The 72,089-nt window shown below is 38.2% G+C and overlaps 1 protein-coding gene across 1 annotated transcript; it reads right to left on the reverse strand.

Moving 5' to 3' along the window:
* Positions 1-19,928: 19,928 nt before the first annotated feature.
* Positions 19,929-48,688, reverse strand: EIF3E (eukaryotic translation initiation factor 3 subunit E). Its single transcript, XM_026075792.1, has 13 exons — positions 48,570-48,688; positions 46,700-46,814; positions 44,012-44,129; positions 39,332-39,374; positions 38,730-38,834; positions 36,625-36,750; positions 34,650-34,774; positions 32,495-32,621; positions 30,258-30,359; positions 29,116-29,225; positions 21,730-21,832; positions 21,343-21,477; positions 19,929-20,099 (listed from the first exon to the last, which is right to left on the reverse strand). Exons 1-13 carry the CDS (start codon positions 48,657-48,659, stop codon positions 20,061-20,063), a joined length of 1,338 nt encoding a protein of 445 aa, XP_025931577.1. The 5' UTR covers positions 48,660-48,688; the 3' UTR covers positions 19,929-20,060.
* Positions 48,689-72,089: the final 23,401 nt, after the last annotated feature.

Below are 72,089 nucleotides of genomic sequence, written 5' to 3' on the forward strand. Positions count from 1 at the left end.
TAATTGAGTTTGAAAGGGACCTTGGAAAATCATCTAGTTCAACATCTTGCTCAAAGCAGGGCTAACTTCAGCATTTGATCAGGTTGCTGAGGGCCTTGTCCAGCTTCGAAAATTTTCAAGGATGAAAATTTCACAGTCTCTCTGGGCGACCTCCTGGTGCTTGGCCACCCTCATGGTGAAGAATTTTTTCCCTCCATCCCATCAGAACTTCCCCTGTTGCAAGGTGTGACCATTGCTCCTTGTGCTTTCACTGTGCACCCCATCTTCTTATAAGCCTCCTCACATATGTATTTTTCTGTGTTACATGTATGCTTTGCTTTTATTTCTACTTTGTACTTGCTCTGTTTCTTTGTCACCTATACATTAACCAGAGAAAGTATTTATGAAACTTTTYTAAAATGACATGCTCAAGATCAGCTCCATCTCTACAAGAAAACCACCTTGTTTTCCCCCTTTTTGTATTGATTACAGAAGAAAAGAGGAGCACAGATGATTGTAAACACGAAACTGTTCCCTGCATTAGCAGTGATGATCAGTGATTTCCAGAAGTGGCTCTGGAAATGATCCTTTTTAAAGGGGAAGGTAACAGTTTGGAAACTTTTTAACTGAAATGTCAGAGTATGCAGATTGCTTTCTTGTTCAGTGTAGGCACATTTTGTATTCAAGAACATCTCAGCTGAACGATATACTTTAGTAACTGTTTTTGGAAATGTATTCCGTGCAACTTAGAGGCCTCTACTACTTAATGCTAATGCCATTTTTTGAAAATATAAAGGCCAAGTGCTAAATATTGATGTGAAGTCAAGCACATGCTTTCTCTGGAATATCTGTTTAGCAACAAAGTGATTGCAATATTTGTTGGAATATACAAGAAGTGTTTCTGCCAAATGATAATAAAGAAGGGAGTTTAAAAAGAATTTTGGACAGTTAAGAATCCCAAGATAAAATCCTAACAACTTGTGTAGTTAATCTAGAGTGAGTTTCAGAAGTAAAGTGGCCTCCATTAATATAAAAGCATATGTTTAAAACACTTCTATAATCTGTAGAACATTATACTTCTCCACTGTCGCATCATCGATTACTCCTTGTCTTATTTGTCTAACAAACAAAGATCAGGAAAACAAATTAAAAGAGAATTCATGAACAGTCTCTCTGAAAACACTGTCACCTCCTTTAGGCCAGCTCTCCAGAAAGCCTGGATCAGTGGATAATCCTTCACCAACGGAGCAATAGATAGTGACACTAATAGGGAACAGCCATATAATCTCACTGCGCTTAGGATGCCAGCCCTTGACATGTTGTGAGAAATGTCTAAACACAGGAACGAAGGCTTTCAGTGAAAGGGTGAGAAAATAGCTTACATTCAGATTTGTCAGAGGGATTACACAGCTGTACCAGAGGACATATTTTCAGGACTTAAGAGCCACAAAATATACCTTCTAAGTGTATAAACCACACTAGAAGCCTGTTTTGTTTGGGGCCTGTACCCTACCAGTCACTATGGGAACCGAATGCCAGCTTTTGCTCCCKTAAAAGTTTTGGGAAGGCATATTATACCTTTCTTCTGGAACAAGAGTTTGACTCTTATTTCTGTCCTTATAGCAAGATATTACTGAACCATAAGGGGAAAATGTGCAATTTTAAGGCCACCATTCTTCAGAGTAAAATTAAATTATAAAACAAGTCAGATAAACTGCGATGTCTGACAATTCAACAATACATCAGGGGCYGAGATGGGGACTGCTAGAGCCAAAAGCACAAACCAGGCTACATAAGTAGCTTTAGACTTTAACCATGCCTATCTTCTGTTGATCAGCAGGAAGCCTGTAAAGCACACTCCTTGGGGATTGAAAGGCTTTAAAAAGTATTAAAGGGCTCAGTCCTGTGCTGGCAGAATAATACATGCAGTAATCTAGCAGCTGATTTCCACCTTCAATTTCTACTTTCCTTTGGATTCTCTTTTGTTCTCCACTGAGCCCTTTGGAAGCAGGATAGTGAGGGAGGCCATGCTGCACACAGATATCTCACTTTGCTTTCCTTGACTCAGCACTGAAGTTTTTATTATCACTTTAACTGACATTTTAGGATTGGTTGGGACTCAGATATGATTTCATTGTTTAATGTCAGCTTCTCTCCCATGTGGAAAACAAAAGGTTTGGGGTTTTTAGCCAGGGTGACAATGAGCAAAGGGAATATAACAAATCCCATGGCTCAGTCTGATCATCTGGAATGCAATTTTGGTGACACCCTCATGATGCTCCAAAACCTTCTTTCACCCCCAGTCCTGCTTTGGCCCACAGCTGGCAGCCAAATATTTCCTGACTGATAGCCATCTTGGTGAATACAACTAGCAATAACACTGGGCCCAAGTCCACTCCCCACTGTTCAGTTATTCTGTGGAATAACTGCTTGCATCGTAAACAGTTGTTGTGGTATCAAAATCCACATTTTATCTACCTAGCACGAGAGAGACAGAGGAATGTGGCTAGGACAATTTCAGGAAAGGGATTTTTAAAAGTGAATTCAGCTTGTGCTGTTGCAGTCCCCTTAGCATAGTCTCACCTTCAAACCTTAGGATGGTTTTTAAATATTAGAAGATAAGATACCTGGGATAGAAACTAGAGGCTAAATCCCTGAAGAACTTTAGGGATAGGTCGAATAGAAGATGTTTGAGTGTCTGCAGCTAAATTTAGCCTGGATTGCTGTACCTAAATACAAAAAACGCTTGTTCCTCACCCTGGTGGTTTTGAACTCAGTAGCACCATTTAGTTTGGTTTCAAAGATCCTTCAGAAACAGAGATTTGCTTCTTCCACAAGACAGCAAATGTGAAAGGGGGAGATCTTCTCTGACAGTAGCATTCCCAAACCCTAAATGCAAAACAAGCATAAAATGTGTATCATTATTTTCATTCTGTTATCCTAGCCCTGTTAGTGTGCTTTATCAATCACGTTTTGAGAAAACCTCTTGAAATGGTCCCCTCACAAAATGCAGCTATGGCAACTTCTTTGTTAAAGACATGGCCAATGATAGCATGCTCATATTATACAACAACTGACTGTTTTCCTTCATTTGCATGACGATACCAAAATCTACATCTCTGAAGGTTTCCTAAGCACCAGAATAAAGAGTAATTAGGAGGGGGAGGCCAGGGCAGGAAGGAGATGGTCTATACAGCTCCTATTGCAGCTATGCCACTGTGCACAAAGTAAATCAAGATTTGTTAGACTAGAGAGAAGGAGCAAAAAGGAATCCACAGCCTAGGAAAAAGGCATTCTTGGGTTTTCAATTTCTGCTCCCAGAAAGATATATGTGTACATTCATCATTTACTGTATAAAATGTAAGATGTGTCAAGATACAAAAATATTTCAGAGTGGAAGGCTCAAAACCCACAATTATCCATTCCCTTTGGAGCACTCTGACCACAAACACACTCTATCTGTGATCAAGTGTTAAAGTAACTGTGCATGAAGGAGGAATGCATCTTTTGCTAGCTTTCAGTTAGGAAAGTACTTGGCCACCTGCACTGAAGAGTTAGGAGATGTGCATATGAAAACTGAGGGTAAGGAGAAATTTGAGTGCCTGACTCTCACTCCCTGTCCGAGTGATCTAACCTGTAGATTGCCTCGTAGAAGAAAGACATGAGCTTGTCTTAAAAGAAAATGATGAACTTTGCTTTGTTCTTTGAAAGAAAGGTTGCAGGTTAGGACACATGGCAACTATATTTTTCAAAGTCCTTAGCTGGTTGGAGCAGTATGTCCCTGATGCTCATGCAGACACTGTGCTGCCTTTGACATTTGGTATCTTGCCTAACTCCTGATACCTTTAATCATGAAGACATTCACAGACACTTCTGAGCAGCTAGCTAGTGGTCCATGGACCAAATCACGGCATGCTTTTTGCTCTGTGAGGGAAGCAGAGATCTCTGGTTGGCTGGCTTTCGTCTACCTACCATTTCGTAACTTTTTTAAAAAGCCCTTCACAAGTCAGGAGTGAGAAAATGGCCAAAAAGAGAGCTAGGACTAACAGTGCCTGTTGAATCTCACTCACTCATTTGCACTGACACATCTCAGGCAGCCCTCATGTTGCACAATGTAACACCCCAGGGCTTGAAAATCACCTCTTCATCCAAGCAAAAGGAAGTTCAGACCAATATGTTTTGTATTGGTATCTGCTTGTCTGAGATCGTTCGATACAGTGGTCTGGCGAACAACTGCTTGCTGGATCAGCCAAGAAGTCTGCTATCCTGTGAAATGTTAGGGGAATGTTGTTTTGCTACTTCAGGTTAAAACTCACATATATCACCACAGATGTCTTGTCAGAGGTTTGATGCTTAAATTATGATCATCTGCAGGGAAGAGAGGGAAGAGAAAACGCAAGGAACAGAGCATAAAACCAGTCTAGCTACATATGCTCCTCCATGTTCTTCCTTTTGTAACAAGAAAAGTTTGCTGTGCCTGTGCAGGCATTCGCCTTCTCAGGATTGCCACCATACACCCGGGTGTGAACAGCCTGGAAACAAAAGCAGTGGGCATAGAAGAGGCCTAAGACCATGTCTATAGGGTCACTATGTATAGTTTTGTTAAGAAAATCTGTCTTGCTCGCTATTTTATCCAAACTGCCCACTCTGTGACTCTAAGCTGAGAATGACTCTGAAATTGTGCAAATGGCACAGTCTGAAGAGGAGACACAGAACAGTATCTATTACCCAGCTGCTGGCAGTGAACCTACTAAGATGGCCCAAGGAAAGGAAAAACATAACTCACAGCTGTAAAATCAGCCATAACAGAAGAGGGATAGGGAAAGAGGGAAATCCTTTGAAGTGCTAATCCCTTATAAGGTGGGAAGGCAACAAATCATCTTTCTTACCAGTGGTAAATGGAAGAGATAGAGTTGTGATATGAAAGTTTGCTGACAAGACTTAGAGCAGCCTTCCCCATACTACTGACCTTTTTGCTCACTCACTGTGGTCATATGTCATTCTTGTCTTGTTCTTCCCTAGTGAGAGATGCAAACTGTCTTTGAATGAAAATGATTCCTCCAGAATCCCCTTCATTCATCTTAATGTCCAGGGTATGACCCAGATCTTCAGAATAGGAGCAGAATGCTCCTTCTTCTCCAGAGGACCCAGTGTCCTTAACCTTTCTTCCAGACCTTCATCAGAACCTTGGCCTTGCTGTAGCCTTGAGCCTGACACTTGATTGTGTGGCCATATTCATATTGCAGTCACCGGGCAGGGATCAGTCTAGTTTGAACATTCCCAATTATTGTCCTTGTGTGGGTGGTTTGTACTAGTGGAGATCTTGGACTTCTGTTCAAGTCAGGACAGGAGCGTATCATACCAGCCTTGGAGAATACTGTCCTGGTGGCCCTGGGTTCGGGCCTGATGTGAACTCTTGCCTAGCTGCATAGCTGTGTCATACTTTGTGTTAAGTATGGGTGAGTTGCACTGTTCAGTGCTGGCACGTTTCCATTCAGCTGGCCGATGCACAGAGGTGATTGTGAGGGGTAGTTCTTCTGAGCTGGCACAGAAAGGTCCAGCGAGATGGGAAAGGCATAGGCCTGAATCTGATTGGAAAGGCTGAGGACTGAAGGTCTGAGCCCAGTCATGGACAACCTAATCAGACAAGCTGATAAACCATCATGAACATACAATCCTAGGCCTAGCAAAACAGATACCACATCCAAGTTACATGACAAATAATATTTTAACATCTAACTTGTTAGARTCTGTTTACACTGGGTTGGAAATTTGGCTGAGGTAGCTGCAGCATTTTTAACTAAATCCCAAATGGCCTGCAACTGTTTTTGCTCTTGCATTTGACTATACTGTAATACTTATAATACTGGATGAGAAACTTGCTTATTTATTTGATTTGCTCTTGCAGTCTTCCAGCAAGATACTCTGGAAGTGGAGAGTTTTCATAAAAGCAGGTACTTCCGTAATGGAGAAAATATGCCCTGGCAACTAATGAAAATAATGTAATATTTTTAAGTAAAATATGTACATATATATAATCATACATGATACAGTGGACATATAAAAAACCCCCACAAGAATGTGTAAATTGTTCACAGAAATCCTAGAAGACAGCTACCCTTTGAGCCGACTACCTGAAGGTAGCAATTAGCGTAACTATGCTAGCAAAGATTCTCTTTGCAGATATCTCAGATATGTCTAGCCGATATCTCAGTCAAAATATATCCACTTTCTCTCTGTGTTTACAGTGCTATAGAGTTTTGGTTAAAACCATTCAATAAACTGTACAGTTTTGTACAGATTGTATATAAAGTACTTGTGTCGGGGTTATCAGCATCTATATTAATAATGCCTCATTTTCTTAGAAATGTCACTTTGGATAAAACACTTAAACATTAATTGTGAAGGAACGACTCTAAAACTTGCTGGAGCAGAAATCCTTGTTCTAAACCAGGAGAAAGGCGCACTTAAGTCTGCAAACTGAGCCTCTCAGACATGCGTCCACACTAGCGGGTGGCCATTATACAGGAGGTGTATCTTTCTTTGTGGTCTTTTTCGTCTGTTGGCTTGTTTGCTTTCCTGCTAGGCCGGATCCCATGGGCCACCCTGGTAGGTTGGACCCTACAGGCACGACAGGTGAAGGAACATGCTGTGAATGAATTCGTATAAAGCTTGGCCTGCATGCACCAACCTGGGAATTTAGCCATGTAGGTACAGTAATTCCAAGGTCTCAAATGTTAGACTGCAGTTGTGAAAGGGATCACAGATTTTAGTTTTGCATTTGGGCACCTGAAACGAGGATTTTCTATYGCTAATTCTTCTTGTGGGGTCACATGGGGACTTTACTGGTGACAAATACCATAATAGCTATCAAAAAAATTCCCAGGTTACTGTGATCTCATTGGCTGGCTGAAGAAAGATGGTTTAATATGGACTGTTCTTACACACTTCTGCCTGTTAAACTAAAACACACGACTTAGTGTGTTAAGTAACACATTTCTTTCTTCTGGGTTCTTTATCAACGGAGTTATAGGTGGAAAAAAAAATCAAAAATGAAGAAAACACCATAATTCAAGTCTTAAAGAACCTGAGTTAATGTCGCAGTAAACCTCCCATATACTTGATACTAGACATAAAAGTACAGTCAGCTACACTGTTAACTTGAAAGCAGGACAGAAAATTTTAGGAATGTACAATGTGGCTAGGACAATATTGCTGCAACAGCCTTGGCACGTCCTGACTTTTTGATACTTACTGGGCAATACTAACATTGCTATCGTTTCGGGGACTGAGTTGGGTATTTTTGACACTCATGAAATCTGCGCTGCAAGTAAGGTTGCAGCTGAAACGCAGCAGGCACACCCTCTCTATTTTTGCTCTAGTTAGGATGGATAAATGTGGCAGGGAAGACCCAGCTGTACGGGCTTCACTGTGGACAGTACCAGCCTGCTGAGGACACTGAGACTTTTTTAGTTTCTTGATCTGTGCTGATTCCTGCAGTGTAGCATCCTCATTGGTACGGACAGCTAAATCAGGTGGATTTATACCCCTTCCTGTGCCATGGTCACACCTCCACACATTTTGTGGAGTACATCCTTAGCTCTGTGAATGCTTTAGATTTTCCAAGCGCTGTTCACACAGAGCTCTGTACTAAAATTATTCACTGGCAGATCAGGTGGATCTAAAGAATAGGCGTAAGGTTTCCGCCTGTCCCAGTTTGATAGATGTGTCTGAAGGGGGCTTGTGGAATGATCCTAAGAGGCAGAGCTGCGGGTGGAACCTCCTGACTAACCTAACAGCTACAGTTTTTAGCTTGATAGACCAGGTCTTTTGACAGCATCAAGATACACAAGCCACCTATAGTGCTTTGGACAGCTATACTCTGTAATTTTTTTTTATCACCATTTTAGACCAATCTAGCAATAATAAACTGATTCTTAAGGTTCCTGGCAGGCTGCCCCAGTATGAGAAGTATTCTCTCCCTTGTTTAAACTAATGATTTTTCAGCCAGACTACTCATCTAGCTTTGGGAGGTTTGGACTGTGGTGACTTCTTGCTCTCAGCCATCCCCACAACATATTATTTATTTGTGGCATTCTGTATAAGAGCTCCTATGTAAATTCTAGTTTGGAGCCTTTGTCAGATTGATAGCGAGAGCTGTATTGTGCCCATTCCCCCAGTGGCAAGGCTGCTTCAGTGTCACTTAATAAATCATAGTTTCAAGCACAAGAGAAAAAATATAAGTATGTTGGAAATTTAAAATTGGATCCTTTCTGTCATTCTTCTCTCATCACAAATAAACCAAAAAGAAAAGAAAGAAGCTTGTGGTACTAGAAGCCTTTGGATTGTTATAGCTACTAACCAAAACCTCCAATAAGCTGCCAAAGTGACTACTTTCCTCAAGCTTATTATTGCATTTCTGTTTCTCCTATTTAACTCCTCCACTGTAATATTTCCATGCAAACAACACAATGTGCCTAAAATGTCTTATCTTACATTAAAGTGAGAACAAAATTTTTTAGGGAGGACACTGTGTATCTCTCTTCCCCCATATGTCAGCAGCTATGCAAAACCAAAACGGTTTCCCCCCTGGCAGGCAGGCGGGGCTCTTAATGAACCAACGTGCAGAAAGCACAGACGAAGTTAAGGGACAAGCACCAGAGCCTATGTCACCCTCTTCTCTTTTCCCATTGTGCTTTGTCCAGCTCTACCTCCTTGCCATTACCACTAACTAAAGCCAACAGATACTTAGAAATTACATTTCAAAAAATGTGATCGGCTAACTAGCTCCTCACATTGACACAAATTCAACACTTCTCCTGCATATTCATGGCGATCGACAATTTTTACTTTGTTCATATCCCTGCTCTAGTTTCCTCCCAACTTTGCCTCACGCTTTTTGATTCTTCTTATCTAACTGCTTCTTTTATCTCTTTTCCCATAATGGTCTTCATGCTGTTTCATACTGTCTTAGTCTTTTCCCCAGGCTTCTCTTTCATCTCCCGTGTCCTGTTTCTTCAGCCGTCTCTTTCACACCCTCTTCTATAGCGGAGGGCTTCCCCTGTGATGTCCCTCAGTATCCTTTACCTTTAGTCCCTCACATTTCTCCATGAGAAACTCCTCAGTCCAAGAATCACAGAGCTGAAAAACACTGTGTGGGGCAAATAGTGCATCGCCCACTGCCTGATGTTGTGGAATCAGTGGTTTGGGGTTGATGTAACTTGCACAAATAGATGGATACTGGTAATTAAATACATGGAAATTGCTAGTTGATGGATATCTCTTTATATCCTACTTTTCCTATTTACTTTTCTCACAAGCATAGAGTTAACACATAGAGAGGGTAGGAGAGAGGAGGGCTGTGTCGACTCTCCACCAAGACAAATTCAGAATCTGGTAGATCAAGCGAATATAAAGTGAACACAGTGGAATACTGAAATATGTGGGTTTAAACTAACACAATGTGTATGTCCTTCTGGCTCCTTCTGCGTATATGTTAAACAAAGTCCCACTGAGTTTAGCTCTATAAATTAGTAAAGCACATATATGATAGCCCATTAGAAATGTTGAATTAGTTGTTAACTTTTTTTCCAGTAAGTTCTGTTTTTAGTATTTTATCAGCCTTAGCTTTCAGTTCTGCAGACTTCTAACAGGCCTTTTTTGGGATATTCTTTTTCCTGAGCTGGTTTTGGTGGTGAGTGGGAGTGAAGAAAGAAATTCAATAAGCCTGAAGGCAATTGCTGTACTGGCAGTGTGCATTGCTTTTCATTTTTTAATTGGCATGAAGGCCCTCCAAGTAACACAAGCTTTCCTTTTGACAGAATTGACAGATAAATTATATAACAAGATACAGTATGATAGTTTTTTGGGGGGTGGGAGGGGGGAGGAGGATTAAGTGAAGTCAAAACTGAAAACTTATTTAGTATCAGGGGTATTCCTTGACTGTATTATTAAATAAAACACCTTTTTAGGTGCTCCTAAGGCACTTTACAAAAAGCACTTTGCAAAATATAGCCAAGATTTAAAATGACATGGCTGTCTAAATTAGATTCCTTAATCTATAGTTGGACATACCAATAATAACTCAATAATCAAAAGTGTTTAATCTCCCACAAATCCTACTAACTTTGTCAGGGGGAGCTGCAAATGATTAGTACCTTTGAGTTGTGCAAGTAATTTTAGCTTTCAAAACTGAAACTATCGATTCTAAGGTTTGAACACACTAGTTGAATTTATACTAGAAACCAACATGTAACCATGTTAAAAGGCAGAATAGATGAGTGTCCTTGTTTCTTCTAATTTATTTTCAACCTCCCGTAGCCCCACAGAAGTTCTCTGACATTTCCCATTCTTGGTAACACTTCCTTTATAGTCAAATCAGGAAAACCACATTCTTTATACTAATTTCCAATAAATGTTTTCAAAACTTGGGACGCTGTCTTCCTTGCGTGATTTTGAACTCCTTCAGGGAGGACTTATAAGGCAGTATGAAGTGATGAATGAAGAGGAAAAGAAATTACTTGGGAGAACAAGTAAATGTTCCCAACATAGGTATAAAGAAGTATCTCTCTTTCTAGATTGTTGTCTTGAATATCTGCTTTCACATACTAACAAGAAACTCAGCCTACTGAAGCATGCTTAGACTTTCACGTTCTTTGCACTAGAACTTCCCTTCATAGCCAGCTTAGTATATCCAGGTTCTGCAATTAGTTAGTTCTGGGAAGACAAGCTCATCACATCCTAATTCATACAAGTTTTCCAGTTCCTTAAGCTATGGAACAGGTTTGTGATACATTTTGATTTTACCCTGTGCTCTAGTTCAAATTTGTCCCATGGCCATAATTCATGGATGCAAGTCTTCACATAAAGGTATTTTGGGACATGGTGGATGGAGAAGTCTGGTCCACACCATTAGCACAGTGCATTCAGGCGAGGCATACTGCACCTGGCCTAGTCTGCCACCACATATCCCACTCTTTAAAGGGGAGGTAAGGATTGTACATAGCCTGAATTCAAACTGCCTTGTATCACCGAGAATGCCGTGACCAGAAACAGATAAGCTATTTATGAAGATGTGTGCAGAGCTGACTCAAGAAAGATGCTGAGGTGTAGCTTATTCCCTAGCCAAGGCTGCTAAGATATCACAGCCATTTCTACTTCAACAACTTGATGGGAGTATCTTTTGACAGCTATAATTTACTGATTTTTGTTCTTTGTAAAGCATTACTCATTCTTATATGCAATGAAAATATTCATCAGGTAGCTTGTTGTTTTGCATTTTCATATATTTAAATTATAGTTTATTCAACCAGAACTGCATTACACAAGTAAAGAAGAAAGTTATTTTATAGCCTGTCAGCTTGCTCCTCAGATACAGTAATGAATTACTTTCATAGCTCTGCTCCTGCTACCTACTGTCATCCTTTCTAAGGATACTAAATTCATGAATCCATCTACAGGGAACTCATGTGCATCTCCCGGGCAGTTTGTTGGCAGTCTATTCTCTGTACTAAACACCATACCACGCTGTGACCCCCTGACCTCAGAAGTCTTTGCTGGATTATTTTGTCCTGAGGAGATAGGTATTTATTTGTTGTGATTTTGTTTATCTACAAAGATGACGCACCATGTCGTGTACCAACAACTACAAAAGCACTAAAGCAAGCCAAGTCTCCTTTCCAGCAATTATGGGCCCTCAGAGAGTGCTTTTCATTGCCTTTCCCTGTTTGCTGGTTCCTGGTTCTGACTTACAACACACACTTCTAGCAGTCAGTGCTTTATCCCTTGCATTTCTAGTTACCATTGAAGGTACACTGTGATGGCCCAGCTTTGCTTAAAGAACACCAAAAAACAAAGACAAAAAACAGCACTGGAAGGGAAGAGTCCTTCCTCCCCCCTATTCCTTCCTGCTCTCTGGGTGTTTCGCTTCAGCACATTCACCCAATTCCACGGTGAACTGAATTAACAAACTAAGTTACTAAAAAAAGCTACCCAAAAAAGGCAGTCAGATGAAAATCAGTGCCAACACAAAGAAGGGACAGAGACACCTATTGCTGTGATAGCTACTTAGCTGATAAGCTTAGCTGTAGCATCAAAATACTCCTGGTTTTCTTGCATTAGTTCTTGCTCCAGACAGCTCAAAGCCTTGAGCAGTTCCTTCGATTATTTCTATTTTTTTAACATTTGGAGGCTTTTAATAGCACTGTAATTTAACCTGTGTTGAGAGGTGGCCAGCCATCCTATCATTTCCATTAAAGACTGTGATTGTTCATATACCATAAACACTTGCTGAAGGCCACTAGTTCTTTCCAGTCACATTAGATTCTGACTGAGGCAGTCAGTGCTTAAACAATACATCAAAAGATGCAGCATTTCTAGGAGATAATTCTTATTTTCCCTACTAAAAGAAAAACTGGTTCTGAGAAACTTCCCTAAAGTGCTGGCAGCAAATGTTACTCAACAACTGTAGCATGAACTTGGCAAAGACAGTTCCACCATCCTTCCACCTTGCTTTAAAGAAAGCAATCAGTCTCCATATGGATTTAAAGCATTTAGCTTTGTTAACTTGCTGCTTTTCCTGTTAAGGAACATTCAAGATAAAAGTTTCATGTTGTATTTGTAACTTTGCAAGGTTATTTTTTGCTATTCGTACTGTACTGGTAAGAGCTCTCTCAATTGGCCCCATCTCCCTCTAGGCACAGTGTTTGAAACTGTTTTCTCCAATGGCCTCAGAATAAGCTCCACACAATAAGCTAAAAAACTGTCCTTATTCTTCTTCAAATTGTTCCCCAAAGCTTTTGTTTACAATTTTATGTAGGAATCTCAGCAATTGGGAATTTGCTAATGCATTGCTATTGCTGCTGATACAAGCTTGTCACACCAATCCACATTATCCTTTCCTTGTCTGCTTTTTGTATTAGGCTGTGAAATCCTTGGGGCAGAGTTCTGTGGTTTGGGTTTTTTGTGCATTCAGGTTTGTACCCGGTCCATGATCAGAGCTGCCAGTACTGTGATAATACAAGGAGATACAACAGTTTCAGAGCACTGGAAATGTATGTTGTATTTAAAAAGCTTTGCTTACTTAAAAAAAATAGAAAACAAAGTTCTTGCATTCACTTCTCAAGAGATACTCGTGACAAGGTATAGCAAACAATTAAGCTAAGCTAAGCTATGCCTCACGTGCAGGGCAGTTCACTCTGCTATGGGGTCTGCAGTCCCCAAACTGGCTGCGCAGACTGAAGACCTCCCTGAAGCATTGCAGCTCCATTCTGGCCTGCATGCTTCTGGAGCTCCTTTCTCTTTCCACGAAAAAATGAATGATAGTTTGCACTCAGCCTAGTGCCCTGCCACACTGCCACGTTACAGGTGACTAGAAGTGCTGAATGGCTTTTAGGTGGAACGTGGTGCCAAATGCAAGCCAGCAATCCACAAAAACCCCAGAGTGTATCCTTCTGTACATATAAAAATCAGTTCTTGCTAGCAAAGTCTACCACCTTCAGTGCATATATTTACATGGCCTTTGCTGCCATATCTGCAGTACCCAAGTGCTTTTTCAGTTTAAAATGTCAATAAATTAAAATTACAACAGAAAATGTATATAACTCACCTAAACCATATATACTACAATAATATGACAGTATATTACAATACAAAGAAAACTCTTATGTCAAAACCTTTGTTTACTGACTTTTGATCTGTTATTTTCATTACATGTTACAGAAAAGTATCATTTTCTTTACAAGAGGTTGGCACAGCCCAGTCAAGAGCATAAAATACAGCGACGACCTGCCTTCCCAAGTTGCTAGTGTGATTTAGTTTATACCTTTACTTAATGTACAGTTCACAGCCATCTGATTTTGCTTTTCTCTTGGATATTAGAAGTTCCATAATTAACTTACAGCTCATTGCAGGGAAGGAGTATAACTTGCAGGTCTCTGACGTTCCCCACACCGTTCCTCCGCTTCTACATGCTATAAAAGGAATCCAACCTCAGAGGTAGTAGTTTCCCTTACCACTACCCTCCCCTTCTGCTGGCTAAAAATTCTTGAATGACTTTTGCATGATTACTGTACAAATGCCATCAGAAATCAAGAACTGAAAAGACATTTAGTGAAACTGTTAAAAATTTTATTAAGAAAACTAACAAACAGATGAGGAATTATCTTTGCATGTAACATAGCACACCTCTCCTAAATGAGAGATTAGAGGTGAAACATTTTAACCCCCAGAGAAACACAGTTTTATAGATCACACATGTATTTAAAGACAGAGAGCTACAATCCTTATTTTCTTTAAATGAGGGAGAACTGTCTGGACAACACAGCATTTTAACTGCTCAACAGATTTTCTAGAAAAAATAAATCAAATTTGTCAAAAAAAATCCTAATATGAGGGGAAAAGAAAAACTTCCCTATCTTCCACCTTTACACTCTTCCTTCCTCCCCCAAAAAGTAGAAAGGGCCTTAAAATGCTCTTCCTCTCTCCCCTTACCAAGTGCTTCTTTGAGTGGTAACTACGAATGTTTGTGTGAAAGCAAAGCCAGAGCAATAGGCACAAAGTTGATCTTATCTCCACGTAATTTGAAGATGAGATCAACTATTCTTGGGTGTTTATAAAATATCACTGCTACTGAGATTTCTAAAGCTTAGTTAAAGGAAGTTATGATGGAATTTGCAATTGCCATGCTTGAAATAAGTTTCATCTACTGTCAACTCGTCTCAGCACTCAGGCTCCAGACAGCTTCATCCTCTGGCTGAGAGCATCTGTTTTGCCTTCCCTCTTTTGCCCTCTCTTTCCTATGTATTTCAATCATAACTCAGTTGTTTTGTGAATACCTCCTAGATTCACCATGTGACTAAGACGATACTTCATCATTCCTCCCCGCGGCAGGTTACGTGGAGCACATGCTTGCTTGTGTTGAAAAGCGGTTCAGTGCGATGCAGCCGGGGCAGGGGAAGGGCCCTCCCACAGGGACCACATCACCGTGTGGACGGAGTACTGCAAGACACAGTGGATCCCACCAAGTGGCTCATAGTTTTAGATTAGACGCAATAATTTCTCCTCCCTGGATAGCAGCACTGGCACATACGGAAAAAAAACAGGGGACTAAACTGTTACTATGTCAATGAAAGAGACCACACAAGAGATTCACCTCACCGAAGAGAGTCACCTGAAACTAAGCCCTCTATAGCCTTCAGGATATGATGTTCAGCGTGAGGAAGATGTTCCCCTTCCACCCCCCAACGCCAGGCCTTCTGTTTGAAGCTAGCAAGATGAAGCAATTTAAGAGGAAGAACGATTTGAGCAACGTTACCCTAATTGCATGATGGCAGATGGACTCCAGCAGCTCTGCACCCTTTGCCAACAGTGTAACAAACCTTTATGGCTTTTTTTTTTTTTTTTTTAAAGAGCGACATAAACAGTCTTTCACAACTTCTTAAAGGCAAAGACAATGTCAGATGGCCGACAAACAGTATAAGGAAATACTTTGTAAAAAAAATACTTTCTTCTGAAATTAAAATTTTAGAAGATTAAAAACATTACTTACAAAATGTTTACAGGCACCTATGATGATATCACCAATGAACATAGTTTGCTCTAAGTTTCACATCATTTTTAATGATTTCTATTTTAGTGAACTGACTAGCAAAGGTCTCTTCTGGGAAGTGGAATGAATTCCCTATATTCTGAAACCTGTTGCATTTCAAGTTAATGGCTTCAGTGATCACTGCATTGGGGGTCTTAATGCTAGTGGAAGAACAACACTCTAAAAAAACTGTGGAAGTTGTACACCTACAGGAAGTTGAATAAACTTCACACTTCGAGCATCCCAGAAAAGACCAAAAAATGACAATCATCAGCTGCACGTGAATGTTCTGAAAGTTTCATTTTGTTATTGTAAGCCCGACTGAACCCTTTAATGGGGGACCTTCTAGGGCATATAGCAGCTAGCTGGCATAGTAATTCAAAAGTAGGGGCTATTAAAAATGTTTTGGTGCGTAACAAATTTACAGAAGGTATTCCTTATATAAAGGTATTTCTCCTGTAAATTCCTATGCAGATTTCTTTTAAGGTTTACATATTAAAAAAAAAAAAAAAAACAAAAAAACTCAAGCCTCAAAACTGATGTTCCTCACAGTATCTGAGATAAACTGCCAAGAACTTAAGCAGCACTAAGATCCTCAGGCAGTTTTATTATTTATGTGCACCTGACAGATGAAAGGTCAGAAAAATGGAATAAAAGCTTACATGAGATGAAATGAGATGACTTTAAAATTCAGTGAATATTTTTAAAGTGAATTCTTCTGTCAAAAGAAAAGCCGCGTGTGGGCCATTTCCCTGCTGTTTACAAAAAACATTCCAATTTTATCTCATTTAAAAATTCTTTAATTATTACACAACAGTATTTTTGTGACTGCACTATCAAATAGGGGATATGGTTATTACGCAATCTGGATTGTTCTACAGCTAGTATTTTGGGGCTGTGATGGGATACAACACATCTATGGTTTGCAATTTAATCAACCTCTCAAGAGAAAAGTTGAGAAACATTATGAAACTCAGCATAAGCAGAGAACATTCAGCCTTTGAAACCTCTGCTCTCCAAAGCCCACTTGCTAACTTCAGCTCTGATTCCAGCTCCTCACCCCCATCAAAGGAACCAATCCTATATGTAAGAAAAATGAATCCTTGTGCCGCTGACCAGTTGCACAGATTTTCTGTGTTGGCTTATACAGTCCAGCAACAATCCACCTTTAACTGCTTACTTCCATCACCTTTTAAATCCCATCTGTCAGGGAAGAGTAATTGTTCTGACAGTGATGGGGTGAAAGGGGCCAGTAAGCGCAGTGCAGAAACATAACAGTGTTTATTACAGCTAGATCAACTCTTTGAAGGCACAAACAATTGCACAGCACAAGGGCTCTGGGCAAGGGTGTTGCATGACAGCAGGGACAGAGGGCAGGAGGAACAGTTGGCCATTAAGTGTAGACAGGAGGAAGAGATGAGTCTAAAAGAAGCTGCTTGTAAAATCAAAGGGCTTWCTGAATGTGCCAGTAACTGCGAAAAACAGTGCTTTCCTAGGAAGAAAAAAGCTTTAAAAGAAGCTATGACTATCCTCACTCCCAATGTTTACTTTTGTTTCAACCATATTATTCTACAGTCTTCTGTGTAAAAGTAAACACTTCCGGCAAGTGTCCTATATACTGATTACCTTCTGCTTATAAGCTATAAACATCAGAATGATTTTTGCCCCTTTCTTGTCTTCAGAACTATGAGAAATATAGGACTAGACTGTTAACACACCAAAAAGTTAGATTAAATCCTCTGCTGTAAATCACTGAAATTATTGAATTAGAGTGTGCTTTAAAATAAACGAATAGTATGCATATTAATAAACCTGCCACATTAAATCATAAATAATTTAGGTAAGAAAGAAACTCTGGAGGTCAAGTACAGCTCCCTGCTCAGAGCAAGTCCAATTATATCAGGATGCTCATTAACTTATCTGCAAAGGCAGAGATTTCACAACCTCTCTGGGCGACTTGTCCCAATACTTGACAACCTTCATGATAAATAAATAAATAAGCTCCTGTCCCCTGATTGTTGCAGTAGCCCTCCACAGGAATTGCTCCAGTACATCAGTGCTTGTCATGTACTAGGAAGCCCAAAATTGGGCACAGAACCCCACATGTGGTCTCATATGGTCTGAATAGAAGGCAATAATCACTTCCACAAACCTGCTGGTTGCACCCTTTGCTAATACAACCCAGTGTGGTTGGCCTTCTGTACCACAAGGGCACCTTGCCAACTCACCTTACCATCCACCAGGACCCTGGATTCTTTTCTGCAAAGCTACTTGCTATACAGCTAGGCCCCTGCCTGTACTACTATACGGGGTTGGTTATTCCATGCCAGATGCAGTACTTTCTCTTCGCTGAACTTCAAAAGGTTCCTGGCAGCCAATTTCTCCAGCTTGCTGTGGTCTCCCTCAATTTCAGCCCTGCCCTCAAGCATATGGGCTGCTCCCCCCAGTTTGATATAGTACATAGCATGGGAGTGGAGATGGGAGGGTTAAGATAATAAAACCTGCCCTAAATTCTAATTGCCTCTAAAAAAAGACATATGCCATGTTTATGGACAAATCAGTTCACGTGAATTGTTTCCCAGCTGCTATGTAACTGCAGACACCGAGTCTCTTATAGTGTGAAGATTAAATTTGTAACAGTTTGAGGAAGATGAGGTATTTCTCACTATTACAAATGGTTCATCTTTCTCTTCTCACTACACAGCATAATGCAGGAATAGATTACTGAAGCAGTCTCCCTGCTAATTTCTGAGGAATCAATCTTAAAAAGGCCATATGTGCACGCTACTGAGCATTCAACAGTTACGTAGGTATGTCCTCAGTGTACTATAAACACAAAAATACTGCAATTCATCTTCAAGAAGGTTTGTTGTTTTTAGCATGGCTCCTCTGTATGGTATGCAAATTAATCATTTCTTACAAAGAAGCAATAAAAAAATACAACTTCAAAGTAGGCAAAATGAACACAGAATTTAAGTAAAATATATACAGCTGATTTAAAATTTCTTTGCAGTATAAGCCTACCTACCAAGGCAGCTCACTTCACCTCATTTGACTAATATTTAGACCAAATGAATTATCTAATCTTCTTCACTACATTGTCACAAAGTAGTTCTGGCATAGGCAAGAGGATAACCATGCCACAATGCAGGACTAGCAGCAGAGTAGAAAATACTTCAAGGAAGAATTGCCACCAAATGCCTGCCAAGAAATCATTTTTGCGTCATAAGGTGGAAGGGTCTTCCCTCCTTCTCTCTGAATGAGAAGTTTTGCTGCTCACCCTTTGCCAGCTCTGGCATCTTGCTGGTGCCCAGTAAGTTTTAGTTAGAAAAGGCAAAAAATTCTAGCCTGGGAAAAATCATAGCAGGAGGGTTGGCGAGTTAAAGCAACTTGCCACACATAGGTGGGTTCCAGAATTTTAGGAGCAGAGGGGGAAGAAAGTACACAGTTGCAGTGAGGGAAAGGGGAGGCACTAATTTTTCCTCAACTTTAAGCGCAAAACTGCTTGATGAGACAGCAGCTTTTCCGTTCTATTATTTACATTCACCTCACTGATCAGTCACTACACTTCACATCTCCCTAAGAAGAATCTTGGAGTTCCTGGCTTAGAGATGCTATGCTATATTCTGTAGAGCAAAGATGCTAAGGAAACCCAATGAAGTGTGAAACAAGACGCCTGGCTAAAAAACCCAGAAGCTTAAGTCTTCCATTTGTGATAGCCAAACAATACAGGGTTTTTCTTCATGGACTACTTCATGAATCCTAAGAACTTCTGATTTCAGAACTAAAAGCTTTGAACTATACCCAGCCCATGAGCCACACCTTTTGAAAGAGCTCTTCCCTCTGAAACAAAAGCCTCATCCTGAAACAAAGTTTCCAAGACTGTGCAAGAATAAAAATGAGTTTTAGAACAACAAAAATTCAGAAGCACACAGATCTACCCAAATCATTCTGCATTTAGATTATGCTAAGTTTCATAATAAGTGCAGGTAACATAAGCCTTGACTCTACTAAGCTTTCTGTGGGATGGAAGAAAACATGGAAGAGCAGAAGATGGCTGCAGTTTGGCCAAATGTTCAGTGGGGATCCACTTGTTGGTGCCATCTATTTTTAATATCTGAAAGTGCAATATTTGCAGTAGGTAGCAAATCACTATGCTTAATTCCCTGCTTCCAAACTCAAATGGCTCTGACAGTAACAGATCTTTTGGTACAAAGACATGCAATGGAACTGACACTTTAAATTATAGCTATATTTTGTAAACGATGATCCAGAGTTCTCCAGAACATCATCATAGTAAGGAGCCTCTCTATACAGCATAGTTAAGTACTTAATTATTCAAATTATAAAGATGCACAAACTGTTAAAAGTAGCCAATTTTATTCAAATAATTCTTGATAGAACAGTTACCTTTTCTTAAAAAAAAAAGTTACATATTTATCATGTGATTTTTAGTCAAATGAAAACTGATTTTTTTCCCCTCTGCAGATGTATCTCAGTAGAAGCCAGAGTCTTGAGTAGCCCAGTTAGGTGCCTGAAAATAAATTTAAAAAATAAGGATCAGTAGAAAAGAAATTACTATACTATCTCCTGGTTGCTGAAATTTGTGAGAAAACAAATTTTACAATACTCAGGTATGGTTATGAAGTAGATATATTATTAACTACTAAATGATCCCTAGAAGTCTGCAGTAAGTGTTAATATAGCAGAAATTATACAATATAAGAAAGTTGTACAGTCACCGTCCCCCTGAGTTAGTAGCTGCAGAAAAGGAAAAGTTCAAGAGAATCTCAAAATAAAAGTATAAAGATAACTTGGCAGCTATATTTTCTTAATAAAATAGCATCACAACCTTTACACAACTGCCCTCTAACAGAATAAACTAATTCACAACTGTCTGTCAGCTTCCCTCAATACTTCAGCCAAATACTGAGGAAGTCCAATAAAAGTTTTAATGTTTTATAAAATTCTTTTTTTTAAGTTATTTATTTTTTTAAACAGCACCTCACTACTTTTTTTTTTTTAATGTATGTCTGTTTGGACAGGTCCTTAGTGGACCTCAGTCATCCAATTTTCATGCTTTTCCCTCACTTACAATATGGGAAACATTTAAGGTGGATAAAGGCAAAAAGCAGATGGTCTTCCTCACTTCCTTATTTTCACTGGCTTTACTCAAATATCTGGCTGACCTCATTACATTCTCTAGTCCTTAATAAAATAGGTTTAAGTGTTAGGATTTTGTACTGTGCCCCCATGTTCCAGTCTTCCATCATTCATTCTCTTCCCAGTGGCGTATGTACCTATAGGGCCTTTGATTACAAATGACACAGCAAGAGGAACACTCGCTCAAAATGCAGCACTGTAGCAAACAGCACTAAAGTAAGATGACTAGCTTGATGTATAAAARTATTCAGAATGGTTCAAGTCCAACTAACTTTAAAAAAGCAATACAACTACTTTAAGTGCCATACATCAAAACCGGCCCTTTTAAAGTGGTGTCCTTTAGGTGGAGACCTTTAAAGGAGTATGAGAACTAAATGATGGTAGAAACAGACCTAGTTGTACAATGAAAAAAATGGAATGCCTAGTGATGAGAAGAAATCAAGAATCACTGTCTAACGCTCATAAGAAAATAAGCCTTTCCAATTTAATTCCAGATGCCAGAACAGTCAGAAGTAGATCTGATGAGGTAGGAAAAAAAGGTAAGAATTATACTTAAATATATCTCACAAAAAAGAAAGATAGGAAAAATCCAGAAGAACATAGCTTATACCAACCTCGGATCTACCACTCTGGTTTAATTTCTTCTCAATGTTCATAGCCAACATTTGGCTACGAAAAGAGAGGCTTTTGGTCTTTTCAATCACTTGTTGATAAGGGGAGACTGCATTGTTGCCCATAACTACATGGCCCTAAAACACAGGAAAGATATAGCAAATAATTTTAATAATAAATCATAAAACATAATCCTTTAATGCTCTACTTTCAGAGCTTTCACAAAACACCTTACATGCTTTATTAAGACAGAATAAATGAAAGCCAATATACTTTATGGGCAAAAAAAAAAAAAAAAGAATAAGTTAGAACTCACTACTTTTGAGCAACATGAATGAAGTTTAACTAAAATTCAGCAAACCCACTTGGACTTATTGGTACAGTCTTACCAGCTTTGAATCCAATTTGGCATCTAATCGTGCATTTCGAATTAGATTGACAATCCATCTTTCAGCTTCTTCAGGAGTCATATTTAGTTTATCTGCCAACATGCTGGAAGACAACATACCATTATCAAAAGGTGAAATATAATGCCTCTCATGTTGGTAGGCACAATCAAGCACTATGGAATACAGGAGAGTTGTGAATTAAATCAACATACAAAATTTATCACAGCAGAAACAAGACTGTTCTTCAGTAAGTTCCACATATTTGGAAAACATATTTCTACTTGACTGAAATAGCTTTAAAGCCTTCAGACACCCCCCACTCCTGCCTAAAACAAAAACAAAAAAAACCCAAAACACCCACACAACTGATGCTGCTTTCTACTGGGACATCATGAATGAATAATTCATATCTTCAAGTATGCATGCAAAAGAGGCTGCATTAAACAGTACTTACTCTGAATGACATCATTTTACATTTAAATCTTGGTCTGCATAGTTTTTAAATATTCCTATTAAACCTTGCCTACATGAAAATTCTTTGGAAAAATCGCGAGATATCAAAAGTCTCTTAAAATAATATACCAGCTGCAAAGAGTCTACACAGACAGAGAAGACTTGAGAATAGGGATGCTCTTGGGCACACAGCTGAGCAAGGAATATACCACCAGCAAATCTTACAAATTCAAAACTTGTTTCATATACTTGCACCAAGAGAAGACAAAACTGCCCCAAAATAGATGGCTATCCAGCTTACAGCAAAGCTATAAATCTGATATACTTCTGGCAGCCAATTAGCATGTGACACCAGTCAAGAATGTAATCATGAACAGAAAACTAGTGGACTGATTGGAAGCTGGTGTTTCTGATGGATAAAACATTGTAAACAAAGCCTATCCTACTCAAACATCATCCCACAGACTCTAACAGAATAATTCCTTTAAGAATTCTTTTCCAAAGAACCAGAACTGTCTATAACTGACAGGCGAGGATATATCAAGCTTCCCTTGCTTTTCCTCACCAGCATCACTCAGTTCACCATTATATATATATTTTTTATAACAAAGAAGTTACTCTATATAGCAAATTCAGTGTTTATTAAGTAATTTCACCACAACATAAAACACCAACCATAATTATGAAGGGAACTTTGATTTTTTTTTTTTTTTAATCCTGCCAGCAGTCAAGAAAATTTAGAATAATTAATCCAGCAAAGTGTTTCACATTAACTCAGTTAGCAGTAACACACCATGCAGCTGGCAGCTCACTCTGAAGTTTTGGGAACAAGTGCCATGAGACAGCACTTCAGAGGTTGGTATAGAAGACAGGTCAGCTGCATCACTGGTCCAAGAAGATTTTACCCAAACTTCTTGCATCTTCAAGGAGGGTTTGGAGGTGGGGGGAGAATGCTTAATGAAACCTGCACTCTTATCCAGGCATAATTCCCACTGATGGCATTTCCTGCGGCTTTCTAGTCAACCCCTTGAATTCCTGCTGGCATTTGGCTCACACAGGAGACTTGTAACTCTCATTCTTCCATCAGCTTCCAGACTTAGGTGACAAATATGAGGTAAGGGCAGCAGACATTACCAAAAAGCCAGCGGCTCTGCTGGAGTTGCAGAAGAGGTCAAGTTCTCACCAGTTTACAGGCTCTTGCTTGAACGTATTTTTCCACCACCTAAAAGAGCGATTTTCCTCTAGATGCTTATTATTCTACGTAATTCAGTGCTAACTGTTCAGTTCCTAGCAGCATCTACTAAAATAGTTAGAAAACAATTTTAAATTTTCAAATGCTGCTGCAAGTAAATGCGTATGCAAAATGTGAGATGTTTATTATAATCCAAAGCATGTGGAGTTTTTGTCATCTTTACATATACACAAGATTTTCAGATCTTACCAATCCACTACAAATGGGTTTGATGAAAATGACCGAATTTTGTAACTTTTAAGAAAACTACCGGTGTTAAGAACAATGCATTACTAAAAGACAACTTGACTGTGACAGGCAATGCTTCAAAGAGATGTGGAAGTATCATACTGTAATAGTTCATAAACTGATTATTTTTAAACTGCCATTAAAACTCATATGCTATCAAATGGTAATTAAAGACATGAACTTCCGCTACTTCTCCCAAAGCTGAAGACACAGTAAGTTAAAGTGAGTATCTTGCAATGCAGGAAGACACGCAAAACATTTCTTGAATCAGAACATCTACCAGGCAAACATGAGCACCTTTAACAAGAATTTCTGTGTAGTCTTTTCTCCTATATGTTTTTGATCTTTCATACATCTCCCAACTATAAAATGAAGTGAGGTGAGTAGAAAGAAATTAACATAACTTAAAATACTGAACTTACACTCACTGAACTCATTTCAGTGAAGTGACACAACAAATGAGCAACAAGGTATCTGGAGGCTGGCAAAGCAATGGGAAGTAAAATCCGATCCTGATTACTTCTGTTCCATTAAAACTCTTAATGTATGGTTGAATTAGTTGTAGAGAGTTAAGGCAGACAAGTGAATACAAGATATCAGAGATGTACGTTTTTGCAGAATTATGAGCCACCTAGGCAGAATGAGACAGATATTTCAGTAGGCAAGAAACTACGCATTGCTTTAGTATGTTAAGCGCCAGACTCAAAACTAAAGAAATTCAAGCTTGAAACAAAGGGGGGGGGATTTTTGTATGTTCTTTTAGAGATATAAATATGATTCATATAAAATAACTCCTCTTTCAGATGAGGACAAGAATGGCTACTGCCACTACTTTGGGGATTAAGCTACCTATGTAGGGAGTCAAATGGTGAAATCTCCACCCCCGGAGATAAACAAAAAGCAGCCAGGCAAGGCCTTGAGTAGCATAACATAGTATCAAGGGGGCCCTGCTTTGAGTGGTAGTGGGGTGCACAGGATTGAACCAGATGACCTCCAGAGGTCCCTCTCAACCTACAGTACTCTGATTTTACATTTATCTTGGCCTAGAGTACTTGTGGAGAGGGGGCACAGACTTCTAGATAAAATATTTCCAAACCAGAAACCACAAAGTGCTTTGGACCATCTAGTAGGTAATTCTATTTTTTCCTATTAAAGGGAGCCAACAGAGATGAGCTTAGTCAACTGGGTAAGCTACAAGCATCTACACAAGCACTTAAGTTTGGATCAGGAATGCAAATCTCTCAGTCGTCCCTGCTCTGCACACTGATCCATGTCAGGGAACAGTGACACTTATGGTGAAAACAGCATCAAAACTAGATTCTTCTATTGAACTAGAATATGTGCTGCAAGTGTATCTAAAGTGCTTTAACAGTAAGTGGTGCTCAGCCCCTGGGAGCAAACTTAACCTAGTCTGAAACAGAAGCCACAGAGGACTGTGGATGTCAGGTTCCCCAGCAACAACTGCTTCACTCTGCAGACGCACTCCTCTTGCGCCCATCATGGGGTGATGTAAACATGGCCCAGGAAGTTTTCCAACCCGCAAGAGGACTTTTGAAAACGAAGGAATACAAACTAGTTTCTCTGTACCTACATATTACCACTCTTACATAAGGGATCACAGGCTGTAAATTTCTTTATCCAAGTCGAAAAATTTTACTAGCTCAACTTTTTCAGGCAGAGGTGGGTTTTTTTGGTTAACTAAAAAAAAAAAAAAAAAGCTATACCAACAAACATATAGCTACATGACAGAAGTCACACACTTTTGTACAGCTTTCATACAGGTATTTTCTTCCTGCGCATTAACTTGGAGAACTTCCAAATTACAAAATTAAAACAGAGGGCAAAAAGGGATGTAAGAATTGTTTTTTTTACCTTGTTAAGATTTACACGGAGGCAAAGTTTTAACCTAAACCCCCCCTGAAGTTATCAAGTAACAATACAACTGCCTTTTTAGTGAAACAAAGATATGTGTACAAGGAAAAAACTCTAAAACACTGTCAGACCTTTGAGACAGAAGATGCCTTATTTTGGCAGTTGCAGCAACTAGATTCCATGTTAGGGTCCCCTTCGAGGCTACCCTGAAGCAGCCAGCACCCCTTGAAGCGCTTGGATGCGCACAAGGCAGGAGACACTTGGCTGGTAGAGCAGCACGTGCTGCTGGAAAAGCATTCTCTGTTCTCTCAGAGGAATTACACTGAAGTTTCCTCCTGATTGCAATTATGTTACAAAAAACAGTATTCTCCTATCATACTCAAATCATACACCTAATATTTTCAAGAGAGAAGTCATAGCTTAGCTCCCAAACACACATTTACCAGCTCGAGTAACAGTGACCCACTTAAGATTCATATATTGACACCACTAATCCTAAAGATTAGGAGCATGAAAAAGCTGTCTTCGGTTTCTCATCATTTTTAGAGATACCCACTACAAATTGGTATCCAATAAAAGGAATTATAATGAAATAATCTGATTAATACTTAAAGAATATAGTCTCTATCCTTTCAAGTTAATCTTCATGGTGATTTCAAAAGCTTTTCTTTGAAATATTTTGGTTCCTTTGTTTTGTAAGGAGATTCACTTATTTGGTTCATGCTAGAACAATGTTATTTAGGTTTTTCCTTTGCTTAAAATGAAAGCTTGCTGAATTCCATGCATCTTCATGTATAAACAAACTTATTTTGCACTGTCCGCAGAAGGAAAAGATACAGAAAAGAAGAATGAAGCATACTCAGCTCTTCTATTAAATACAGGCATTTCATGCTAACCAAATCACATTCTGAACCAATTTAATCTATTACTCCCTATTAAGCATATTTCAAACATTAAATTAATTGCAGGGTGATTTGGATTGTATAAATTAAAAAATTACAACTGATAAAGCAACTATGTCCTTGGAAAAATGTCAGCTGCCTAACAGATGCAAGTAGTTAAAAAAAATTAAATGAGCCATCTATTTTCTACTTAACATAAGGAATAGCAGATTTCCCACTAATTGTTTTCAAATTTTTTCTGAATACTTAAACAGTACTTATCAAGCACTGTGGTACAACCAACTAGTTTTCAACTCCAGGAAGAGCAGTGGAAATCACTTGTGGATAGACAAATGCAAGAACTGCACCTCAGTCAAACTTCTAATTAGAAGCATTTTAAGTGGCCAATTTTTTCAAAAACAAGTCTGAAATGCACTAAGAAATACTTATGGTCTTATTTATTAAGCCCCAATCTAATGATTGTCAGAATTTCTGCAGAAATTTAAGGTTTATGCCATCATTTAAAACACAACAACCTACCGAAAAGAATCTCATCACTGATAATTGATTGAGCATGCAGTTACCTGGAGTGGTACATGATAGAAATGTCCATGCCCAACTCCGAAATAAATGTCTCAACTGGAAGTTTATCACTTTCCTCAGAACACACCACAGTGTTTATGAAATAGAGACACTACTACCTATATTTATGAATCACTTGGCCATAACAAGGAGAGACAACAGTAACTACAATATTTTTTTTACCCTACTGAAGTTGAAATACCATATTTGTGACATTTTGCTTTTTGAAATAAGATGAAACAAATAGTATGAGCATTAAAATAAGTAACAAATGCTAAATGAATTACAACATCTACCTAGGGCCTTGTTAAATAAAGCTTCCTATTTTTGCTATAATTAATCATTTTCATATTAGCTAAAATTTATCAGTATCTTTTAATAGAAAGACTTGAAGAATACTTAAGATGCATCCTCCAGAATCTCTGCTCATTGCTTCTCTGCTCTGGTTCAGATCAGATGTATTAGAATGACATCTAGCCTGCAGTTAAACAACAATCCCCCTGCCCAAATCCCCCCTTAAACTTCAAGTTTTGTTAAAATCTTGTACCTGAAGATATGCAGTATTCACAATATTAAGAATTATTTACAGGAAAGGTAGGTCACTCCATATTTTTTTTTTTTATATTTTATATTTTTTGTTTTATATTACCCAAGAACACATTCTTAAGAGAGCTTTAACAACATATTTCTTTTTCAGAATACTTGCTCAAAACCCTTTTATCCCTAAATTTGCAGTACTTTAATACTGTGTGTAAAAGCACTTTAAGCAATCTCCTTTAAAAAAATGAACCTAAGTATGGAAAATTTTGTTCATGGCTCTAGATCAGTTTAACATCATTAGCATGCTTAAAAAACAACACATTACAGCTAATTAAAATCCTCCAACCAACAAACTGGTCATCTTTCACAGACTTCTGTATTGAACTTCTCACTATTGGGTATTTCAAGCCTTCATTATGTGATATACTTGAAAGACTAATCTCTAAAAATGAACCACAAGGAATGGAATATTAAGGACAGCAATTACCTGATATAAAGGATAAAGTATTATTTCCCAAATGCATTTGAAGGCAAGTGTGTCACATAGTAAACAGAGATTAAGAGTAATAAAATTAAAAATTTTGACCTCTCTTCTACTATAATCACATAAGAGTGATTTTTTCCATGAACTCAAACTCATTAAGATAATCTTCTAGCATGACATTTTCTTTTGAAATCAAGCAGCTTTAAGTTGCTTCCTTGAATAACCAGACGCATGTATTTGCTCTGGATACAAGCAGGTAACAAAACTGCATTGAACTTGATTGATTTACCAGTTTAGGTTTCTGCTGTCTCAAGGATCTCTGAATTGTTCTTTACCACAGATATTTTTATACATTCAGAATTTTTCACTTTTTTTTTTTTTAAGGCAAAGTGGAGAGGGATCACAAGAATGCATAACACCTTCTTCCTACTTAATTTCCAGACAAGTGGTGTTGGAGCTGATCCATTTGAAAAGTCTGCTTCTACAAAATATATTTTGGGCAAGTGACAGATATCCTTGGTAATAAGAACATTCTAAATTTCCATTAGATCCAGTAGTGATCTAGTCACTCTTCAGTTTCACTGAAGAAGGCTGTACAACTCAACACTCCATAGTTTCTAATTTAGGGTGAGCTCATTTACTTTCTGGATTCCACAGAGCAAAGGAACTAATCTTCCACTGACTGTAATGGAGACTACAGATACCTCACTCAGACACTAACTTTAGGTGTCTTAAGCTGCCATTGAACCCAACCTCTGCAGTAACTGTAAGTTATATTAGATGTTTCTCACCTTTCTACATAATTTAACAGCATGAGGAAGTTTTAGCTTGAAAACACTGTTAGGTTTTTTGGGTGCTTGGGGAGGGTGCATGTTTTAGGTTAAGCAAAAGAATTCAACTTTAAAACATGATTACTGTAATTGAAATATATCACATTAGTTCTATAAAACTGGAAGGACAACTGTCCATCTAGATTTTAATGATTTTCATTTCATCTGGTGACTGAATAGTTTACCACTGAAGTTTACACTGTTTGTCAAACTGTCATCCATGACCGATTTTTATAAAATGTTATATTAAAAGTGTTTTCTTACCCGATGCTGATACATTGATGGATGCGACAAAAAGTCTCAAATATAAAGAGACGAGCATTCTCAATAAAGTCCTCAAGGCATGCCACTAAGAAAAAATCATTCACAAGCACCTGCAAGCGTAAAGAGAGAGAGAACAACAAGAATAAGCATGGAAACAGTAATTCAGTTATAGATACCTTCATTAAGGTCAACGAGCAGTCCTTCTAAAAACCACTCTTAGAACATTCCAACATGTGGAGAAAAGTCTACCTATTTAAAAGAAAATTTCAGAGTAATTTGCTAAATTAAAACTGCATGACTATGCTAATAGGGTAACTGAGGACTGACCAAAGAGAGCAAGGCCCAGAGCTCTCATATTCAATTGAAGGTCCCCCCAACATGCAGAATTTAGCTCCCCTCCTCACACTGTAAGTTTCTTCTCTCATTCAGCAATTTGATCAGGTAAGGTAGGTTGTTCTCCTTACCATACAGATCAGCTTACTTAGTGCAAGCATGTCTACAAAGTTCAGATTACATGATCACTGACCTTATGCAGTTAAGAGAATTAATTACTCTTTCATTTAGATCTACCCCATTAGGTGACTAATACTAATGAAAAGGGAGCCAAAGCAGAAGCTGTAAAAATCTGCACTAGTGTTCAGCTATTAGAAATACTAAACTTTCACACTTATCTAGTCAACAGAAGTGTCAGGTATCTTTAACTGCTCATAGTAGATTAGACTAAAAAGTTTCCAAGAATACATATTTAGTTATCCTAATATGTTATTTCACATTACTTTTTAACATTGCAATTCCAGAGTGCAATACATTATGCATCTTTTGGAACAAAAAAGGTAAATCCAAGCTTTTTTTCCACTCCAGACTTTGGAAACACTAATTGAAAAGCTGAAGTTCACCGAGATGTATGATTATCTATTCACTTTTTGTTCTAGGAGCTGATTATATCTAATTTTAACACTATACTCTTACCAGTAAGTCTTGTTTTAACTTTACAAAATAAATTGTTAGAAATAATGCTAGTTAACTTTCATAGGCAAAACAGTGACAGTAGAATAAAGTAGTGCTTCAACCAAATTAGCTGGCCAATGTTAATTTTAGAGATCTTTGCACAAAGCAAAACTTACATGTTACAGAAAACTTACTGTTTCACACTCCCTCAGTTTCTTCTGTGCGCCATCAAAATCGAAATTAACATACAAGCACTCCACAAACTCTGTGATGGGATCTCGGTATGTGTAGGACTCCTGTCAAAACCAGTTAGCCAACAATGTGAGAAATCCAAAAGCGCTCAAAGAGACTGTTTCTTTAAAGTTCACATTGCTTGAGTGTTTCTTATATTTCTCAAACAGCAATATTTAAAACTGGAAACAAGTCTCTATATCACAAATAAAATATTGTTAAATTAGGTTTGCTAATTCCTCTTACTACTACAGCATAAGTGTACTTTTTAAATAGTCTGGTGAAACTACACTTTTTGTTGTTTAAGCTTCAGTAATTTAGTGCTGCAGTCTTCAGGTTAGAGAAGTGTCCGTGACTAGAACTGCTTTTGCATCAAAACCCCCAGTTTCTTGAAATATGATAGAACAGATATTCTTCCCAAATTCTGATTTTACAAGTTAGTCCAACACTTTGTACTTGATGATGATGATGATCATTCAATTTACAAGGATGACACATGGCTAATAAAAAAATGTTACTTTCTAAAAATAAAATACTTGAATTTATTTTGACATTACAGGAGTTACCCAACTTTCTTAATTACAAGACAGGAACAACACTACATATGCATACATCATGTAAATCAAAACTTAACTATGACATTGTCTAAGATGTATTGAAATCACATTTTCAGATGTTTAACACAATATCCATCAGGGCTGTTTTAGTATACAATAAGACTAGCAGATTAAGGGAATTGCTAAAAAGAGATATTTTTTGTCAGATCGAAGTTACTTTTCCTTTGCAGACTATATATACACACTATCATTAAATTTACAATTCATTTTTATAAGTCACATTTTATACATCAGAACTGTACTTGTTAATTATACCTATGACATATAGCACTCTAGGATCCCACTTTTAATCCGAGATGAACATATAACTGCTTACCTATCGGTTCAATACTTCTATAACATTAGTGTCTTTTACCAAATAGAGGATGGACCGACTTGCCTTTTAACATCAGTCTACCATACAACATTTGACAAATCACTTCATTCTGTTTCATTTTTCTTGTATGTAAACAAGTTGCTAGTTATCCTGTCTGAACTGCTTTCAATTCTAAGAGATCCCTACTGCTTCACAATTTAGTGTAAGGAACAACACAAAATAAAGAGCACTAAGAAATAAATCTGTTAATAGATATTTTAATACCAAAGCTAACAGAATTAATATTATGAAAAGTAACATCCCAGTGACTCCTTTTAATTCATACCAAATGTATAAGTTGAAGTGAAAGCAAAGTAATGCTATTAAATGCTGTCTTACTTCAAATATCAGAACTTTCTATTAAAATTCAATGCTAAATCAAATTTTAGAATAGATATGGGCTTAAGACAAGAGACAGGGCTTAACACTTAAACTGTTCGTAACTACTTATTGTTTTGTGAACACCAATGCTTAAAACCATATGAAGAGATGCTTAAAATTTGATTCTTCTTAAGATCACACTGTGCATGGTAATTACATCAGTACTAACAGTGGATACAATTGATTGCTAGCCTGTAGTAACCATATTGTCATGCATATATCATAGTTTACTGTTACTCACAATATATGTTATTATTACTGGAAGTGTTTGAAGCACGATGGCTTGCATACATGTTGCATGCTGATTTCAGGTGAAATCTTTGCTATAACACCCTCCCTCCCCCTGCCCCGGCTTGCTACCAAGCACCTTGAATCTACTATTTCTGCACCTGTTTACAACCTGGTATAGCTGTAACAACAGAAGCATTTTCAAGAAAATACATGCCAACTGGAACATACAACAAAGCACACAGTTCAATGGTTTTAAAATGCAAACAAGAGCTCCTAGTCATACAGCAATTCCTTTTAAGGATGCCTGAGAGAGAAGGCTTAGATCCAAAGCCACTTCACATATCTTGCTGAATTTTCTGTGTTTAATAATACAAAGAAAAGGAAAATGGAGTGCATATTCCATTTTACCCATTCCTTTTTAAAAGGTAAGGAGAAAATTTTATTCTGCCCTCCCACTAAATGATACTACATTTTACTTTATAATGAAAAATGAGCTAAATGAGAGAAAAGGAACACCAGAACATGCAAAAGTAATCCCAAAACATTTTCAGAAGAAAGTTGTTATAGCCTCTGTAAAAGTAAAACAGAGCCTATTAGAGAATGTTTTAGTCCTTACCTGCTGAATAACCTTGACTAAATCTTTCAATACTTGTCTACGTTTTCGAACATCCTTATTTGTTATGACTGCGGTAGTCAGGTATCGCAGGATATGTGGGCACATTGTCTGAATTGCATTGAGATACCTGAATAGAATAATCCAGACAAAGCTCAGATGATGCAGTTTTGCATCCAAATAGTAATCAAGACACATCAAGGCTTATACATTTTTTATGTAACACAATACAGGTTATGACTGCCCATTTACTCAAATATTCAAGGATGATTTGTTAACCTAAACCAGATTATGGGAACCTTGGTGCTTGGAAATTGACATCTGACCATGGCCAGGAGGAAGGAAGGGTGCAGTGCTACAACAGGGAGGAAAAACAAACCAAAACAAAAATCCCCACAGTCTATATGCTAAATCCAGGTCACCATTGCTGTCAGCTACACTGATTTCATGGGAGGGGAGGGAGTGAATRTGTGTGTGTTTGAGAACAAAAATGACTTCCTCTGGCATGACCATACAAGGCTGCAACTTTCCAGTTCAATTGTCTAATGAACTAACCCATATTTATAAGTGAGAAATATTATTTTCAGAAAAAATATGAAACAAAAAGGCAAAAAACCCCAGAAGTTACAAATCTACTGGGTTTATCGTGTAAAAATTCAGCCAGTTTTCTTTAGTACTCTATTTAATAGTCACCTGTCATGTAGTATGAAAAAAAAAAAAACCCCAAAACTTAATATACTACTGATAATTTCTCAGAGTTAACTTGTTCCAGACTCCTAGATCTGCATATAAGAAGTCGCTCCTCTCAAATAGCTGTAATGTTCCATTGCTCCTCATTCAATTTTCAATGCTATTCTTCTGAGATGTTCCTCAAGAATCCTTTTAAATAGGTTCTGCAATATCAAAATAGCATCTAGTGGACAATACCTTCCCCTACAGCCCTAAAAGGTGTGGTAGGAATTGGTAATCTGGCACAAGCAGTTGTTATCCTGTCTCTCTGAGCACCAGAAAAAAAAGGGCTAGTTCATTCTGCTTCACAGCCTGGATCCTTGAGGGGAAGCACAAGTATGAAGAAAAGCAGATCATACATCTAAACTCAAAAAACCCCCAAAAAACAAAACAAAACAAAACAAAACCCTTGGAAAAAAATTTAACTGTTAATAGCATTAGGATTTCTGAAGCATCTTCAGGCTTTGAGCTGAAAACACTGGACCTGGATGATGGAACCAAGTACACCACCACCAAGTCTGCAGATGACAGAACTGGGAGCAGTGGCTGATACACCAGAGGACTGTGCTGCCATTCAGAGGAACCTCAACAGGCTGGAAAGCTGGGCAGAGAAGAACCTCATGAAGTTCAACAAAGGCAAGTGCAGGGTCCTGCACCCAGGGAGGAATAACCCCATGCACCAGTACAGGCTGGGGGCCAATCAGCTGGAGAGCAGCTTTGCAGAGAAGGCCCTGGTGGACAACAAGCTGACCACGAGCCAACAATGTACCCTTGCAGCAAAGGCGACCAACGGTATCCTGCACTGTGTTAGGCAGAGCATTGCCAGCAGGTCGAGGGAGGTGATCCTTCCCCTCTAACTCAGCACTCGTGAGACACACCTGGAGTGCTGTGTCCAGTGCTGGGCTCCCCAGTACAAGAGAGACACGGAGCTACTGGAGCAAGTCCAGCAAAGGGCTAAGATGATGAAGGGACTGGAGCATCTCTTATGAGGAGAGGCTGAGAGAGCTGGGACTGTTTGGCCTGGAAAAGGGAAGGCTCAGGGGGGATCTTATCAATGTGTATAAATATGTGATGGGGGAGAGGTAAAGAAGACAGAGCCAGACTCTTCTCAGTGGCACCCAGTGACAGAACAAGAGGCAACGGGCACAAACTGAAACACTTCTTTCCTGTAAGGGTGGCTGAGCACTGGAACAGGTTGTCAGAGAGGTTGTAGAGTCTCCATCCTTGGAGATATTAAAAACCTGACTGGACACAGTCCTGAGCAACCTGCTCTCTAGCTGACTCCACTTGAGAAGGGTGGTTGAACTAAATGATCTCAACAGGTGCCTTCCAACCCCAACTATTCTGTGATAAGCTTGCATATTCATCTTCTACCTTCATTTTGTTTCAAAAAAACCCCAGCAACACAACACAGCACAACACAACTTACTGTGGCTGATAGAGAAAAAGGTCAATGATGTTGTCTCTCCCTTTAGGATGGTTGAAAAACACAAATAAAGACCAGTGGATAAGCCATGTTCTTTGCTGAAGAGACTGCAGTGGAGAGCTGACAGACTAAAAGAAAAAACACAACACTGATTTAAACCATGGTACCAAAAACAAAAAAAGCACACCACACACCCACCACACAGAAAATAGTTCATATAAACACTAATGCATAGAAACCTACAGTTGTTCAGCAATTTGTGATTTTCCACTGACTCTCTCTGGTTGCTGTCATTCTCAGGCCGAGTTTAACCTCCAGCTTTTTAACTTGTCAGCTGCTAAAGATAAATCTCCCAGAAGTTACAACCTAAGATACCAATTTTTCCAATATTATATTCCAAATTGTTTGCCCAAATTTGTATTCTGTTTTGGCAACTGTATTTTACTTTTCCAGAGATGACCAGGCTATCATATATAATTATTTCCCTTCTTAATCCTGAACTTTGTTTCAGCTCTTCCCCTCTTCTGATGTGCTTTGAGGAACTAAACTAGTTTCTCTAGCTTTTTACTTTTTTTCTCTTCTCTAAAGCCTAACAAGAGTATTTTGTCATGCAAAGCACATCTCAGACAGTGATGAAACACCACAATCACTTTCAGCCAGAAAATAAGAAGGTAATTATTTTCATTTAAACTGTTACGATACAAATAGAGTTTCAGCCTAAAGCACACAGACTTGCTCCAAATTTCAGCACCACTTCAAATAAAGGTTATAAAGCAACAGGCTGTGTCCATTCATTCTCAACAAAGTAATAATCACTCACAGGAGCATGACAACTAAGTATGATTTTGTCCTAAAAATCCTTTGAGTCTAGTGAAGTAGCCAAAGCTCATAGTGTTACTATAACCACATAGGTTCATAAAGCTCAGAAAGAAAAAAAAAGAAAAAAAATCAGAAAAGAAAGTCTGTTAGCATTAATTACCTGTCACCAACATAAAAAAAATTTGAGGCAGGGAGGCAAACCAGCTCCCCGCACCCTCAAGATTTTAATTTAGGACAGTAAAGCTCTCCTAAACTATTTCAGATATGGCCACTGAAGTCCCATGAGCAGACAATAAAACTATAAGGCTGAGTTCCTCAATATCTTAAGTAGCTCTAAATTAGAACTTGCAGACCCACACTTTCCCTTCATTTTCCTGGTGCTTGTCTGAACCTAGGAGGAGCTGGTGAGGAAGCTGAATTGGGTGAAAACTCATTGTTTTCCCCTGTCTCCTTGGGGATGGAGTGATACCACAACAAGGTCTGGTTCTTGCAAGAAACCTCTGCAAGTCACCAGCCCCCTAATATAAGCAGAAAAGCAACCAAGACAGCTTTCTAAGTTAAGCTTAGTAAGTTAACTTAGTAAAGATACTTTACTAAGTTAAAACAGCACAAGAAAGAGCAAGATAATTACTAGAGCCAGCAGAAGGAGAGAAGAGAGCAAGGAAACATTTATCCTCTAGACAAGCTCAGCTGCTTCTAAACTACACCCTTCAGAATGGTTTAAACTGTTGCAAAATAAAACCTGTATGTCCTCTGTCACAGCACTGATTAACTGTAAGCTACTGAAAGCTCCACTGAAAATATATTCACTAACAATTCCCAGTCATTTTCACACAATGATACCTTGCTCTCAAACTTACTCTTGACGGAAGTTCATTTTTACAGAGATTTCCAATAAACAAAAAATACAACTGTATTTCAAACAAGATAAAGGGAAGCATATCATTTGAAAGATGAAAGATTTCAATATTTCTTCACCATTACTTCTTAAGCATCCTTCTACTCTCCCACTACTCTCCCACTAACCTTTAAGAAATACATGAGTCTGTTAGTACAAGAGTGTGGTAAACTCCTAAGAGACTGGAAGTGCTTCATAAAGACAACCGCACTAGGCCCTCTAACTTCTTATCTTACCAAGATGATCAAGCTTTTTACTTACATTATTATCTATTGTCTCCTTTAATCTTGTGAGATCTTCCATGGCTGCATCCCAGTTCTGCATCAAAATTTCAGATGCCAGCTTTCCCCACAGAGAACTCAAAGCATTTCTATCTGTCGCTGGAACCTGTTTTCAGCAACAACAGCAAAGTCACATATTTTTTTTTCATTAAAAAAAAGTATTTTCTGGCACTACTTTTAACTTTACAACATGCCAGACTTGCATGGCTCTACCTTTCCAAATGATGTACTTTTAATAAAAAATAAAAAATAAAAAAAAAAATCAATTTAGACACAAAAGGGCAAGCACCATTAAAATTAGAAAATCTTGTCCCAAGCAAGACAAAGTTCCACACATACTGCAGATTCCTAAATTAAACAACAGAAAAGAACGAAATGGCTGAGCACCAGATGACACTTTTGTTCCAGATTTCTGAAACCACGTATGAATGCCTGTGAACTATTAATAGACACTTCTTATAAAGCAGGTTCCCCAAAAATCTGGTGACAGTAAGTAACCACATCACACAGGATAATGCTCAAAGTTCTTTCTGCTAAGGCTGTGACTAAAGCAGACTTCTTACAGGAGCGTCCTGTAAAACTACAACTTTGTAGTCATGAATTCCATTTCCTGGAATGGTAGTTGTAAGGTCAAACAATGTTAGTTTTATACAGGAACGAATTACACTAGGTCATTCAGAGTGTCAAATTCTATTGTAACTGTGATCTGAGAATAGTTCTTTTCATAGATTATGTTTCATCACACAACTTTAACAAATCTTCTCCCATCAGAAGTAGTAACAGAAGTCTTATACCAAGCTACAAGGACCAAAACCAGTACTTCACTTTTAGAAATTAATTTTATTTGACATATAAGAACATTATGCTAAGCTAGAATTAAAGCACAAAGAATTAAGGACAGCTACCCACAGGCCTAGAGAACAGAATTTTAGTTTCTTTCTCAGAATGTGAAATGTACATATAACACAAAGTCATATAGAAGAACACAGCTTTATCATCAATATTTAGACCAAGAATTCAATTCATTTCTACTTACAACACTAGTCCAAAAATTAATGATTCTCTTCACATTTCTCTTTCTTTAGTCAACTAGAGAAGAACTACTGTGCTTTACTTCAGCAGCATTTCACGAGATTTAGGATATTTTTAGATGGAACTAGGAAGTAGATAGCATGAAACAAAACCCTCGAAATGCAAATCACTATAGATTTTCAGCAATCATTTCACATATCTTCAAGATATAGGGTTTAGAAGTCATTACCTTCCAGAAAACCAAGGTGCCTATTTAGCAGGGAATTTTATTTAAGGAGGTTGATGTGCAGTACACTGCTTCCAAATCATGTCATTACAGTTAGCTATTCACAATAAACTGCCTTCAGATACTGCAGCTGTTCTAGCTACAGTATCTGGATTTTCAAGCAGTTACCTTAAATTTCCGTTTGTTCGTAAAATGGCACATTCACCGACCACTGACAATAAATTTACTGTGCTGAGATTCTTAGAAGACACTAAATCTTCATTCTCAAAATTCACTCCCACCATTAACAATGATATGAATTACAACAACATGAAAAGAGCTGGTTAAGAGACCACGGATCTGGTTCTACAGTTCTCATTTAAGCTGTTTACATTTCCCAGTTAGATGACTTTTAGTCTTAAATACTTCACAAAATTCAAGAGAAGACAGATGAGAGTTCAGATAAGGCAGCAGTTCAACATTACTACCGGTTACCTTCAATCTACCTGCAAGTTTTTCTCTACTGTTGGTAATCCCTGCACACAAAAACAAGTACTCATTTTGCTGTTATTTTAAATATTTTTTCCAGGGTATGTTTCCCACTGTAAACAAGAAATATTCCATAATTAAATCTAACCACAAGACTTACAAGTTTAAAGAAGAGCTCTCAATTCAGCATAAAAATAACAGAATTGCTGGACAACAGCCAGTGACAATTATTAATTATAAATCTGAAAAGCTTTTCAAGACTTCCTTGGTGCAAAGTAATTGTCTCAAAAAAGCTCATAAGTATTGTATTTTACTACAGATAACTAAAATGGTCTAAATATTTCATGAAAAGCACTTACCAAAACTCTAAAAAAGTAGAGGTATTCTGCAGCTCCTGAGTAGTTACCACATTCATACTGGAATTTTGCATACCTGTAGAGCGTATCTAGGTACTCCTGCCTAAACTGAAAAGGAACACAAAAAAGGTTTTCTTCACGAAGAGAGGAAAAAAAAAAAGTTGCTACAGGCTGTTACAGGAGCATTTTTTAACTGTAAAGATTTATTACAGACATGTAAGCAATCTTTAAAAACACTTCAAATTTGATATATGTTATAAACAGGAAAGACAGAAAAGAAAACCATTTTACTCTTAAGCTGTGCCATTGAATTAGTAATCATACTAATACTTGGAAAAAAAAAGGTGAAATTCTGCATTATGAAATTAAGCAAATTTTTTAGTTGCAAGTATACTAACATTAAGCTCCAACTTCATTTTTAAGACATGCACGTTCAAAGGCATTCAAATAAAATACTTGAGCACTAGGAATTCTACCTATTAGCTACATTCAAACTAGATAGGCCAGAATGTCAGTACCCAATTCTGCGGAACTGTTGGTTGTGGGGGAGTTTGGATGGAGGTGTTTAGAACCGCGTTCAAACAGATTAAATAATTAATACTTACACCATGCTTCTCAGCCAAATAGTCAAACAGCATTCGACCGTCCCTACAATAAAAAAGATAAAAACAGCTGTTTTTACAAAACAAACTGATTGCCACCATTTACTATGCAACACAACCTTGAGTTGTCAAAACAAAAATTATCTTGCCAAATAGCAAATAAATTGAAAGAAAAGATATTTTTCTGCTTGCTGTGTATACGCAATTACAGAAATAATGAACCCAAGTGTCATGAAATTAATAAAAAGTTTCAAAATCTGCTAAAATTAATATAATTAAAGAGTGGTGTCTGCAACAATAGCCAGAATTAAGAAAGAGCGGGGGCAGTGGAGGGAGGGTTAAATTTGACAGTATTCTTAACATTTTGACTATGAAAGCTAAGTTCTGATTTAGAGCTCTTCCCACTCTCACATTCTAATTCCACGGCAATTACTCAGGCCAAACAGTTTGAATTAGATAGCAGACAGGAAAATACCTGCCAAGACTAAAAAAGCCAAACAGAATTAGAAAGGAAATTTACCCCACTACTAACACTGGGATACACTGGTTAGCAAGCATCTCTCTACCACAGTAAATACCTGCAGAATACACAACTAAGAAAAATAAATCACCCCAGTAGGTTCTAAATCACTAGTTTACACATGCAATTACATTTAAGAAATTTCTTTATTCAAAGAGGACAATAAAAAGGCAACAGGTATTATCTTGATCAAAGGAAAGTTAAAGCCTCCAGTAGGCAAACTGAAGATAATCCACAATCAAGAAGCCATCGCTAAGAAAGAAGGCTTCATAACAGAAGCATTTCTAGGTTTAGAAAATAAGAGCTATCCAACACAAACCACTTGCAGAAGAATCTTGCCATAAGAGGGGGATATCCTAGATGGATGTCTCTATTACCTTACCAAACAAAAGAAAAAATGAAAACAAACTAGAAAAAGCTCTGTGAATACCATCTAGTCTTCTAGAAATCACCATACGTACAGGGTCAACAAATGCAATTCCACATGCAAGATAGTTCTCCTCTCAGTCCTCTCCCTGCTATTGCCATCAAGTAAAGAATCTGACATGTCAGCTTTTCGGTCATCCTGACTCAAAGTGAGCCATCAAGGGGCTACCCTCCATCCAAAGCTTAAAGCCAACTACATCATTAGACAGTAAAAGGAGATTCTYTTCCATGTCTAACAGCAAGCTGAAATTTTTGTGCAAGTCAGAAGTGTCATTCCATTTCTATAAACACCATTCTAGGAAGTGATGCATCACCAGGGCAAGCAAGCTGAATTTATTTATATAAATAGATCCATCTCCTTTAAAACACTCTGTAAGGTGTGTGTAACCATGCTACCTAACACTAATTGAGGCTTCAGGACTTTTATGTAATCTTTAAACTTATAGTGAGTGAACTACGTATTTGCTTTATGCACTTTTACTTCTGTAGAATGTTTCATTCAAGGAGTAAGACAACAGTAAAGCTTCTCGTACTTAAAGAAGCCTATGGAAATCCTGGAAAGGAAGACCTGGACAATTCAGAGAACTATCATGTTTGACAGAACATGTACCTGAGATTTAACTGAAGAAAAGAGTGTCAAACTATAAATTCCTCTTGAGACAAAGATGCAGTGAAAGTGCATGCAGAAGACACTTCCAGAGAGCATGGGGAAATCAACTGACTACAGAGCTAAAAGGTTGTTTAATTAGAAATTATGGTATATAGGTCAAGATTATACAGTGAAATGGCACATTGCCAAGGTAGCTAAGAATGACAGTCCTTAGGAATACTCTTGGAAGCAATAATCTCATGATTTTTTTCCAGTGGAACATACTTCAAGGGTGAGGGATATTGACTCTTCCTCTATAATTTTTAAAGTCTTAATGCCCTTCTCCAACAGCTGCATAGGAAAAAAAAAAAAAAAAGAAAAAGAAAAAAAGAGATTTTGGCTTATTCTTGAAAGAACCTCCACTTGCAAAATCTCTTTCACACATCATCTTCTACTATATCCCAATCAGACTTTGATCTTCTAAACAGCACTGTGATGAATCAAAAGTCATGAGCTAAAGGCCTGATAATATACATCTCTGAATTCGATACAAATAGGTCCAAATCACCAGCAGGTATTCACAAAAGTTAAAGAATCAAAAAGCTAGTATCTACTTATTTAAAGCACGTTCCTCAGGTCTAAGTAAATGATAGCTTTCAGCTCAACCTGATTCTCCCCCTTACCATAGAACTCCAACAATCTGGATTAGAAATTTTGTTAAACTAAAAAAAAACAACAGAAAAACCTTGTAAGCAGTAAAGCTTTCAGCTATTTTAAGAGTGAAATAGATATACCAGCTGTGAAACAAAACTTCTTGCATATGAAGATGAGCCTAGTGTTTCATAGCATTAGGCAGGTTATATTTCAGAATTTTTTTGAACATCATCTCTTGCTTCCAAACAGAGTGTTTATGCTCTGGAATCTGTACTACTGACCAACTTCTTTGAACCAAAGATCACATAACAGAATAATTCCTCCAAGAAACACTCATACTTGGAATTGCAACAAGATTTTTATGCAACAAAATTGTTTTTAAAAACTGGCTAGAGGCAATGCAAGAACTGAAGATCTCTATATATGAGTGAGAAGTTAAGTTAGGTCTGAAGAAAGACACAATAGCATCAGGGAATATCTTTTCTGAAATTTAAAATCGTCTCAGCTAATAACTTAGATGCAGTTAACTAACCTTCGCTTTCAAAGCTGTACTTTCAAAGGCTCCTGGCTTTGAATAACCACTCGGGTCACGGGCAAACATAAATCCTTTTCTTAATAGAAAGGATTAGGTGACATAAATATCCATGTAGAAGTCAGATGTAATGGTGGCTTACTTATACTGACAATGCTTTTTGCAGCAGAAGCTTAAGTATTTTCCATTGATTACAGAACAGAAAAAAGCTATTTTTTCCTGAAATGCTGAAAAACTGATGAATTTCATTATTTCCATTGAAATGTTGTTTCACATATGCACCAAGACTCAATGTGCTGTATGTCACCATTTCTGCATCAACTGCATTCTAGGTTAGATTATAACAAATTCTGCAAACCATGTGCAGAGTAGAGATAAAACGTGTACTGGTTATCTACATATGCCAAAAGGATGATCAGATTTGAGTAAATTTGAGGGGGAAGAGAAGGGGTGAAAAAAAAGGTGAGAGGGTGCATCGACTCTAGTCTAAACACTAGAATTTGAAAAACATTGGTACCTTCAGAGAGAACATCAGCTGAGGTAAAGTAGTCTAAATGATCTTTTAACACAAGTGACAGCCACCATCTTTGTAGCTTCTTAAGAGCTTGCCAACAATAAACCTAAATAAAGGATTCACCTTCAAACTCAAGTGGAGCCATGTATGCTCCTGGGATACATCTGATGTGGTACACACTATCTGAAATCTTCAAGCAGATGAGGCTGAATAACAAATCTATCTAGTTAACTTTCCAGAGAACGTTTGACACATTTACAACAGTGATAACAAGCATTTCTAACGTAAAGACAAGCAGTAACTTAAACTAAATGAATATTTTTTCATCTCTCTGTTGAACTGGCACAACTACTTCTTCAACTACTACAGCCGAATCCTTTCCTAAGGGGACTGATGTAGGCTTAACCATATGAAACCCCTCACAGACCTTAGAATGTAAGGTTTAGACAGACTCATTCCACTTTAATTACTCTCACAAGCAAAGTGAGGAGAGATCACACATCTTCCTCAAACTGCAAAGCTAAGGTTTTGTGTGGCATATTTTAACAACATGAGCACCTATAGTATTAGACCCCAAATTCATGTTCAGTTTTGGCATCCTAAGTTCATAGCTGCAATAAGGAAAATTCCAGTTTTCTCACAAAGAGGGTGACCATGCACTGGAACAGCTTGCCCAGAGAGTCTATGAAATCTCCATCCTTGGAGATATTCCAAACTCAACCAGACAAAGCCCTGAGCAACCTGATGGGAGGTAGTCCTGCTTTGACTAGGGAGCTTGACCTCCTTCCCAGAGGTTCCTTAAGAACTATTCCATGATTCTAGAATTATCAAAGTCTCAGCCCAGAGGACTGACCCCCACCCCCCAAATCCTTAAAACTCGGCACTGTTCCTTAAAAAGGTTATTAGAAGCAGTACCTTTCATCAACAAGTTGGCCGGTTCAGAAGGGGGAGGCTGGGGTGGGAAGGAAAACGGGACACAGGGATAGACAGGACTCCTGAAAGAAACATGCCCTAGGAGGCTGAAAGGGTGCATATCCACCAGGCCTCCTAGAGTAAGGATGACAACATTCCATAATCCTCTGTCGAAGATAGAAAAGAGAGAGAAGACCTCCTAGAAAAGGGGATCTAAATTGTTTCATCCCCTATTCCCTCCAAAAATCATCCTTGGCTGCAATCTGACAGCACCTTATGACTAAATGAGTGTCATTTGTCCCCAGTTGATTCAGTTAAGTATTAAGAGGAAAGAGAAGCCTTATGTACTGCAGATAAAAGCACAGAAAAGAGTAAGTGGTGTGTGGCCATTTCAACCACATCACCACAGGCACTACTTAAATACTGGCTGGAAATAAAAATGCCTTTTTTTGCAGTGGCTACACAGAGAACATTCCTATCCTCACATCCAAGAGGTACCAATAAATCTTCTCAGGAAAGTTAATTTTAAGAATTACCTAGTGGACTGCATTTGCCTTGTAGTCTCTGGATCTTCAAACATCTTGACAATAGGTTCAGTTTCTGCCTGAAGCTGTTTCAGCTGTGCAACAACAGTAGTTCTCTTTTCACGCAAAGCTAAACAAAACAAACAAACAAAATTGACATAATGCTTAAAATTTTTAAAGGAGATCAACTGCAGTTATCTGATGCTGATAGCACAGTTCAACTCCATGTCTTCTCAATTCCCATCTAGCTTGTCTTCTCATCTCAGTCAAGTTACAAAAATAGAGGTATCCAACAACTCCTTAACTGAAAAAGTTTCTATCATTTGGTCCCTTTATCCACAGTGCAGTTCTAATCAAGCCACTAAAGAGCAGATAGCTACAGCAGAGTCACTAAAAGCCTGAAGATACCCCGTCTAATACAGGGGGAGGAATGGCCTTTTAGATAAGTTTTCTTATTCCAGATCAGCTTGGAAAGGTTAGAAAAAAAGCAAACATAATGGTATGATACTGCTAAGACCAATTTTCTTTTAATTGACAAGGTCCTAAAGCTCACATTTAGAATACTCACCTGAAAGTTGAGAGGAAGAAAAGAATTTATAGGCAGCTCAATCTGCAAAATTATGATTTGAAATATTGTGTGTGCCTAATTAGATCATTAAATCTTTTCTGGAAATCAGTAGGAATAGAACTTACATGTTTAGGACTATTTTACATCTGCTTTAGATTATTTTACACAGATCCAAACTTTTCCACCCAGTGCTACCACATGCAATAAAGCAAATACTTAAACAAAACTCTGAAAAGCCTAAGTGCTAAAATAACCAGAAAAGCAGCAGTTTGAAATTGGCTATGTGAGCAAAGAAATTTATGGGATCAGACAACCCAAGACCAAGTCCCAGTAGAGATCAGTACGCAGGAAAGGATGAAAGCACACCAGGACATTTAATGCCACAGTGAATCTATTTGACATTTCTTTTGTGATTATGACTATGCATGTATTTGTAAGTGAGGTCCAAAGTGGATGAACACCATAATGGTGACCCAGTCTAAATCTGAGAATGACTTGCCTGATAAGAAGTATTCCAGTAAGGAGAAATTATCTCCAACTTCAGAAGAATCTTGAGATTATAGAAAAGGAAGGGGAAGAAACGAAAGCAAAACCACTCAGTTAACTTACTAAGAGTACAAAAATGTTTTTCTGTGACATCTCCCAGCTCTAGGACTGTAAGTTGATCTTACAGAAGACAAGACAAAAGCAAGTATACATTACACACAGACATTACAAAGCATAGCAGCATAAGTCAACTTAGCTGTGACTAGTTACAACAGTAAGATTTAAAAACAAAGTTTAGTAGAAAATTGTAATGAAGCCAGCAAGTCTTCAGATAAAAATACCCTGTCCATACCATCTTGGTAAGTGTTGATGTACGAAATGACACATATCAGAAAGCTCTCACAGTAAGTGAAGACCTCTTTACAAAAAACTGCACAAGCAAACACCCTGAACTACTGATTCCATAATGTATTACTTCTGCTTAAGTTAATTTTATACTGTTGAACCATTGTTGCTAGTCTTACGCATCATCGCATATACATCCATAAACAACAATATCTATGCTAGGATCTCGAAAATTTGGTCAAAATGTTGGATTCAACACCCATAACTATCAGTTCTCCTCACATATTTCAGAAGGGACTAATTGCCAACTCTTCCACTTAAAAGAACCTGAACAGAATAAGATTCAGAGGCAGAAGAAGAATAGTTGGATTTTGTACCTGACTAGGCAACAGCATCCAAGCCTCTTCCTCCTAAGCTGCAGCTAAGATACTGTTGTCCCACTACAGTTTAGCAAAATATGAGGAACTCCATAGAATGAAAAAAAGATATGGGAAATGAGGTGGCGGGGGGAAAGTGGATATTCAAAAACCAGGGTTGGAGGGGTGGAACTCAAACACAACCAGAAAAACCAAAACCACATAGGATAGAAATTACAGGAAAAAAGGATGTTCTATTTCTCTGCTTTTCCCAAGTGGCATGTGGGAAAATAAAAATTACAGAAGTAACTACGAAAGCCCCCCCCCCCCCAAAAAAAACCACACAAAAACAAAAAAACACACAGAGAGTACAAGAGGAGGTTAATTTTTCATATGCTACTATGATTTCATTTGGAGTTTCTTCCCCTAGAGGAAATAGTAATTTACCTGTTGACAAAAGTGAGTAACACATGCACTTTCACCTGCAACACTTACGTATTTCCTCAAAATCTAAAATATCAGCCACAAAACAGACAAATTAATGGAATTACTTATAACAGAAATCCACTCTTAATACAGTGTATACTTTAAAGAAAAAGTTATACTGACCCCAAAGTACTGTTCAATATTGTCTAATTTTACAGGTGAAAGATCAGATGCAACTCTATTAGGCTCTACCACTGAAGCGCTTAGAATGACCAAGACTGCACTGAAGTACTTCACATATCACTCAAAGTCTAAGTTTGTAAAAGACAAAAGTTCACACTTTTCAGAATTAGGGGAGACTACTTGTTTCAGTAACGCACACTTTTTTCTTAAGGTCAAAGTTACTAAACAGCATTCTAGTTTTCAAGGGCAACAGGCAAATTACTACTAGCTGTTTATTATCTTATATACAAAAGTTGTAAAATTTGCAATTATTTCACTTCTAAATGAGCAGCTTACCATGAGGAATTTCATCGGAATAAAGATTTTTGTACACATCCATAGCAAAATCCACCATGTTGGTATCGCTAAGAAGATCCAGTTTTCCTTGGAGTAGTTCTTTCTCATTGTATATCTAAAATCAAGAATTATTAACAGATTTCTTTGAATACAATAAAATGGTCTCCAATTAATGTAAGTATTTACCCTTATAGGACAAGTTATTTATAAATTTTGTCAAATTATTTAATTTTAAACATCAAATCTCACAGCTTTTCAGTGTTTCACAGTTTCTTTGTCATTTGCACAGTCAACATTCCCAATCTTGATATCAATTTTTTTCTATTTATGAATACCTACACTTCTAAAGATAATTAGAAGACAAATAGCATTCTAGATGACTTTTCCTAATGAAAGCCAATTAGTTACTTAATGGGCCAAAACAGATATTGATCCATGAAAAAAATCCATCATGAACATTTTGACCTGGTTTTGCAGTTCTGACCCCAGAACTTAAACAGATGCAACCCACAGGTGAAGTTCAGTAAATACTTTTCAAGAAAGAGCATGCTAAACAGTTTAGACTCACCAAATAATTTAAAGTGGATCTCAGGAAAGTTATTCGGGGTCAAACTTATCATTTAATTCTAACACAGATTAGTGTAAAATATGTTACTAGGTCTACAACATAAAAGCAAATTTAATATAGCTTGTGTAATTATTTGGTGTTCTTTTAAACTTGTTCAGTTATTTTTAAAAGTTCCTACCCCATAATTTAGCTATCAGTTGTATACTGCTGTTACATCTTCAGGATGTAGGTGGGGACCTAAACTTACGTATATCCCCAAACTACATCTGCATGGAGGCTGTATTACAATCCATTGCATCACAGTTACAGACATCTCGGATGGAAAATCCACAAGAGATTAATTCAGTTTTGAACACCATTTTGTTCAAGTGCAGCCTAGCAAAAATAACAAGGTTTAGTTAACTTCAACTGGGTTTAGTTAACTTCAACTGGGTTAACTCCAAAACACCAAAAATAATGCCCCTAAGACAACAGACATCAAGCAGAGCTATACGCAAGATACAAAGACATGGTAGGTTAAACTGTTTCACTGTATGCAGGCTTGATTCTGAAACCTAAAATAATATTTATTTCAAAATTCAAGGCTTATAATTTTGTTTCCATTCATTTTAAAATGAAACARGTAGATGCTTCAGACGAACTAAACTCTCATCAATTTTAACCGACGTATTTGCTTCGTTTTTTGAGTTCCCTTTAATTTTTATTAATATAATTAAATAGGAAAGACCAACGGGAGGACTTGCGCTGCAGTTAAGCGCAAACGCGGCAAGTCTGGCGATGACGGCAGCTTTCACTCGAGCCGGTTCGCACCGAGGCCTGCACTGACGCAAACCCCCGCACTGCCCCTGCGGCCCGCGGAGCAGCTTACAGGCACCAAGCCGCGGCGGCAGGGAGAGCTCCTCTCCTTCCCTCCCCAGGCCGGGGCGCGGAAGTGAACCGGGCCAAACGCAAGGAGGGGGGAAGAGGAACCCCCCCCTCCCGGGAGCCGCACCGCAGAGGAGCGGCCCCCCCGGCCCGCCGCCCTGCTCCTTCCCGGCGGGGAGGGCCCACGCGCCTCTTCCGCGCCGCCCCCCCCCACGCAGCGCCGCGGCTCCAGGACCGCCCCAAGCCCCCCCCACCGCGGGCAGCGAGCGCCGAGCGCCCCCGCAGGCCGGGCCCAGCCCGGGGGCGCCAGGCGCGGCAGGGCCTGGCCCCTCGGGGAGCCCCGGGCCCGCGAAGGGAACCGTTCGGCGGCACCGCCCGCCACTCCCCCGCGCCCCGCAGCGGTGGGGCCGGCTGCCCAGCTGCGGGATGGCCCCGTACCTCCTTGACGGAGAGGAACTCGAGCAGGGGGAAGACCAAGTGCCGGTCCAAGAAGTGCGCGATTCTGGTGGTCAAGTCGTACTCCGCCATCTTGGGACCGGGAGAGGAAAGGCGCGGGGCGGGACTCGGCCGCGGCGACGCGCCAGGCACGCGGCGGCAGTTGAGGGCCGTGCGCCTGCGCCCCGCCTGCGCGTGCGCCTGCGCAGGCTCGCCCTGCGGGGAGGGGGGAGCAGCGGCGCGCGCCTGCGCGAGGCCTTTTCCCTGCCGTGCGCGGCCCTTGGGAGGGCGTGCGGTCTGGCTGTCTGGGGGGACCGTTACGGGGCTTCCGCGCGGGGCCTAAGGCCTCTCGTAGCGGCATGAAAGGAGAAGCTGGGCTGAGTCTCGGGATCCTCCCAGCCTCCCTTGAGGCGGCTGCAGAGCCCGGCCGGGTGCGCGGCGCAGCGGGACTGGAGCGTTGTGGGGGTGGGGGCAGGGCCCTGCCCGAAGCTTGCCTCAGCCTGGACGGCAACGGTGGCCCGAGCCGTTACTAAGCGTTCAGAGTTTGCCTGTTGCGGTTGAGTCAGTTTGTCAGAAATTGAGTTCAGAGATGATTCAAATCCCTTTTTGGAAAGGGTGTGGAGTGGCCTTGAGATGTGGGCCCTGCCCCGCTGCTGTGTGCTCAGTGTGGAAACTTGACCTGGTTGAATCTGGGAAAGAGGAACAGGAAGGGGGCCTGAACTGGTTTTGGCCCCAAGAGAAACCTGTTAAATTTGACCATGGAGTTGTTAGTTGTGGGTGTGTGACTGATGAGATATGACAGGGAAGCTGGGGCTGTAGTGGACAACCGCTGCCAGAGTGGAACCCAAGGAAAGATGTGCTAGCGTTGCTGGGCTTAGCAACAGAAACATGGAATCACTAATACAGACCGTAGCTGGGGTATATATTTCTTGTAGTCAGCGTAAGGAACATCAGCAAGTTTACGGAGGTGTTTAACTTACCAGAACATTGAAAAAAGTGTAAAATGCACTTCATGTTCTTATAGCTTATAAGAATATATTAAAAAGCCTAGAAAGAAGCATTCTCCAACCATATCAGGTGGGATTGTTGGATATCTGGTTCCTTTTCAAGTGACCTGACTGCCTTTTTATCTTTTTTATATTAATCTATTTTTTTCTTTTATTGCTATTTTAAGTGGGAGGTTAGAGCTGCTAGTCAAAGAAAATGTACACCTTCACATCTCAGATCATTTAGACTTACTGTTAGTACATGTTAAGTCTGTGCATATTGATCAGGTTTGCCTGAGGTACTTGTTTTTTATTTGCTTTGTTGTAGGTTTTTTACATCCATTGAAGTATAGTTTTCATACGGGGACAGAGAATCATTGTTGATGAGAATGATATTCCAGAAAACTGTGTGATAAGAAATGTAGTTTTGCTTTACGAAGACACTTATGGAGTCCTGAAAATGTTTTTGAAATATGTGGTCTAGGATGCTGTCAGATACATGGCGTGTGTAAAGCACAAGGCCATGTCTACCATAGATGTGGTCTATGTTGAAGTACCAAGCCTGTATCTTGTATCAGTTAGAGGTTAAATCTATATCAACAGCTAAAGCAGGTAAGTGAGACTTCTTAGAGGCAGTTGCTTTTCCATAGTTAGTCTTCTTGTTCCTGCTTTCTGTGAAGAGTACTTCATACAGTTATTCCTGCCTGGCTTGAATTCTGGTGGGTCAAGAGGAACTTTCTAGCCCATAACACTGGAGAACTTTTCTTCTGGAAGTGTAATGTTAATTGTGACTCATTTTAAAATAAGCTTTGTGTGACATGTCTTTTCTCATAGTCTTTGCATTTGATAAAAAGATGATACTGATGCATTTGTAACTGGCATTCAAAACCTGCCATAGTTGGAGAGTCTATGTCTTGTTTCTCTTAGTTTGTTATTCTCAGTGTAGGCCTTATAGAGGCATTGGATACAATGACAGCAAACCCTTTTCTTTATATAATAATAAAATTGAGACATGCAGTTGAGGGAAGGAGATACTGATAAAAGAAGATGTAATTGTAAAAAGTGTACTGTTTTGGAGGAGCACTCATTTTCCTCAGCAGTGCTCACTACTTTTTTTTTTTTTTAATCATAATAAATTATTTGGCATTCAGTCATGCATTTGGTTCACTCTGAAATAAATCTCTTGCCTTACTGTATGTAGCATCTTCACTACCTCCAATTCAATTCGGAAGTGTACTCATAACAGTGACAAAACAGGTAGCAAATAGCGTAGATAAAAATTATTTTAGAAAATTTTCTAAAATCCTTATTGTAACCAAAACCTGATTGCTTTTAATCATTAATTTACTGGCCTACTGTAATTAAAAGTGACAACAAACTGGAGATCAAGCTGAAAGTCAGCTAAAATGCATCTACTTTTATTCTTAAAGGTTGATTAAGAAGGAGAGGGAAGAGTGTTTCCCTTTTGGCATGTGTTTATTTTAAGTACTGAAAACTAAAACTCATGAATTATGTGACTTTTTAAACCTTTTGGTTTTAGGTGAAATTTTTGGGATGTGTATAGTAGAAGCTACTACAGCTACATTTCGATAAATCCAGCTATGCGTGACAGATTATTGAAGGGTATGTGAGTTTCCGAATCCTGTGTATGTTTAGTGCATAAAAATATGCTGTCAAAAGGATGAGAAAGAACCTGTTGTCAAAGCTCACTTTAATGATTTTGGAGGATGTAGATTTGAAGCTATATAGATCTGTAGTACTTTTTCACATTAAGTATCCAGCTAGACTATTGGTTTGGAATCTGCAAAATATTATTAAAAGCACTCATGTTGATCAAACGTGATTCAGTGAAAGGTGAAACTCTTTTCAGCTCTGTTGCAGTGAAGTAATGTGCTTTGGTTTGTTGACAGCACTGCAAAAACGCTGCTTCTCAATGTCTAGAGGCAAATACACAATATTGAATTAGGTTTACCAGGACTTTTACGTTAAGTTATCATGAACATTTCCAGTTTTAATAGGGGTTCTCTTAGGTTTGCAAATTTTTGCTTCACTGATAAAGATGCTTACTGCAGCGCTGGGCAGTTTTTTACTGATATAACTATAGTTTGGACTGGTTAAAATATTAAAAAAATTAATTGTTTTGGCAAATCAAGATTAGCCTCCTAAAAATTCAGAAGCATTGGAACTGTTCATTTCAGGCATTTTTTAACTTGGAAATTGTCAGTTTGGGGGACTAGATTCACCAGGAGACTTCATGAGGTTGAAATGGTGACTAATACTGTGCTTTCAATAGGGATGTGGCAGAACTACGTTCTAATCCATTTCATGCTTAATTCAGAGCAAGCACTTAAAAATTACTCTTGTGCTGTTTGGGTGACTTTTCCTAACAATGCCACTGTGGGTTTCTTGTTTGTTGAAACTTTTCAATGTTTAATTAAATAAATATGGTGAATAAAGTATTTGTGTGAGGAGTTTTATTGAAGAAAATGTGATCATGTTTCCCCGTAGCCAGGGATCTAGGTTGTAGGAGTCCAGGATGCAAATGTGTGCAATAAATTGGGCAGAAAAGATCTAAAGTATGGAGCATAATTGTAACTTTGTGATTAGAGCACTCATCTGGATCAGGGGATCTTAAATTCTAGTGTTTTATGTTGTTTATTTATGCTTTTTGCTTCTGTGAATTAATATGATCCCATTCAGAGCAGGGGCCACATTTTTAATGTATTTTTAAAGATTCATATGTTGTGTTCTTAGGAGACACTGTAAATAATAACTGATTTTAGTGAACCAAGTTTTGGAGAAATTATAAAAATAAATTTTTCATCCAACGCTAGCTCTTCATGCTGGGTAGATCTCATTAGTACTTTTCTTAGGGTTGACCAGAAAGTAAGAGTGAACAGTATGTGTTTGGAAACTGAGTCCGTGATCCTCATTGGCTTCTTTGGAACAGAAGCCAGCATTCAGTGTGTGACTAGAGCCTTTCCTTTTAGTTATAACAGAATGTTTTCATTAACCAGATTACCAGTAAAAGAATCCCTAATATTCACAAGGCAAAGATCCTACTTACATTTTTTTTAAACAAGAAGACATTTTAGCAAGACGTTCCCAGTTCAGCTTTTAGGAGTGGAAGGCTGCTTTGGAAAAGATGATGGAGGACTCGAGAGAATCATCTGATTTTGAAATATTTTTTAAAAAAAACTAACTTTTGTTTGGTGGCCAACATTAACCTGTGTTTAAGGTTTTTTTTGTTTGGGTTTTTTTTTTGGGGGGGGAGGGGGGAGTGGCAGAAAAAAGAAGGGAATCACCCAGCAATAAACAGCATAATGAATCTAATAGAAAATGAGAACTTTTTCAAACTGAGATGCTGTCCTGAAGGTTTGTGTTTTTGACTGAAGGAGGAAATGTGTCACTGTTTTCTCAGCTATGATAAAGTGATGGTACAATTAGTTTCAGTTGTGTGAGATTTGTTCTAGCTTTTTCTTTTGTTATATAGAGTTGATTTTTGTTTTTCTTTTAAAAAATGTGAGATGTCAGATATGTTTTCCGTGTATTGTCAGGAAAAAAATCTGTATGTTGCTAACTGAAGGTCAAAGAAAAAAGACATCTAACTATTGAGAGGATTTGAACAAGAATGTATTACTAACATTCTGGTTTAAAGCTCAGTCTCATTTTGTTTAGGACTTGTGAACAAGCTTCATGAATTAACTTTTCTAAATTGTGCATAATAGATATATGATGGTCCTCTTTGAGAGGTTTCCACTGATTTTTATCAAGAGATATAGTTGATCCTAGTAAGTCAAGCCTCATCTGTTCACATAAGGCCTGACTAATCTCTGTCACAAGGATACTAAAACTTTTCCTTCCCAGAGCAGAGGCGTAAATCATTTGCTTAGTGAATCATATAACAACACTTTACCTCTGTGGCAGTTACAGTAGCTCTTTACATTGAATAGTGAATTAATATAGTTGTAGTACAGGTTAGTTTTGGAGTTGGTTAATTTATTTTAAATGTAACTGAGAGGTTAGAAATAAGAAAGTAGTACACTTACTAGGGCGTTCTTCACAGATGGTTAGTGATATACTCCCTAACCTAACAGGAAGATGGAAACACTATAGAATTCAGTATGCTACAGGCTGGTTTTGGGGAGTAACTCTTTGGAGCAGCCCAGGGATTACAATGATGGTAGGTGCCCTATAAGGAAAAAGTATTTATGCGCAATCCATGAAGTTAGTTCTTCACATGACCATGAGTTACTAAATTATTATAGGTAAAACTTATCTAAATCTCTGTGTGTGGTATTACATATAGTAATACTTAAGCTTCTCTGAACATCAGCTGCGGAAATAAATCTGTTTTTATCTGCAAGACAAGCTTAAATTTTTCATAGTGACTGTAGCATTACTAGATGTCATTTGCTTTGAAAATTTTTTAAAACTTAATTAGTGAAGGGGAATACAGAATGGGTCCTGTAGTAGTGTAATTTAACTTAGTTTAATGCTTGAATCTGTTTGGCATTTCCGAAAAGCTTTTCAGAACAAGGACATTTTGTTTAAAAGCACCCGATGATTTTGGACGAGCAGTAGCTCATCTAAAGGTATTATTCAGCAGCTGCTAGAGCACTCGACTCCCTATTGGTTGTTCCTGCTTATGATGCTTAGTGTTGATTGGAGGGAGCTTTGGTCAGAGGTGGGCGCTGTGTGCTGATTGGTTGGTAATCTTTGTGCCTGCACAGTATTGGGTTCCCGAAGGTGAACTGGAACCTGCAGCCAAGGGGTAGGGCAAGCGGGGAAGGAGGGGGTGGTTCTCTCGTCGCCCTTGCTTCCCATGAGAGCCCACCACACCCGCAGTACCTGGGGTTTCGGGGGCGCAGTGATAGCGCGAGAGTAATGGTGAATAACAGCATTAGAACAACCAGGGAATAATGCTGCCCCAGAGGCACTGGAAAATGCTGCCTTAGCAGCTTGGCTGAAAGGTTACAGAGCTGCCGTGGAAAGCAGGCTACAGAGTTGCAGATAGAAGGCCCTTGGTACTACAAAAGGCTAAGTCACCTAAGGCACTGTGCAGCACTGGGTTCTGTTATATGGATTATTATCTGCAAGAAATAAGCACAGTGATGAGTGAAAAGGTGCAAAGAACCTATCCGGGGACACCCTTTTAGCAGAGARGACAGTTACCACAATACTGTGCCAGAACAGCTGTCAGGTCTACTGTTTGCTCTCTGTTGTAAATGCCCAAGGCAGAATGCACTGTATGCTGAGAACTGTTGCTCTGAGAAAAGAAAAGCCTTCTTTAGCCATATCATTTAGCAAAATAGCTATATCCCTCTTGGTGACATTTGATGGCAAAGCAGTCTTTTTCCAGTTATGTTCAGTTAAAACTGGTTACTTGAGTTTATTTTTAACTCCTGAATAGACACCTGGCTGAGGAATTGTGTGAGGCGTAGTAACCTCTAGGCCAGCTTTTAGTTTTGACATATACCATGTTGAATTCAAATCCAAGGAAAAGAAGACTAGTGCCTTTAGCTAGTGGACTACTTCCCTTCTGGAATTCAGTTCATTGTTAACAGTGTACTTAAGGTCTCTATTTTTGTCCATGAAATAAAAGCCATTTGGCTAGAACTAGCTAGAAAAATATCTTAAAAATCAACAAGTATGCATCTTGCTTGGGCTGGTTATTCTGGTTTCACAATTCTTAAACAGTGAGCAATCTTTTCTATCTAATCTATTTATGTAATTGTTGATTTTTACTGTTGTGTTAGCAATAAGTTAAATGACAATCTTTGAATTGCTAGAATTGAATAATCACCAGGAAATTGTAGTAAATTATTTTCCTGCTTCATGTTATTGGGGAAAATTGAACCTATTAACTTATTTTACATCCTTCCCTGACACAGAGAATTGACTATATGATTCAAATCTCGTATAACTCATTCTTATTTAATAGTTTTCACTTTGGTATTTGCAATTCAAAAGTAATATTTCTACTTTTTTTTCTTTTGGCTTTTTTATATATCTGAAATAAAATTTTAATTCCTGCAGTCCATAAATATTTTATTTTCACTTGGTAAAATAAAAATATTCCTAAATGCAAAAATATGACATTTAAAAGAATTCACTTGGTAAAATAAAAATATTCCTAAATGCAAAAATATGACATTTAAAAGAATTCACTAATGTCAAGTATTTCTGAATAGAAATCAGATTGAGACACACTGACTTTAAGTCTAACTGAATCATCATAAAATAGAAAAAGACTGTGTTGGGTATGCTATTGAAGTATGTGGAAATAAAACAATGAGGAAGTCTGAGAGACAAAGTGGAATACCATGCTAAAACTTCTTAATCATTTTGTATACTTTTTATGGTGCAAGAATATTAATGAAGCGCTTGACTAAAGATGCTGGACCAAGTTCCACTGTAACATACATGTAAGACCGGAATAATGATTAAATCAGTTGAGTTACTCCGCATTTATACTAGTGGAACTCATAAAGCAGGTTTTCTTCCCCTTACAGGAAGGCCATATTAAAAAAGCTAAGGGCAGCGATGCTTACCTAATTGTACCTTACCAGTTGGTGGTGTTAGGCTCTATCTACAACTTTTCAAGTGATGTTTTCTGTACTTTCAATAATACTTCTTTTCTAGTTATGTAAATTGTCTTTCTTATATAGTGTTACAAGGCTCACCTGATAATTTGAATCACATGAATAATTGAACAAAAGAAGTCAGTTAGTTCCAATACATTCTCCGTCAAAGTTTCAACTGAACTTGATTTTTTTCCTAAAACAGGTATATGGAATACATTATTTTTAATTTCACAAAGGTGATGAAGAATACGGAGGAAACAAGGACACTCTGCTTACAGACATCTTCTTAAAGGATGTACCATGTATTGTAATATACTGCTAGATTATAGGGTTAAAATTATAATTGCAAAGAAACCTATATGACTTGTGGCTTTGAGCCTGTTCATAGTTTACTGCTTTGCTTTGTTTAGACAGTACAGTACATCAAAAGACTTGGGGGGGGGGGGGACTTTCACACAGAAATAATCCTAATCTTGCCACCTTTTTTGGTACAATTTTGATTTTTTTTTTGATTTTTATTTTTTGTCATGCTAACAAGAAAATGTAGGAGAAAGTATTGTTTAATATGAAAATAACAAATCTTTAGAGTTACCAGCTTGCTTAATTCTGTGCAGACTTTCAAGGGAGATTGGAAAGGCCCGTTAAAAGACAGAACTAGAAATGGGAATTACAGAAGACTTGAGTGAGCTCAGTTGGATTGCTCAGGAATAAATGAATTTGGCTCTGTAAGTATGACACAGTATACTTTAAATATACAAAACAAGGCAAAGGAAATTGTAACTAAAGCTCTTAATCCCAGAGTATTGAGATCACCGAGGAAGGGCATAATTTAATCTCAAATCTTTATTATTGGTGATGATGGATGTGTATGAAAGAAACCAGCTTTGCTTTCCAATCCCAAGTTGTTTGCAGGAGGCATATTTGGAGAAAAATGTTTCAAGTTCAAGTGTATTTGAACTAGAGATCAGAGAAACAAATGAGGTTTTTCAAAAGTATGCATTTTAAAGTTATTTTTCAGAACAGCTTTATATATTAAGTGGTATAATAAATCATGTGTTGAGTAATTTGAAATTCATTAAGAAGACTGTTGCTCCTTTGATTAAAAAGAAGGGGAGGGGGGAAGGTCTTCCTAGTGGAAAATGTATTGAAACATTATTTTCCCTGAAAGAATTTGGGACAACATAATAGGTTCTTACTAAAAAGTTCCAATATAATCAGTGTACAACTTGAAGTGAATGTTCTTTAGTAAATCTATATATGGAAAGAAGGCTTAATTCTTTATGCTGATGAACAGAAATCTGCTGTTATTGCATCTTCTTGCTTCATTGAATCAGTTTTGGATTCAGTTATAAAAAAAGACTTTTGTAGGATGATGGTACACAGAAATCTGAGTTGAAGTGATGCAGATATTTATAGCACCAAGTTTTGAAACTAATTTTAAAACCATCTGAATTTGATATAAACCCCATTATAGCCTTGAATTCAGTGACCATTGTTCACATTATATGGTCTCCTTTAGTCTTCTTTAGTCTCAGATATATTTTCTCATTATGTCTAAAAATTTTGCTCCTCTCTTCATTGTTCAGCAAACAGGGCTTGAAACTTTTTGCTTAAGGTGTTTTATCTCCAAGTTCAGACTTAGTGTTTTAAAACATTTTTTAAAAGCTTTTTAATGCATAGCGAATGGAGAGGATGTTTACAGGTTTCATAAGGACTTCAGCATAAGCAAGCTGTATACATAGTATAGCTTGTAGGTTTCCTTTCTTAAAACAGATTTCTTTCAGCTTTATCCAGAAAATGGAGAGTAAAATCTTTTTTTTCACACTCCTGAGTGTTAGGTAGTGCCTGAGTAATTTTACCAGCTTGTTACAAATTCATTTTAGTTGTGTTTTCTTCTTTCAGTTTAGTGTAAATGCTTTGTTACTTCTATGCCATTATTTAAATCTACCTTTGATGAAGCTGTTTTTCTTCCTTTCAGTGATTATGGCACACTATGAATACCATATTGCTGTAACAAGGGCTCCAAATCAGTAAAAGTGATAGCCCTAAATTTGACTCCTGAATGCAGGATTTCAGAATACCTGAGCAAATGTGGTACCAAGATTTGAACGTTGTACTTGCTCTGCCTGCTCTCCAGTTTGGTTAGGAGCAAGTCAGCTCTGATTCAGAGGTCTAAAGCTCTTAATTCAGTGTAAGCACAGCACAAAATCCTTAAGAGGGAGCTTGCTCATGTCCTGCTAACTGGAGCACAGATCTACAGACAGGCCCATCCCACAGTAATGCTCAGGTAAGCTGCCCCAATGGTTTAGGGGGGGAAAGCAGGGGAAAAGAGACATACAGGCTTGATAAATGCTTTTTTGGGTCAGAATCCATAGCTTTGTAATCAGTAGTGGTAGGCCTGACCGAAAACTTAGGCACACGTTAGAAATCAGTTCAGGATCAGAACTGAGTAGAAGGGAGCCATATATCCTGCACTTATTATTTTCCCATCTACTATCTTTTCCATAAACCAGCTCACTGTGCACCCTGGTTTGGGTTGCCAAATAATTCATTTTCCCTCCCAGAAGGATGGGGTAGTATGAGAATACTACTTGCAGCAAGACAAAATTCAAGGCGAACAAGGACTTCAGGTTGTCTGCTGCACAGCTGGGCAAGGCAGGTATGGCAAATAGCTTGAGGATGTTCCTCTATCCAAACCTTAAATGTTACTGCAAGCAAATGGTCTGGACCTTAGTTCCAGGTATCTCAGGAAGAACTTCAGCAGACACTTAAAAACAAGGGCACGCTTTAAAGAGGTGATTCCCTGGCAGCTGCATGTTTATCCAGTCTTTTCTAAAGAAATAGTTGGTCTTTTACCAGGATCACTCTTGATAACCACTGCACTGTCAGCCTGTCCTGTACTGGGGCCTACCAACCTACTGAGGCCTCCAGGTTGCCATCCCAGAAAGGGAGAGAGGGACTTCAGTTCTTCACTTACTGCTATTACAGCCAAATACTGTTGTCCCAGGAACACACTTACTTGAGGGGAATTTTGTCTAAGACTGCAGCTGGAAAGGTTTCTCTAAATGTCTGTCTTTCACTGGATTTTCATCTCAGGGTCTGAAAAGTTTCAGCCTGGCTCTTGGGCAGCCATGTTGACCACAGTATTTCACAGTGGGCCAGGAAATAAAGTAAGGAATAACTAATGCTGTGCTGAGTTCTTCACAAAGCTTCTAGACGACTATAGGAATTATGGAAAAGGAGCAGCTGATCTCTGGAAGGCAGATTGAAGGCTTGCTTTCTTTTCTCTTTGAACTCTTCTGTTTCCTGGCCAACACTATAAGCTGTCCTTTGTATCCTCCTGATGGCTTGTTGGCTCTGAGCTCAGAAGAGATGAAGGGAGCATTCAGGCTAGGCTGGTATACTCTGGAGATGCAGTTTTGGGGAGAAAGGGAAGCCATGCAAAAGAGTTCAAGCCGTGGAAGAACAACTTGGGGTGGCAGATGACTTGCTAGGAATTAGTATAGGATGATCCTAGAAGAGCAACGTGGGAGATTGGGGGTTCACAGATCCCAGCCCTGCCTGTGCCCATTTTCCTTCCCCCTTTTGTTATGAGACAGCACTGGGGCAGGCAAGCCTAGTCCTGTCTGCCTGCAGTAGGCTCACTAGTAGCGTAAGCCACTTGGGAAAGGATGATGGTGAATACTTGTAGGTAGTGCTAGATGCTCTGGGTGCTTATGTGATGTATAGTGTGGATTTAAGGGCACTCTGGAGACATCCTATGAACATGCTGTTATAAGTACAGGCAAGACACTAACTTCAGATGCCTTTATTTTGTCAGTCCTCAGTGTGAGATATCATTATAGTCACCATGGCAAATCCTACAAGATAGCTGTATTCAAATTAATCTAGTACATCCATGGCCTTGTACACTGGTATTAAACAGACAGCATCTTATTTAGAAAGGATGGGGAACTGCTACAGGCTGCAGAATACTAGCTTGTGATTGTCAGGCTAGGCAGACTAAATGACAGTCTGTAGTGGTTCTGGATACTGGGGTTTATTTAAGAAATAAACTTTATTATCTCTCATACTTGCTTGCTCTCTCACTTGTCCCCCTCCCCCCCAAATATTACGTTTACTGAGTCTTGACTTCCCTTCCCAGCAGGGAGATTGCTGCTGATCCAGAAAGGTTGGGCATAAAGTTGTGTTGGTTTGTGCTGTGCTGCTGCTTGCAGTTACCATTCTCAGGTGTTACCAGCCAAGGTGTCTAGACATCCCATGACAATTGTTTTCACGCATCCCCCCTGATCTCCAGGATCTTTCCTCCAGCCAGGCTCTTCACTGCCTTCTTTCTGGGCTGCTTTCTGAGACCAAATATTCTTTTGAGGGAAACCTTCTTTTAGGCCCCTTAGCCCTTTTTTTTTCTCAGGTTTAGGTAGTGTATATGCAGAAGCACAACAGCTGATCAGCCTCTTAATTGATGATTCTATCTAATATTTGGAGGATTCAGGACATGCCACTTTTGCTTAGTGCAGGTGTTATCAACCTTTACAAACAGCCCATACAGGTAGCAGTAGCAAGTAGCAGCTTTCACAGAGTTCAGTTTTGGACATTCTCCCCACACACGCACATACACCCAATTATCATCTGCCTGTTAGCATTCACAATTTAAGATTTTTTTTTCCTATGACAGTAATGCACCAAAGATGCCTGAAAATACAAAATGAAAATATCACTGCTCTCAGGCTTTGTCCATGAGAAGAAGACTGAGTCATCATGCGAACTAGAACAATAACATTCCATTCTTACAGTTCTCCATTTACTCATCTCAAATTAATTTCTCTAGGAGGCATAACACTTTAAGCATGTTTGATGGGGCAAATTGAAGCAGGAAGATGATAATGACTTACTCAGAATAACACAATAGATTGGGGGCAGAAACAAGGAAAGAATGTATATTCTGACCTCAGTCTGGTGTCTTGCCATACTTTGTTGCAGGGGCCTCTAGTCAGTAATGAGTCTAAGACAGTGGAAAGGCAGAATTTCTCAAGGGGGGGTTGTGGTGAAGATGTTCATTCTTTTGTTCACAAACTGTCTTTGAAGCCTTTGTTCTTCCACAGCTGCAGTAGCCTACATTCATTGTGATAACTGTGGGACAATATGTGGGATGGATGATTGATATATTAGATAATGTTATGTCAGAATATTACTAAGAGATCATATGGAGATAATAAATTACATAAAGGCAGCTCAAAGAAATAAGCTGAGGACAATTTTAGTGGGGTACAATAAAGGAGAGGGTACAACAGATCCAAAGAAATATCAAAAGATGAATAAAAATGGGTAAGAGAAACAAATTTTAGAAGTATCTGGAACAAATCATGTAACAGGACATGAGTTGAAGTATTATAGATAGGTGGGGCAGAAAAAATACAGTAAGTAGCTCATGAACATAAATGAAAGCAAATTCTGTGTCTAGGCTCATGGAGAGCCCTGGACCCTGTCGTATTTTTGTTCCACATCAGAACAAGATCTAAGCGTGCTTGCTTTCTTTGATAGGAAATGCAGGTGTACAGACAGGGTCTGGATATTGGGGAGAGTAGGACCGAGAGATGCGCTGCAGAGCTCACAGACAGAGCAGTCTAGACACAGCCAAAGGGCCATTAAGATGCAACAGTGAAGAGAGTGCTGCTTTATAAAATGTGAGATGAACTCAAAGCATTCAAAGCAGAGCACAGGTGGATGGGAGGTCATTCATACTTCTGAAGGATGTGGGATATAGACAACAGTGAGAAGGCGAAGTTTGTTTGTTTTATTTATTTATTTTTTTCCTGAAGCATCCTTTGCAAGTTATTACCAGCTCTGCTCTAAGGTGTTTAGAGCCAGGTATTCTCAAATTTGAAGCTCTTCCATTCTCAGTGTCATCAGCCATACTATAAGCCTGGACAGTTTGAACTCTCAGAGAATTTAGTCTCAAGAGCATCTTGAAAGTTTTTATGACTAGAAACTTAGAAATGGAGGGGGGGGGATGGGAAGGGAAGATTCAGCCTGCAGTGAGGAGAAATTGTTGTCAATACTAAAGGAGACCAAGAATATGCAGTGAAGTTACTAACAACCATCTGCAGAGCCCACCGCTTCATTACAGTGTCTGCTAGAAGACGACCCAGCTGGCTGCTTAAGGTTAGGAACAAGTAATGAAAGAAGGAATGGCATGGGCACTCCTGTTAGGAAGTTGTCAAATTCACCCTGTGGTCATGGACTTCTCTCTCCTTTGACAGCAAAGGGAGATTGGCTACTACTGACTAAAGTGCTGTGACTGCCCCTCACAGTATAAACTTGCTCGTAAGTCACATTGTAAATGCAGCCTCAGAAAGGAAGGAAAAGGGAAAGCTGCCTCTCCTTTCTCGCTGTTGTACGCATACTACAACATTGATTTGTGTTTTTTCATGTGCTTATAGATATGCTTATGCTATCTTATAAGACAATTTGTATTTGCATTTTTGGTCAACAGAATGTAGGACGTCTGATTTCAATATTTATTGCCTCCTTGCATAACAAGCCTGTTTGGCATATCTAAATGTCTGGTAATCACATTCCTGTAGACAAGTCTCCTTTGGCATGATTTGATCTCAGGGAGTTTGTTCCAAAGCCTGTTGAAGGCAGTGGAAAGGCTCTATTGACTTCAGTGGATTTTAGAGGATCAGATCCAGATATGGGGTTTGGACCAGAGCATTAGCCTAACAGATAATATTGTTGTCTGTAACAGCACAGCAGTTTCCATGCTGAAAAGCTCTGTCCTATGCTAAAAGATCTTAAGATATTTAAGGAAATATAAGAGGTCCAATTTTCTTCTCCCAGTATATTAAAAAACATTTCAGTCACCTATGATAAACATTTACAATGTTACATTTGAGAAATACAGGCAGTATGAGCTACATAGAGGCACAGAATGTTATGAAACCATGAAACTTCTAAGTTTTAAGTTGTTGAAGTACCCTTGGTTCATGATGTTACACATCGAGTTTTAGCCCAGCTGAGTTATAAACCCCTGAAAAATGGAAGTGCTGATACAATCTGAAATAGTGTTTCCTGAAGGGCAATGTCATAGTAATATTCTAGGAGTCTAAAAAGTTCCATGGTGAGAGTAATTTGTCATTTTAACCCTGCAGGCAAATTCGTAAAGGTCAGGGAAGGCTATTTGTCAAAGTTAAATACATCAGCTGCTTAAAATTTTGTTTCCAAGATATGAATAGTTTGAAGATATTACTAGCTGTCTTTTCCAAATTATTTTGGTTAAAAACTGGTTTTGAATAGGACAGATGGAGGAAACTAAACTATTTGAAACTCTTTGTACATTTGCTTAATTATGAAGAACTCATTTTTCTGTATAAATACAGAAAACAGTTGCAAGCTGAGACTACATGGTTTTAGTCAGAAAATTAGGATGACCTCTTTGTAAAAACTCTCTATGCCAATTGCCAATACTCAGAACAATGCAGACATTTTAAATAGGATTGGTTTAAGAGGGGAAATTGTTATATTGGTGGTTAAAAGTGAGTGAATTATGTATCCTGCTTTCTATTTGTTCTCCTCTAAATGCAAATGACTGCATGTAATTTAAAAAATGTACTTGTCAGTATATTTCTAATGGCTATAATTGCAGATTGAAATAAAGCTTCCAATCTAGCAAATTCCCTCTACTTAAAACTCTGATCTGGTTTAATAAAGTTTCCATATAAAGCATTTGCAATACTAGGAAAAAAGGCTGATACCTGAACACTATATTTTAATTCTGTCCTCTGCTTTTGCAGTAACAAAATGATTTGTGGTATTGCTTTTTAACATGTTCTTTAAAGCATGACTATATGAAAATACTTGTTATTGAAATGCATTTTTCATTTAACTAGAACATTAGCATTTTACAGGGAATTGTGTAAGAACCTTTTATGTTTATTTATGTATATTTGTATATGCGTGTGTGTGTATATATGTGTATGTGTGTATATATGTGTGGGTATATATGTGCATAAGCATATATATATATATAAAATCTAATCAAAGTAGCCCTTAGGTGGGTAATAGTTCTTCCACATTGCTGTATAACCAGTAACCCCAATTCATAGTACAAACATTGTAACAAAAAAGGGAATGCTTATTTTCCTAAACTTTTTAATCAGCAAATTCTTCCCAAAAGATGACTCAAATCCTCTTTTTTAATTTATTTTGCAGAAATGAATTAAATTGAAACCTGCTTAGTGCACAGTTGGGAGAATCTCATTGCAATGACTTGGAACACTTGCTGGGGATTAACCCCCCAAATCCCAGGCCCTGTGTTCTTCTGCACTGCCTCTTCTGGGCGCATCATTTGTTCATGGTGAAAGAGGCGTTAGAGCCCTTCTTCTGGAGGTCACTGAGACTTGCATGCCTCTCACCTGTGTTTTAAAAACAGTTAATGTGATACTTCAACAATTCTCCAGTAAGAGTTTCCTGAGAATCAATTAGCGAATCAATGTTTACGAAGTTCTTAGAGTTACGCACACAAAAGTGTTATTATATTACTCTAAGCAGTACAGAAATTGCCATGACTGTAAAGCAGTAATTCCATTAGATTAAGATGTCAAAACTATGGCTGCTTCTTTTCTGCTAAAGGCAAATGCTTTTGTGGAAGTGCTTGCTCATTATCAAGAAATAATAGGGTAATACTGTGCAGTTAAAAATAAATCTTTTCATACTTGTATCAACAATATGTTTATGATAAAACAAGTATATTATCATGTTGACATATTGAGCGCTTTAGAAATAGCATTACAAACCAAATTTTTTTAGAAGTTTTACAAGGAAGTCATGTTTTTATGTCCGGACCATAGCCAAAAGGTGGCAGTATTCTATTCAATATTCATTTGCAAAACAGTATAAAAAATGCATATAGTTATTGACACTTTGCTTCTAATATCAAAACCAAATTGATTGTTTGTATCCTAAACATATGTCAGTTTATTAAAAGGACTTATTTAGAATGAAATAGTGAATGACATTTCTTATTTATACCTGAAAGCTTGCAAAAAGATCATCTGTATTTATTACATACTTTTAAAATATTAGGTGTGTAGTGTTTCACATGATATATACATTGTCACAAAAAGGTAACTTTGGGGTCTGTATTTTTATGGAGTACTTAAGAGCATTGGAACTTCTGGTGTCAGCAGAGTTAACTCATTTTACCTTCAAAAAGACATAATTAATCTCCATATGCTTTTAATGTGAGCCAAAACTGCTGCATTAAAAACAATTTATTTTACACACCCTAGAGATCTCATAATAGTTTTCATAAAGCAAGTATGGACTTTTTTGTGCTGAGACAACAGTAAGTTGAAGAACTGTTGAAATAGTGCTTTTCCTGACTGCCAAGCTGTTAGCTGTATATCAGCAATTTGTCTCACGATACTTAGAGATGAAAGTTTAAATGTTACTGGAGGAGAATGTTTGCAAGTGCAGCCATTATGTTCAAGCAAATGTTTCCATAGAAATTTTGATCCATGATTATGTTAATTCTGTAGGTACTGTAACTTTTTATTTATATATAATTTATTAAGTCCAATGCAGTAAATAAGTACTTTGTTGTATGAAGTACTTTTAAAAAGTGCTTCTTCTTTCAGCCTTTTAAAAATATTTAAGAACTAAAGACCTGTCTCTAAACTGCAGGCCATTCTATTTTCCTGTGATTGATATTTTGTCTTTTTCAGTGTTKAAAAGTTTTGATAAATGTGTGTGGTAGAAGAAAACTTGATTCAAAGGGCAGGAGGCTGGGAAGYCTAACTGCAATGGTCCTGATATTTAATATATTTCCATATTCAAGCTCCAGTAGAGTGTAATTCATCTCTATGTATCTTCTGTAATTTCAAGGAAAATATAGTTCCTAAGGGAAGTGAAATTAATAGGCCTTGAGATTCAACACCGCTTCTCTCCTTTTTGCCACCTTACTCTCTGGAATAGCCCACTTACTAAATCTGTTCCTTCAAAAAAGGACAAGAGACGTATTTTTGTTTAGGAAGCATGTTGCTGTTTGTGCACCAACAAGAAAGTGCTGTGAAAGTTAATTATTTATTTGGTCAAATAAGGCAGACCTTTGTATCACTAGCACAAATTCAGAAAACATTGTGAATGTAGGTAGGATGAAGATATCAGAAAAAATAGTTGGATGCCACTGAAATAATGAAGAGGCTGTTCAGAAGACCCAGATGGATGTTGTTAGTTTTTCACAAATAACTCATCACTCTGTAACAGAAAGAAAAGTCCTAAGGAAGTACAAGCATGTGTTTAATGGCTGACTTTGCTAATAATCTGTTTCCTGCTGCATCCAATGTTTGGGATCCATCTGCTTCTAGAGTCTGTTCCCAAAGAATATTTTAGAGAAGCTTATTTACAGAGAAGGGCCTAGAAGTTTTGTGAAGTTATTCTGGCAACAAATACAGAGAATAGTGAATACTCTGGAACATATTCTTGTATATGAATGTCAAAACCAACCATTGCTTGGGGCAGTGTTGTTCCCAAGCTATTTAACATATCCCTGGGGAAAAAAAAAGGTTTCTCAGTGTATGCCTCAAATTTTTAGGAAATTTGGTCAGGAAGCATGGCATGACTACAGCAATAATATAGTTGCATAATATTTCAAATACTATGAGTAGTACATTTAAATCTAAAGCAATACCATACCCTTCAAATAAAATACACTTGTCATAGTGGTCATAGTGTAGGTCAAGGATATTTTATATGTGCACAATTACTAAGAGATTGAACAAATTATGCTCACAGTTTTCTTCCTTTAATTGAAATAGCTTTTTTTACCCTTTCAAATATTACTCTTAACAGTAAAATTCTGTGTAATCATGGGTAATTAGAGCTTTAGATTAAGGTTTCATCTGCTAAGAGAAATACGAGTTTCCTGAGTTGAAAGCAGTATAGATGGAAGGGCATTAAGAAGGTTTTTTGTAAGCCACGTTCAAATGTGGGAAGAAGTTTGCTTGCGCTGGATGCCTGTGTGCATAGAATTCAACCCTGTACATTTGCTGCTGCGGATGCCCTGTGCCTATGCACTTGTTTCTAGGGACCACTAGCTCTGCTCCTTAGAGAGGCTGCAGGTCCTCTTGCGCTGCTTCTGCCCCTGCCAACACCCTCTGTTTTGTCCTGTGCCAAATGCAGCAATAGTCTGGGTGAGGGAGGTTGTGCAAATGCATGACCATTCCTGAAGCGCGGGTGCCGCGTTGTGTAGTGCTGACCAGGGGAGACTGCAATACGGCCTGCTGAGGCCCTAGCACGTTAGCCCTGGATCGTACCGATACCGCTGCTTATATGTGACTCGCTTGCAAATTTCCTCCTCTGTGCTCCTCCGAAAGTTTGCAATCTGCAGTAAATCAGCAATTTTATGCTACAATATTGGTTTTGACTTATCCATATTAATTATGGAAACTAACGGAACATTTGCTCTCTCCCAGTTGATACGAATTTTTTTTTTTTGGTATTTCTGTAGTAGACCTCCTAATAGCTAGTATCCCAGCTGTTCTTCCACGTTTCATTTTCTTTAAACATACTTTTCATACTTAAAAAGGATAATAAACAACTAATGGGCGAAAGTTGACAAAAAACCTGTTCATTACATTTGCATGCGTGGCTCAGGATTGCTTTCAGGGAATAAAGTCAGGGAAGAAAGTAGGTTCTAGGAAATTTTGTGTCTGTTAGGGATTCCGGTATTATTTAACTTGGGCATAAAATGCAAGTGAGTCTACAAAAGAAATATAATTCATACAGAACCATGTCCAGCTCTCTTTGAAGTCAAGGGGTGACTATTCAGGGTCTGAACTGAGGTCGGGTAGGTTTGTATCTCTTCAAGGTGTTGTTAATGATGACATTGCTAAATAACATGAAAACAATAGGACTGATCCGTGCTGCTTGGATGCTCTAAAATTGCTCTGAAATAATTTAAGCTGCAGTTCTTTAATTCTCCTAACATTAATTTGTAGACACTCATAGTTACTGTACACATTTCCTTACACGACACATAAGCAATAGCACAGGATTAGTTTCACAAGAAATTGCTGTTTTCATTGTAGATTATTGGGATGTTATAGTCTAGATTGGGTAGCATAGGTATTTTCTATTCCCAGTTTTTGACAATCCTAAACCCACAGAATCTGAAGAATTAGATTTGGTGAATGTCATGCACTAACCAAAATATATGTCTTTTTAGAGGCTTTGGGGGTTTTGTTGTTAGAGCTCCCTATCTTTACCTGGTATGCATAGTTTTATAAATATATAAAAAATATATAAATATATATATATATTTCCCCACACACACCTAAAAGGTAAAATATCTTCAGGCCAAATTGTTTGCTTTAGGAGAAACTCCTAATTTACAAATTTCAGTAACTCTATAAATGGAATGTTTATTCTATTCATCCYATTCCTCCTTGAGGTATAGATAGGGAGGACTTGTGGGAATATTTCCACTAGTGTGAGGTTATTCCTTGCCAGAGTTTTGAGCTGACCTACTGTTGTGGAACCCTTTGCCCGCATGAGATTTCACTGGCTTTAGAGGATTTGAAATAGTGGAAATTGCGTGATAGTGACATAGGTGAGTTATTAAAACTGAGAGACACTCCCTTTTGCCTCTCTGAGTGTGATCCTGTAAARTCTTAGTTTAACTGTGCATGTGAATAGTTATTCTTGCATTTAACAGCCATTACTTCATGTACAGTTATTCTTGAGATTGGGTGTAAGTCAGTATTTAACTTAATTCACTGAGGAAGTAGGGCTTTTGCTGTAGATGTTTACTAATCCCTTTGTAACAGTTGCTTAACCTGCAGGGCAATTCAGTCAGGTTTAAAAATAGGGCAGAGATCTCAGAAGGGAAACATTCTTGCAGTAGTTCCAGTGAACACAGCCCCTGAACCTGCTTCCTCATCCCCCAGCGGTAAGAGCCTTGGTCTTCAGGAGGACCACCTGGCAGCCAAGTGAAACAACATACGCATGTTAGTCAGCCAACCAGGTATGCACCAAGCTCACTCCAAGATACTCACAGTACTTGATGGCTCTTGTCCAACAAAGGACAAACACGAGGAGGTACATGGCGAACTTGAACATATGCTTGCAAAAAATGTGTGTGTGGGGGGGGGGCCCTGTTGGTATTTTAGGTCAACCATGAGACATGAAGATGAAGAATACCAGCCTTGTCAAGAAATGTTTGATTGCAGCTAGTCAAGTGTGCAAAAAGCCATAAATTCTATTTAAAGATATTAATAATTGCTAGCTAGTGTATCTACAGTTGAAAATTTTATCATATAGGTTAAACAAATTTAACACGAAAGAACTTAGCATGTTTCTACCGTTATTTCATGGTCTTTAGTGCTGAATCCCAGAGTCGTCCTAATTTTGTCTTAAATTATAATACTAAAACTCCTATATACTATACTATAATACTGTAACTACTATATTATTTTAATATTTTTTTTAACATAGTGGAACTTTAAATAAAATGCTGGAAATATTCAGGTAAAAACACTTCCTCTAATAAGAAAAGGACATCCGCATGCTTGATGAAGCTTAAAATATCTAATTTGATCTTTCTGGCAACCAGGCGAAAACCAGTCTCTAAGAAGAGTTTTATATATCAGACTTCAGAAACTGCTGAAATCATGAGAAATATAAAGTTAGAAATGGACTCGCTCATATTTCCTTTCCCACAGTGGTAAAGCCTGGTCATGCTCTAAAAATCATATTGACTGAATCACATGACCTCGTGGAAAAGGGTGTGGAGTGGTTCCTGAAATCGTGACTTTAGGAGCCTGCCCTTTTGGGCTCAGGTTGAGATCATAGCAGAAATGGCATTCTCTTCTCCCGTAAAAGGCCGTGTATCTTGCTAGCGCAGCCCCTTGGTGGCATGATTATTTTCTCAGAGGAAACTGCTTGTCCTCCCATTGGCAAAATGTGTGTAGGAATCACAGCTGTTACTATGAAAACTGAAAATATCTCCRCTAGCTGTATATGCTGAGCTGAAATAAAATCTGACTGGCTCTAGCTAGTGTTGTGGTAGAATTTGAAATTTTTTATGATCTATGTGTTGCTCCACACTGCCTGAAGATAATGGTATGTCAATTTTGAAACATTGAAGCCTGTATGTAGGTACAAGGTTTGATATCTTTTAATGAAAATATTCAAGCTGATTTGTGCAATGTTGACATAAATAGAATGCTTTTCATAGGAAAGCCAATAAGATGACTGCCTGTCTTGATGCCACAACTTCATGTAATACCACAAGCTCATGTGAAACAGACTGAAGCAGAACTTTTTGCAGATAGTAGAGTTCCAGAGTTTACAATACAATTTAGTTTTCAAACTGTATAAAAACAGTAGGCTTTCTTATAGGGTTTCTACATAGTTGTATGCATAGCATTAGCTATTCCATCCCCTCATAATGTAGTATACTTTTAAGGTTTACTAACAGAACTATAATTTAATACATGCTTGGTTTACTCCTGAAACTGAAGCCTTGGAAGTAAGGGACCATTCAGCATGCTGCCTTCTAAACAACTGTGTGCCACTTCAAGTTCACTGAAATAAAATACACCCTTCCAGTTTTTAATCATACAGAGTTTGTATTAGTTTGGGATGCAGTTTAATGTATTTGCATTTCAGGTTTCACTGTTCATAGCACAGTGCATTGTCCTACTTACTTTAGTTATACTGAATTGAAAGAGATACAGTTGTAGATCTCCAGATCAAGACAGTTGAAACATTAGCTGGTTCATTCATTTTAGTGGAACAACTCATTGAACTACTACTATGTGTGAATAAGACTGACAAACATGCACTTAAAAGAAATCCATCAGGTCAAGTGTATGTGATAATTTTCATTGACAAAGAGAGGAAAATTCTTTTGTTTCAACAGGTCTTTCTAGCAGTGTTGCAAGTGGGAAATAGTTAACTTCAGGGCAGGTTAATTTAAGGTTAATTTAAGGTTAAAGTGTTCCTGATGTATTTCAAATCGTGTAAAGAAGGGAATTGTTTCCACGGGTTTAGAGAAGAGCACACAAGAACATTTTTTTTTTCCTCCAAGAAATAATTTTTTACTCCACCCAGTGCTACTTTATATATATAGTATTTTATATTGAATGAATTGTGCTAAATGACTTTTGAAGACTTTTCCAAAAGTACAAAAAGCAGTTTTGTACCAAACTCCCATTGATGATCAGTAGTTGGTGACCCTAGTGTACTGTTTTGTCTTTGACGATCTCCCTCTTTATACAAATGCAATGAGGAAGATCTAGACCAACCCACTGAGTTACTGTTGCCATATGAATATTATTTTAAATATATTTAAATTTTATTTATTACTTTAAATTCGCTGTTATTTATTATGCCAACTGCATATGTTTAAGCAACTCTCATCATGACAAAAGTGTAACTCTTCTATGATCAAACTTTCTCCAGAATTTTTGATCTTTAATTTGATTGATCACCTTTTGTTTTTATGTTCCTYATATGTGGTTTTGACATTGAAAGCAAACATACTAAATAGAAACACAATATGACAAATGCAGAAGATTTGTTTCAACAATCCAAACTTTTGATTTAGAAATCCATTTTTTGGTAGAAAAGCAGAAATATTTGCATGTGAAGCACTTTTCAGTAATTTACTCAGCCTTTCAGAACTCAGAAATAGTACAGTAGGTCTAACACTCAGTAAAACATTGCAGTGAGTATCTCATCTCCAAGAGAATACAAGCCCCTCAGCACAGGGTTTAGAGAAGACCTCTACGCAGTCTACCCAAAGCGGAAGAGTAAGAAGAAGGATCTTTCTGATTCTTTTTCTCTCAGGTTTTGAGAGCTCTTTATCTGTGCTCATCATGCATATCTAGAAGTGGCATATTCCTTATCTACAGGCCAGTGTATAGCCTGGCATAGATTAACCTTTT

The sequence above is a fragment of the Apteryx rowi genome, unplaced genomic scaffold (assembly GCF_003343035.1).
Source record: "Apteryx rowi isolate R43461 unplaced genomic scaffold, aptRow1 scaffold_411, whole genome shotgun sequence".
Taxonomy (NCBI): domain Eukaryota; kingdom Metazoa; phylum Chordata; class Aves; order Apterygiformes; family Apterygidae; genus Apteryx; species Apteryx rowi.

Excerpts from the sequence above, each read along its gene's own strand:
- EIF3E (XM_026075792.1), bottom strand. The coding sequence starts at position 48,659 with ATGGCGGAGTACGACTTGACCACCAGAATCGCGCACTTCTTGGACCGG. Across the intron at positions 46,815-48,569 it reads AGTTCCTCTCCGTCAAGGAG|ATATACAATGAGAAAGAACT; the intron begins GTACGGGGCCAT and ends TCTTGATTTTAG. Across the intron at positions 21,478-21,729 it reads CCAAATTGGATTCAAAGCTG|GGCCATGTAGTTATGGGCAA; the intron begins GTAAGACTGTAC and ends CCTGTGTTTTAG.